At 43.6% G+C, this 71747-nt stretch overlaps 2 protein-coding genes across 7 annotated transcripts; one reads left to right on the top strand and one right to left on the bottom strand.

Moving 5' to 3' along the window:
* Nucleotides 1-33624: 33624 nt before the first annotated feature.
* Nucleotides 33625-49045, bottom strand: EAF2 (ELL associated factor 2). The gene is made up of 6 exons (XM_084643813.1): nt 48844-49045; nt 44325-44419; nt 43452-43588; nt 41882-42027; nt 39904-40170; nt 33625-34480 (listed from the first exon to the last, which is right to left on the bottom strand). The coding sequence occupies exons 1-6, from the start codon at nt 48944-48946 to the stop codon at nt 34434-34436; spliced, it is 795 nt and encodes a 264-aa protein (XP_084499939.1). The 5' UTR covers nt 48947-49045; the 3' UTR covers nt 33625-34433.
* A 142-nt stretch (nt 49046-49187) lies between these two features.
* Nucleotides 49188-71460, top strand: IQCB1 (IQ motif containing B1). Of its 6 annotated transcripts, none has more exons than XM_084642893.1 (14): nt 49188-49246; nt 51509-51622; nt 52525-52687; nt 54286-54415; nt 56552-56645; nt 58187-58286; nt 59605-59777; nt 60298-60407; nt 61664-61773; nt 66207-66349; nt 66862-67010; nt 67487-67618; nt 68009-68165; nt 70937-71460. In XM_084642893.1, exons 2-14 carry the CDS (start codon nt 51523-51525, stop codon nt 71164-71166), a joined length of 1791 nt encoding a protein of 596 aa, XP_084499019.1. In that variant the 5' UTR covers nt 49188-49246; nt 51509-51522; the 3' UTR covers nt 71167-71460. The 6 variants fall into 6 exon arrangements, with proteins under 6 accessions (XP_084499019.1, XP_084499018.1, XP_084499017.1 ...); XM_084642892.1 differs by having other exon boundaries at nt 49203-49352; nt 70937-71459; XM_084642891.1 differs by having other exon boundaries at nt 49234-49270.
* Nucleotides 71461-71747: the final 287 nt, after the last annotated feature.

The following is a 71747-nucleotide window of genomic DNA, read 5'->3' as shown; positions in this document are numbered from 1 at the left end:
CAACAGTATTTTCCCACCTACACTTAGGAAAGTGACTGACACTATTACTGTCAAATCCAGCCTGCACTACGATGATCCACAGAGTGGGTTGCAGTAATGCACTCTGCATCAGACTACTCTTGAAGGTCACTTCAAAGTTGGTGCAGAATGGGATTACCCACTTGTCAGGCAGTGCTAGCCTCAAGGTCATGTTACACCACTTTCCAGCAACTGCAGTGTTTCCTATTTGCTTTAAGCTATGGAACTGGATCTGGTAAGCCTTATATGGTCTAGTTCCTCTTTCCTTAGATGCTTGAGATCAGCTGTGGTACTAGAGCTAGACCGGTCCCTTGTTTTGAAAGCCCGGGTGCTACAGGGAGAACGTTGTCATTAGAGAGATCTACAGTTTTCTCCCTCTGACAATTCAGAGCCAGAGCTCACAAACTCTGGACAGACCATCTCTTTGCTCGGGCATTAGCCTGGAGGGCTGGGAAATAGGGGAGCGGGCTGATTTGCAAGTTTCAGAAAATTTATTTTGAGCGTATTTTTTTAAAGACACATTAAAGAAAGAAGAGTGTGTTCAGGGGCAGTCAAGGGACACAAGGGGCCCCACTTGTGCTACATGAAGAGACTGTTACATCTGATTAATATTAAACAGACTCAATACAGTAAAATGGAGCAAAATTGGACCGCTCTGCATTGCCGAACAAGATGCTCTTGGTAAGCCACTGCTGTTAAGGCATGTTATCAGATAATGAACATTGCAGCATCACACAGACTGGGGCTCTGCTGTGCTAAGCACGATTTAAACTCTCAGTCCCATACAGCTTGCAGTCTGAGTGTTATTGGACCAGTTGGCTGTAGGACTCAACTATGCAGCCAAGCTTTTAAAAAGAGCAATCATAGTTTTCTTTGGACACAATTCCATTTGATTTTCTAGCCTCCTTCTGCCCCATCCAACTTGAACAAGCCACTTGGCATCTTTCTTTGAAGAATTCAAGGACACTTTAAAGGGTCCACTACTCACCAGTAGGGCACCTCCTCCCAGCTGCTCAGTGGATTAGAGCCATCCAGGTCCAACACCCCTTTCCATCATTTTTTCTCACCATGCCCCCCCCCCCTTGCTCTCTGTGTGCTCCATCTTCATGACTTGGTTGATCCCAAGTCACAAGAGTCCTCCCTTCTAGAGTACTATCACAGTCTTCCACACCACCCCAGGCAGTCCTTAAATCCACTAGCCTGGCTGATTCACTCCCTCAGTGGTTCACTGCCCAGATTGTGCCACTCATTCAGTGGCTGGTAAGGGAACCCTGGCCCTCCATCTCCTCTGGGTTCCAGTCCAGGGCCTTATCTCCTACAGCCAAGGTCTGTGGTACAGCAAACCTTCGCACCACTCCCCTGAAGTACATCCTTCCTACCCCAGGCTTGCCTTCTCCACCCTTCAAGTTAAACCCTTGTCTTCTGGGTGCGCTAGATAAACCCTTCCTCTGGCATCCAAATCCCTTTCTCACCCTTGACCCAGGGAGAGTGACCACAACCCTCTTCCCTGCAGCTATCTTCCTGCTAGCAGCTCCCTGGTTTTGTAGAAGCCCCACCTGTTCCTGCACAGGTGAGCTTCCATTAATTAAGGATCTCCTCTCAGCCTCAATATCCCCCACCTTGCAGCCTAATAGGTTTAATTGGCTCCTTTGGCCTACATTAACCCTTTCAGGGTGAGCGTGGGGCACACACCACATCACAGAAACCAAGGCAGGAGATATCTAGAAAGAGTCAGTTTGGAAGACTGGTTTCAGAGTAACAGCCGTGTTAGTCTGTATTTGCAAAAAGAAAAGGAGTACTTGTGGCACCTTAGAGACTAACCAATTTATTTGAGCATGAGCTTTCGTGAGCTACAGCTCACTTCAGGATGAAGTGAGCTGTAGCTCACGAAAGCTCATGCTCAAATAAATTGGTTAGTCTCTAAGGTGCCACAAGTACTCCTTTTCAGTTTGGAAGACTGTTCATCTTCATGGTGTTTAACCTGCAAAGCCAAAAGCAGAGTGGAATTCTTCCAGTCTGCAAGGGGGATTTTAATGTGATTTCCCGGGACAGAATAGTTGAATTTGAATAGGTCAGAGGTTTGGCTCATTCCTTGCACTGCTCACTATTTAACAGATGCCAATCACAACTTGAAAGGAAATGTACTCTTAAGTTTGTTCAGCGATTCTTTGAGCGAGTTCTATGGGCAATACACGTTTTAATAAAATTTATTTGGAAACTAGGAATCTTTGGTATTTAATCACCATGTTAGGTTAGATATTGCTCGGTTAACACACAGTACAGTGGGCATCCCATTTCCTTCTAGTGGCTGGTCTACTACAACAACGCAAGCTCCCTTAGCTCATGGTAGAAGCCCGTGCGGGAAATTGACGTACAATCTTGAGTGATAATCTGGGTGAATTTTGCAGGTTACAAGATCAGCAAGTCAATCTCTGTCCACCGACAGCCATTTTTACGCCCTCTGTTCCATGTATGCCCCATACTCACTTTCTCTCTCACTCCACTTCCACAAGCCTTCTTCCACACTAACCCTTATACCAGCCGTACTCAAACTTTTGTACTGGTGACCCCTTTCACATAGCAAGCCTCTGAGTGCGACCCCCCCCCCCTATAAATTAAAAACACTTTTTTTATATTTAAGACTATCATAAATGCTGGAGGTAAAGCGGGGCTTGGGGTGGAGGCTGACAGCTCGCGACCCCCCAGGTAATAACCTCACAACCCCCTGAGGGGTCCTGACCCCCAGTTTGAGAACCCCTGCCTTATGCCTTGACCCGCCTCCCTGTTAACATGCTCTAAAATCCCCTCAGGCTCTCCTTCGAACTCCCATCTCTCCCTGCACATTGCCAACATCTAGGCCACGGATGCCTCTGGAACAGTAGTTTGGAATCTAAATGTCTCCACGACAACCATAGGCTGTCCTAAAGTGCTTTCCGTGGTGAGTGTCGTCTCGATCAGATTTTTAGGAGGGGGGGCGGGTGACGAAAGGTGTTGAAAATGCACCACTGTTATGGAGGATACCGTACCATTAGCAGAAGTTTCATTCCAAGGTAAGGCGAGCCACCTCGGTGACACAATGCAGTGGCTGAGGCAAAAAAAAATACCTCTTGACATGATGGTGGTAGCAAAGAGCATCTCTGAAATAAGACGAGCCTCATGGAGCCCAGACATCAGCCTCTTTTCAGTTCTGAAGATCTCTTCCAATTTCCTGTTCGATATGGTAAGTGATAAAATGAGAATGAAATGTCTTGTTTCTCCAGCCTTTTCCATTTGATGATCTCCAGCCACTTAACAAATATGACTGACTGGATTTAACCCCAGAACATCCCTGGGATGTGGGTAAGCACTACTCCATTTGTGATAGCCATACTACGGTTTCCCCAGAGAGGGGAAGTGACTCGCATATATATGGAAGCTGAGGCAGGGCCAGGAATAAAGCCCAGATCTCCCAAGTCCAGGCCCACTGTTTTAGTCACAAGTTTTCCATGAGAGGAAGCAATTTATTTTTACAATATCGTGACTGGGAACAGAAGTGGCTACAGTGGTTAGCCAGCTGGAATAATCACTATTAGTTGTATTAGAGAAGAATCTTGAGGCCCCATGGTGTTAGGTGCTGTACATACACACAGTGAGCGATAGTCCCCCCACCAAAGGACTTGCAATCTAAATAGACAAGACAGACAAAGGGTGAGGCAGGAAGTATTATCCCCATTTTACAGATAGGAATTAAGGCAGAGAGAGCTGAAAAGACTTGACCAAGGTCACAGAGGGGGTGTGTGGCAGAGCCAGGAACAGGTCTCTGGATTCCTCAGTCCAAGTCCAATACCTTAACTATGAGACCATCCTTCCTTTCCTGCATGCCCAAAAATGGCATTAGCGGGAAAACCTCAATTCATTTGTGTAGCCCCCTGCTCTCTAGGACTTGCTGCTGGGACTTTGTTATTTGTAATGTTTAGTACACTAACAGATTAATCAACTTAACTGAGAGACATGCTTTTGTTTTCAAATGGACCGTGGACAGCAACAGAAAGTTGTAGGGGATGCTCCTGCATGGACAGGGGAGTAGATGACCTAATATATCATTTCCATCTTCTGCAAGTCTGTGATTGCTCTGATTGTGAAATCCCCTTCACAGCAATCTAGGAGAGGGCCTCCAATTCACCTTTTGCACTGAATTCAGTTTTACATCTTCCCCTTCTGGGGCCAGCCCTTCGTCACACAAGTAGCCCCACTAGTCCACAGGATATTGCGTATGACTAAGATGAGCTGAGTTCTCTATTTCTACCTTGAATCATGGAGTCTAAATTGGTGTTTTGCCACTATATGCTGTACATTTCAGCTAGGTAAAGCCTGGGAGTACTGGGCCCAGCTCCTACTAGAGACCCTGACTGGGAAGAGGGTTGGGGGCCCTGGAAGCCAAAGGGCTGAAGAAAACTGAGCTCCAGCTAGGTAAAGCCTGAGAGACTTTGCACCGAGACCTAACTCTGGGAAGAAAGGCTGGAGACTCCCTATGTAAAGAGAGGGAGTTACTGAATGGGGATTGTGGCCTGGAGGGCTGGTATGTAGGGACCCCACGAAGGGAATGTTTTAATTACTTGTGGTCTGTGAGTTATTAAAGGGCCCTGAAGAGGGGAGAAATTGGTGGTAGGGCACTGCAGAGTGACCTCTTCCTATGAGGGGGTGCTCAAGAGGCAGATGGATGGATGGCTTTGGCACAGCCTGATTAAAACAGAGAAATTCACAAACCATTCAGTGCTTTTTTTCTTTTTCTCTCCTGACACTTTGCCAACTGGATTCACCCAGCCATCGCTATGTCTTTGTCCGTCTCTCTAGGTGAGAAACACAAATGGGATATGCAGCCCTCTTTGTACTTAGCGTTTTGCTGGACCAATTTTTATAAAATGGAAGGAATCAAAGCAGGAGGTGTTCCAAGGACAAGCTGACCATGTTTCTCTGCAGCTGTGTAATGTTTGTGAAATAGTGTCACAAACTATTGTGTAATCAATTCACAACACATTTTTCAATATCATACTATTATAATATATCACATCAGCACCTTTGACCCTGAACTGAGATGTATGAAGACAAAAATCTATCAAGAATAAAAGGCCAGATTATGGAAAAAAAACACTGAGTGCTTTTTTGGCCATCAGCCACTCTTTGGCTGGTTATTAAAGTTGATGACATTTCAGGGGAGACAGGAAGAGGCACCAGGATACGATGACTATGGGCACATCCGGTGGCCAGGTTGACATATAGACACAGATTTTAAGTGAGGCACTTGTTTTGCATATTCAATCAGTTGCAGGTGCAACCCGTTGCAGTTAGAGTTTAACGCCCAGTCTGGGGGTGCAGTCAGGTCTCTAGACACTGTCGTTTATGCCTGCAATTGATTGGTGACACAGAACTGCAGGTACAAAAGGAACAGTGACTTTTAGCTATCTGGCCACAGATTGGAGATTAGTTACTGTACGTATGCTTCTTGTGCCCCATGGAAGCAGGAGTAGGGGCAGGGTCCTTCATGCGCCAAGATCCCCAGAATGTGGAGCCTCGTGAGGCCTGGAGAAGGGCAAACTTAGCACCTGTCTTTAAAAATGGGAACAGAGAGGACCTGGGGCACTACAAACTAGTCAGCCTAGCTTGCATACCTGGATAGATAGAGGAACAAATTATTAAACAATGTGTAAGCACCTAGAGTTAATAGAGTGATAAGTGATAGCCAACATGGATTTGCCAGGAACAAATCATGTCAAACCAACCTAATGTCCTTCTGTTACAGGTGAATGGCCTAATGGATAGAGAGGGAAGCAGCTGATGTGTTATGTCTTGATTTTAGTAAGGCTATTGACACAATCATATGTAACATTCTCATAAACAAATCAGGGAAATGTGGTCTAGATGAAATTACTGTAAGGTGGGTGTACAACTGGTTGAAAAGCATTACTCAAAGAGTACTTTTTAATGGTTCACTGTCAAACTGGCAAGATATATCTAGTGGGGGCCTGCAGGGGTCTGACCTGGGTCTAATACTATTCTGACCTGGGTTCGGTACTCTTCAACATGTGCATTAGTAACTTGGATAATGGAGTGGAGAGCATGCTTATAAAATTTGTGGGTAACACCAAGCTGGGAAGGGTTGCAAGCACTTTGAAGGACAGGATTAGAATTCAAAACAAGCTTGACGAATTGGACTGAAATCAACAAGAAGAAAGTCAACAGAGACAAGTGCAAAGTACTACACTTATGAAGTCAAAATGAAATGCACAGCTATAAATTAGGGAATAACTACCTAAGCAGTAGTACTCTTACTTCTTTTGTATGGCTTAAAAACAGCAATGTTGGATGTCCAAGTCTAGGTTGGTGATCCAACTGATTGCTTCATGTGAAGCAGAGTGGATGGCAGAGGTACCACCAGGATATTATTTAGAATATTGATGGACACAGCACTCCATAGTCTGAAATCTGTTTCCGTCATCACAAATAGGGTTGTCTCCCGGTCCCCATTTATAGAGGAGGTAGGTTCATCTGCACGTCACATGGCAGATGTGGTTCAAAATAGACCACATTTTCCATGGAAGTGAAAAGTCACTGGGTTCTGTGGTAGAGTGCTTGATTAGGTGTTTGCTCAGCCAACAATGAGATCCATTTTCAAAAAAGGCTAATAACATTCTGGAGTGTATTAACATGAGTGTCATATGAAAGCCTTGGGGCTAATTGCCCTGCTCTACTCAGCACTGGTGAGTCCTCAGCTGGAGTACTATGTCCAAGTCTGTGTGCCACACTTTATGAAAGATACGGACAAATTGGCGAAAGTCCAGCGGAGAGCAACAAAAATGGTAAAAGGTTTAGGAATCCTGACCTGTGGAAAGGTTGGAAGAACGAGGCATGTTTAGTCTTCAGAAAAGAAGACTGAGGGGGACCTGATAATAGCCTCCACATACATTTAGGACTGCTGTAAAGAGGACGGAGATCATTTGTTCTTCATTTCCACTGAAGGTAGGACAAGAATAGGCTTAATCTGCAGCAACAGAGATTGAGGTGAGATATTAGGAAAAACTTTCCAGCTCTAAGGACAGTGAAGCACTGGAATAGGCCTCTAAGGGAGGTTGTGTAATCCCCGTCATTGGACGATTTAAGAACAGGTTGGACAAAACCCCTGCCAGAGATGGTCTAGGTTTACTTGGTCCTGCCTTAGCACAGAGGGCTGGACTTGATGACTTCTTAAGGTCCCTTCCAGTCCTACATTTCTATGATGCAGCTGGGAGTGTGGGGGAGGGATGGAAGGGAAACACTTCTTTACTTCCTCCCCCGCCCACCATTCCCTAGCCTGAGCCACTATACAGCCACCCAACAAGTGAAATTAAGCTCATCCAGCCCAACAGGCCTGTGCTGCCCTCTCTATTCTCGGACCTCTCCCCCACACCAAGGTCCTCTCTTCACTCATCTTTCTCCCCCTCCTCGACTCTACCCCCACCACCACCTACACACATTCTTTCCTCTGGTCCTCACCTTTTCTTCCCCCACCCCAGGTTACACTCTCCAATTCCCAACTCTTCCTCCCTTGCCCTCTCCACTCCCCACAAATTCCTGCTTCCCTCCAGTCTTTATCTTTCCCCTCCTTGCCCAGTGTCCCCTGTCCATGCATTCAGCTATGGCAGTCATTTCTCCTTGGGCTGCAGTGATTTTGCCTTTGTTCTCTGTTACATTTCACCCACTCCACTTTGCTCCATACTCTATTACTGCAACGGGTGCTTCCTGCCCAGTGCAGTTGGACTCTGAACACATTGTGCCAAAAATCAATCAAAAGGCCATGCAAATCTACAGGAAATTTTCCGGTTCCGTCAAATGCGTATTCTGCACCAGCTTAGACTCAGGGCCTCTTACCACCAGATAACTCACATTCCCCTAGCAGTTCTGAATCTGGCCCACTGAGCATAAGGGGATCTAAGCTGGTCTGACCTACCCCAGTTCCCCAGTGTATAGGTTATACCAACTAATACTCAGTAAAATAGGTGTAAATGAGTTTATGGAGGCCATGTTAGTGTAAGGAGTTCTCACTTCCAGTTTACACATAGCTCGGTAAAAGTGTTCAGAGTAACTGGTTTTCACCAAAGAATGCAGTTTCAGGTCATCCAAAACGATTTGCAAATTCTTAGTCTCAGAGGGGCAAATAGAGCAAAAGTCAAAATGTTTCAACATTTTCAAACTGAAATGTTTTAATGTTTCATTTGAAAACAGCGTTTCATTTTGGAAGTCGGCTAGATTTATTTTAAAACCAAACAGCGGTAAACACACACAAACAGAACAAATGGAAAACAAATTGTTTCAGAACAAAAGCTTTGGCTAGAACCTGAAATGAAATGTTTTCAGTTTTTCATTTTCACAAGAAAACCAATCAAATTTTGGGCTGACAGAACAATTTGGTTTTTGATTTTTGGCTCAGTCACTGAACCAAAAATAAGAAAAAAAAATCAATTATTTGCTCAGCTCTATTTGCACAGCACCACCTGGGGATTTGGCCCTGTGACTAAGAAAGCGTAAAGAGCACAAAGTTCTGTGCACAGGAGTCCAGCAGATGGAGCTGTTTTCTTATCAGTCAACAATTTCTAGAAGCAAATACACTCAGGGTTATGGAGCACGTGGAAAGGATTTTGTTTAGCTTTTCAGCAGAGTTCCAATCCAAGAGGAAACACTGTATGTGTCCTAATGGAGAGGCTCAGAGAAAAGTCTCCAACAAACCAGCTGGAAAGGAAACTATTGATGTGTCCAGAGCAAATATGCTGGAGAGAGATTTCCCCTTCGACTGATTCTCTGAGGTCATTTATTCATGCTACTGTGTATGATTTAGTCTTAGATAAAGGACTAATAAGCCGTTATTACACAGTGGTTTTCATAGTTTTATTTCCTGTATATACAAGATGTTTCCTCCTTTAGGAAGTACACATAGGATCCTCCAGCCCTACCATCTGAAAATTACAGGCTGAGAAAACAATAGATTTATAGTGTTAAAAATCAGCCTCTTTATTATTACTATTTACGTATATTAAACAGTCCCGAAAGGCCCTTGTTGAGGCAGGGGTGGGCCCCCCCTGTGCTGGGGCAGTACATACATATTTTGTGAGACAGTCCATGCCGCAAAGAACTTGGAATCTAAATTGACACGACAAAGGAAGTTGTATCCATATTTAGGCAGGGAACTGAAGCGGACCTGGGGTTTAAGTAGTTTGTCTAAGGTCATCCAGAAGGTTTATGGCAAACCTGAGAATTTAAACCAGCTCTCCTATATTCCAGTACAGTGCCTTAACCTCATGACCATCCTTGTCTATTCCCACCTTCGAGGGATTGATTGTTCACAGAATGTCTATACTAAGGCAGTTTTACTGCACTTCCCTCTGTTCTAACTATGCTCAGATCAGGTCAGACCACTAGATAATCACTTCTGACCTTAAAGTCTATGAGGTCTCCACAAGATGGTGCTTAAAATATTGGCAGCTAGCAGCACGCTGTCTACAGGAGTTTTTGCGTCAAGGGATCTGAACAAGTGGTGTGAAAACAGCAGAAATATGCCATGTAGACAAGGCCTTTCATATAAGGGATTAGATCCAAGAGGGTGCAATCTCTCCCCAAGAAAACTGCTCTTATAATTCTAATATAGAGGTATCAGGCAGACAAACCTTTGCTCTGAGGTAAATAAGATATTGGTAGAAGTGTAAATATATGTAAGTTAACTTCTAGAGAAAATGCCAATTGTTTGTAATGACTGGCTTCATGGGGTTTATGGCACTTAGAGAACAAGGTTTCTGTTAGCCAGAGAACAGTATGGAGAACCAGAAAGTGAAATGGATTATTAACGTACAGGCCTGATCCAAACCCACTGAAATCCTTCCCTTGACTTTGGATCAGGTCTTTGGAAGTTTAAAATTGCCTCAATTTTAATATTCTCAGCAGTCACTAGCAACAGCTGACGGACCACTCTTCAAAATATTATTTTAGCCTGAATGACCTTTTAACAGCAAGAATGCAGATTTGGTTATTGATTACCTAAAAACAGGAAGGCGTGTTCTGCCCCAACAGGAGCTCTGTCAAGGAAAGATTGAGGTGACAGTTTGATTAGATATTTGCAACCGACATCAGGAAACAGAGGGAGAAAGTAGTCAATTACAAACAACAACTATGCAGCATAAAGGTTTTTTCCACATGACTGACTCTTTGGAAATTTTGTTCTGCTTATCTTTAACAGCTGCTCTTGGTGTAGTGGGGGAGGCAGCCACAAGCACCTCTGGGCCTGGCAACGGGAGCAAGGCTTCAGCAAGAGTTCTGATCCCCTCTGGGTCTTTTTAAAAAAACTTAGCGTGGAGCAATTTTTAGGGGGGGGTGGGGAGGAAAGGCAAATACAACATGAGACAAATTAAAATACTATGAAAGATCACACCATGCTAGACATAAGAATACCGAGTTCCCACTGAAGTCAATGGGAGTTTTGCAATTGATGTCAGTGGGCCCAGGATTTTAGTGATCTAAGGCCTGGTCTATAGTACGCGATTATGTTGAATTTAGCCGCGTTAGGTCGAATTAAAACTAAATCCGTCCACACAACCAACCCGGTTTTGTCAACTTAAAGGGCTCTTAAAACAGGTTTCTGTACTCCACCTCAGCAAGGGGAGTAATCTGGTGTTCCAGCCGCCGGCCCTGCTCAGCCCGCTGCCAGCCTGGGTGAATGGAACAAAAATCGGCACATGTGCCACAGGTTGCTGACCCCTGTGTTAAATAAGCGTGATGAGAGGAGGCAGGATGCAATGCTGAGGCTAATGGGGGAACAAACTGACATGCTCAGGCGTCTGGTGGAGCTGCAGGAAAGGCAGCAGGAGCACAGACCGCAGCTGCAGCCCCTGTGTAACCGCCTGCCCACCTCCCCAAGTTCCATAGCCCCCACACCCAGATGCCCAAGAAAGCGGGGGGCGGGGAGGCTCCAGGCACCCAACCACTCCACCCCAGAGGATTGCCCAAGCAACAGAAGGCGGGCATTCAATAAGTTTTGAACTGTACTGTGGCCTTGTCCTTCCCTCCTCCACCACCCGTCCTGGGCTACCTTGTGAGTTTTCCCCCTATTTGTGTGATGAATTAATAAAGAATGCATGATTTTGAAACAATAATGACTTTATTGCCTCTGAAAGCAGTGATCGAAGTGGGGAGGGTGGTTGGCTTGCAGGGAAGTAGAGTCAACCAAGGGGGCGGGTTTTTGTCAAGGAGAGACAAACAGAACTGTCACACCGTAGCCTGGCCAGTCATGAAACTGGTTTTCAAAGCTTCTCTGATGCGCACCGCGCCCAAGCTGTGCTCTTCTAATCGCCCTGGTGTCTGGCTGTGCGTAACGGGCCCCCAGGCAATTTGCCTCAACCTCCCACCCCGCCTTAAACGTCTCCCCCTGACTCTCACAGAGATTGCGGAGCACACAGCAAGCAGCAATAACAATGGGAATATTGGTTTCACTGACTTTTCCTTTCACTTTTTAACCATGGTCCTTGTTTGGTTCTTACAGAGAGTAAGAGATGGGGAGAAGGGAGGTAAAGAAAGTGGGGGAAGGGGACAGAGGGGAAAAAGGAGTGGGAAAATACCTGCAGCTTCTTGTATAGCACTAGGGGCTCAGAGTGAAACTTCCCCAGGAGTGGAGAGCTCTCACCCTGCCCCTGCTGAATCCTTGGTCTAGGACTTGCTAGAACAATGTCCAGCTCTTTGAGATCTAGTCAGGAGAGACGATTCTTTCTGCAGCCCCTGAGATTGGGATTCCTGCCCCCCTACTGCAGGCTTTGGCTCCTGCTCTGCTTTCCTCTCATCACTGCTACACCATCCCCAGCGGCTTCTCGCATTGAACAGCTGGTGGGTCCGTGATTTGAAAGAAGTCTGTGTGCATGTCCTCATCACTATCGTGAGCGCGCCATCGTCGCCTCCTCGCCTGCTTTTGCAGGTTCTGCACATACTGCAGGATAATGTGCAAGGTGTTTACAATGCTCACAACTGCAGAGGTGATCTGAGCAGGCTCCATGCTTGCCGTGCTACGGCATCTGCGCAGGCAATCCAGGAAAAAGGGCACTAAATGATTGTCTACCGTTGCTTTCACGGGGGGGACTGACAACATGTACCCAGAACCACCCACGACAATGTGTTTGCCCCATCAGGCATTGGGAGCTCAACCCAGAATTCCAATGGGCAGCGGAGACTGCGGGAACTGTGGGATAGCTACCCACAGTGCACTGCTCCGAAAGTCGACGCTAGTCACGGTACTGTTGACGCACTCAGCCAACTTAATGCACTTAGTGGGGACACACAATCGACTGTAAAAAATCGCTTCCTAAAAATTGACTTCTATAAAATCGACCTAATTTCGTGCTGTAGACACATTGAAAACAACTAAGTTGATGTGGTTTTAAATAAATTTATTAGCCCAGGCCCCTTTAATTAAAAAAAATAAGAAAAAAGGAGGAGTGCTTTCAGTGGGTTATGTTGCTGTGTGACCGTGCCCATCCTTGCAGAAGTTCAAAACAAAATCAGCTGTGCTGAAAGCTGTTTCTTTCTACCTACCTACATTTCAAAACACACACACAGAAGAGTTAACAGAAGGTCTTGTTGACACATGCTTTTATCTTGACATAGCTAATATTTTGCCAGCTAATTCTTGGAAATTCAGAGCAGCCAGGTCACAGAACACTTGCAAATACTGTTTGCGGTAATGGGCCAAGCTACTTTTTTGTATTGATGTCTCTAGTTTTCAGCATAACTAAAGAGGTTGTAAGTTCCTCTAGTGATAATTACATGCTGACACCCCTAAATGCCTCTTGATGTCTCAACTAGATATAGTGTTAACTTTTTGCTCTAAACCATTGTTTAGGGCTTGTCTCACTAAAAATTATACAGGAGCCCGGCTGCACCACTGTAGGGCTTCAGTGTAGGCACTGCCTACACCAGAGGGAGGGATTCTCTCATCCACTTCCCCGAGATGCAGAAGTGAGGTCAACAGAAGAATTCTTCCGTTGATCAAGCGCAGTCTGCCCAGGGACTTAGGCAGCTTTACTACGCCACTCAGGAGGGTGGATTTTTCACATCCTCTGATTGATGTAGTTAAACTGACCTAGTTTTCTAGTGTAAACCAGGCCTTAACATAGGTGCTAACTCTGGGTGCTCCGGGGCTGGAACACCCACAGGAAAAAAATAGCACCCACCCGCCACAGCTGATCAGCAGCGCTACCAATCGTCTAATCGGTAGCTGGGGGAAGATAAATAATACATGCCTTACAACAATCTGTTACTATATCTAGTCAGTTGATGTATATCGGACCTAGAAATGTCTGCAGATTCATAGATTCCAAGGCCAGAAGGAACAACGATAATCATCTCTTCAGCTCTCCTATAATAGAACACAGGCCAAAGAACTTCCCCAAACTAATTTCTAGAATAGATCTTTTTTTAAAAAAATCCAATCTTGATTTAAAAACTGTCAGCCCTGAAGATTCCACCACATCCCTTTGTAAATTGTCCCAATGATTAGTTACCTTCACTGTCAAAAAATTTACACCTTATGTCCCAAGTCTGCAATTCACTGCACATGGACAAGCTGTCTTGAGGCTTGGCAGAGGTACAAGAAAACGCAGGATCAGGCCCTTATTTAGCCTGAGAGGCAGCATGGTCTAGTGGATTATGCATAGGACCAGAAGCCAGCAACTCCCACAATGTCTTGCAGCATGACCTTGGTGAAGTCACTTCACCTCTGTCTCTTAGTTTCACCATCTGTAAAATGGGGATAATATGTGCCTAGCTCTCAGGTGCATTGGGGAGGTTAGTCAACAAAGCCTTGCACAATTCTGCTCACCAGGGGAGAGTCGGTTTTGGTGACTAAGGCATCATTAGATTGTTTTACAAACGGGTAGTGACAAAAGTCTGGGCAGCCTGTGCCCTAGGCGTGTTATGTCCTGACATGATTCCCAGGTTGTGTCAGTGCCTAAAAGCAGTTTGAAAATGGAAAAGGCTGCATAAGGGTTCCCCTCTGAATACAAATTTCTGCTCCGTCATGGGAGGTGCAATTTCTTCTTCAGTCTTTTACAGGGCTTCTGTGTGGCACCTTTAAATATGCTGGGCCTGAATCCTCATTGCCACGCACCATGCCCAGTCCTGTACACCCGGGAAGCGTGAACACAACATTGGTGTAAAATGCTGCCACTCCCATTTGCGCTGGTGTGACAGCAAATGGGGAGGGGCAAAGGCGCTTGGGCAGAACTTTCCACAGAAGATGTGAGTGATACCCAGGCTGGGACCCAAAAGGTGGTAGGGGATGGTGGCTCCGTCATCCCTTCATTCCCCTCACCCACATACACTCCATTACCAGCCTCCTCAAATAGTCCCTTTGGATGACAAGGAGGAAAGCAAGGAACAGAACACTGACACGCTCATGGCCATTCCCTCCTGAGTCCTTCCACACCCCCAGCTCCTGTGCACTCCCTCCAGCATCAGGCTGAGTGGGGGGGCCTGGCAGGGGTGTTTGTCAGGGAGGCAGAGGAGGGGAACAGAATTTCATGCCCTTCCCCATGAGGTCAAGTGGGGCAGGCCCCAGTGAAGCCAAGAAGCTGTGGGCAGCAGGAGACAGCTGACCATTCTTCCCTGAAGGCAGCTAGCCAAGAGTGTGTGAGCCCTTTGTTATCCTCTCCCATGAGGAAGGGGGACGGAAGCTGCTAGGCTCCTGCTCTGCACAGCGAGGAGCATCTTGGTGTTGTTCGCTCAGTGCTCCTCTTATATCTGCCTGAAGGAGCCCTGAGCAGGTGCTTAGCTCCTGCCAGCAAAGGCCGAGTCTACCCTGACACTCAGGACTTCCCAGCCATGGGCCAAGGAAAGGAGCCTTGAAGTGGAATGTGCATGGACAACCCATGCAGGATTGCCCGGGAGTCTCCAGGAAATAAGGATTAATCTTTAATTGAAGATTAGATCACATGATGACACTTCCAGGAATACATCCAACCAAAATTGGCAACCCTCGTGGAGAAGCCCAGCTGCACTCCAAACCCGTCAGTGGGTGGTGGGGCTAGGCTTACAGGTGCTGAAAGGAGAGCTGGGGGGATGTGCCCGTGTCACCCAGAGCACCACTCTCACCTGCAGAATGGGGGCGGCCTGGCAGCCATGGGGCAAGGGTGGAAGATGGACCAGCAGGAGGCCACATGGCTGTGCTTTGCAGTGGAACTTTGTTCCACAGGTACCTGCAAGGATGGTGCCCGCACAGCGAGGAGATTAAACAGGCTGTGCACCATGCAGCGTCACCATCTACAGCAGAAATGTGACGAGGGGTGGGTTCCGGCTGTACCACTGCTGAATTTTGGATTATTTTATGAAATTATATGACAGGTTTCAGAATAGCAGCCGTGTTAGTCTGTATTCACAAAAAGAAAAGGAGTACTTATCATAGAATATCAGGGTTGGAAGGGACCTCAGGAGGTCATCTAGTCCAACCCCCTGCTCAAAGCAGAACCAATCCCCAACTAAAACATCCCAGCCAGAGCTGTCAAGCGTGACCTTAAAAACCTCTAAGGAAGGAGATTCCACCACCTCCCTAGGTAACGCATTCCAGTGTTTCACCACCCTCCTAATGAAAAAGTTTTTCCTAATATTCAACCTAAACATCCCCCACTGCAACTTGAGACCATTACTCCTTGTTCTGTCATCTGCTACCACTGAGAACAGCCTAGATCCATCCTCTTTGGAACCCCCTTTCAGGTAGTTGAAAGCAGCTATCAAATCCCCCCTTATTCTTCTTTTCCGCAGACTAAACAATCCCAGTTCCCTCAGCCTCTCCTCATAAGTCATGTGTTCCAGTCCCCTAATCATTTTTGTTGCCCTCCCCTGGATGCTTTCCAATTTTTCCACAATCTTCTTTTAGTGTGGGGCCCAAAACTGGACACAGTACTCCAGATGAGGCAGCACCAATGTTGAATAGAGGGGAACGATCACGTCCCTCGATCTGCTGGCAATGCCCCTACTTATACAGCCCAAAATGCCATTGACCTTCTTGGCAACAAGAGCACACTGCTGACTCATATCCAGCTTCTCGTCCACTGTAACCCCTAGGTCCTTTTCTGCAGAACTGCTGCCTAGCCATTCGGTCCCTAGTCTGTAGCAGTACCTGGGATTCTTCCGTCCTAAGTGCAGGACTCTGCATTTGTCCTTGTTGAACCTCATCAGATTTCTTTTGGCCCAATTCTCTAATTTGTCTAGGGCCCTCTGTATCCTATCCCTACCCTCCAGCGTATCTACCTCTCCTCCCAGTTTACTGTCATCTGCAAACTTGCTGAGGGTGCAATCCACACCATCCTCCAGATCATTAATGAAGATATTGAACAAAACCGGCCCGAGGAGCGACCCTTAGGGCACTCTACTTGATACCAGCTGCCGACTAGACATGGAGCCATTGATCACTACCCTTGGCCTGACAATCTAGCCAACTTTCTATCCACCTTATAGTCCATTCATCCAGCCCATACTTGTTTAACTTGCTAGCAAGAATACTGTGGGAGACCATGTCAAAAGCTTTGCTAAAGTCAAGGAACAACACGTCCACTGCTTTCCCCTCATCCACAGAGCCAGTTATCTTGTCATAGAAGGCAATTAGTTCAATCAGGCATGACTTGCCCTTGGTGAATCCATGCTGACTGTTCCTGATCACTTTCCTCGCCTCTAAGTGCTTCAGAATTGATTCCTTGAGGAACTGCTCCATGATTTTTCCAGGGCCTAAGGTGAGGCTGACTGGCCTATAGTTCCCAGGATCCTCCTCCTTCCCTTTTTTAAAGATGGGCACTACATTAGCCTTTTCCCAGTCATCTGGGACCTCCCCCGATCGCCATAAGTTTTCAGAGATAATGGCCTTCCTGCAATCACATCTGCCAACTCCTTTAGCACTCTCGGATGCAGTGCATCCGGCCCCATGGACTTGTGCTCGTCCAGCTTTTCTAAATAGTCCCAAACCACTTCTTTCTCCACAGAGGGCTGGTCACCTCCTCCCCATGCTGTGCTGCCCAGTGCAGCAGTCTGGGAGCTAACCTTGTTCATGAAGACAGAGGCAAAAAAAGCACTCAGTACATTAGCTTTTTCCACATCCTCTGTCACTACGTTGCCTCCCTCATTCAGTAAGGGGCCCACACTTTCTTTGACTTTCTTCTTGTTGCTAACATATCTGAAGAAACCCTTCTTGTTACTCTTAACATCTCTTGCTAGCTGCAACTCCAGGTGTGATTTGGCCTTCCTGATTTCACTCCTACATCCCTGAGCAATATTTTTATACTCTTCCCTGGTCATCTATCCAATCTTCCACTTCTTGTAAGCTTCTTTTTTGTGTTTAAGATCAGCAAGGATTTCACTGTTAAGCCAAGCTGGTCGCCTGCCATATTTACTATTCTTTCTACACATCGGGATGGTTTGTCCCTGTCATAAATATAAAGGGAAGGGTAAACACCTTTAAAATCTCTCCTGGCCAGAGAAAAAATCCTTTCACCTGTAAAGGGTTAAGAAGCTAGGATAACCTCGCTGGCACCTGACCAAAATGACCAATGAGGAGACAAGATACTTTCAAAAGCTGGGAGGAGGGAGAAAAACAAAGGGTCTGTGTCTGTCTGTGTGATGCTTTTGCCGGGGACAGAACAGGAATGGAGTCTTAGAATTTAGTGAGTAATCTAGCTAAATATGCGTTAGATTATGATTTCTTTAAATGGCTGAGAAATTAAGTTGTGCTGAATAGAATGAATATTCCTGTCTGTGTGTCTTTTTGTAACTTAAGGTTTTGCCTAGAGGGATTCTCTATGTTTTGAATCTAATTACCCTGTAAGGTATTTACCATCCTGATTTTACAGGGGTGATACTTTTTACTGTTTCTTCTATTAAAATGTTTCTTTTCAAGAACTGAATGCTTTTTTCATTGTTCTAAGATCCAAGGGTTTGGGTCTGTGGTCATCTATGCAAATTGGTGACGATTTTTACCAAACCTTCCCCAGGAAGTGGGGTGCAAGGGTTGGAAGGATTTTGGGGGGAAAGACGTTTCCAAACAACGTTTTCCCAATAAACCCAGATAAACGTTTGGTGGTGGCAGTGGAAGTCCAAGGGCAAAGGGTAAAATAGTTTGTACTTTGGGGAAGTTTTAACCTAAGCTGGTAAAAGTAAGCTTAGGAGGTTTTCATGCAGGTCCCCACATCTGTACGCTAGAGTTCAGAGTGGAGAAGGAACCTTGACAGTCCCTGTAACCTCAATAAGGATTCTTTAAAATACAGCCAGCTCTCCTGGACCCCTTTCCCCCTCATGTTATCCTCCCAGGCAATCCTGCCCATCAGTTCCCTGAGGGGGTCAAAGTCTGCTTTTCCGAAGTCTAGGGTCTGTATTCTGCTGCTCTCCTTTCTTCCCTGTGTCAGGATCCTGAACTCGACCATCTCCTGGTCACTGCCTGTGGCACCTTAGAGACTAACAAATGTATTTGAGCATAAGCTTTCGTGAGCTAAAGCTCACTTCATCGGATGCATTCAGTGGAAAATACAGTAGGGAGATTTATATACATCGAGAACATGAAACAATGGGTGTTACCATACACACTGTAACTAGAGTGATCACTTAAGGTGAGCTATTACCAGCAGGAGAGCGGGGGGCGGGTGGGGAGACCTTTTGTAGTGATAATCAAGGTGGGCCATTTCCAGCAGTTGACAAGAACGTCTGAGGAACAGTAGGGGGGTGGGGGAATAAACATGGAGAAATAGTTTTACTTTGTGTAATGACCCATCCACTCCCAGTCTCTATTCAAGCCTAAGTTAATTGTCTCCAGTTTGCAAATTAATTCCAATTCAGCAGTCTCTCGTTGGAGTCTGTTTTTGAAGTTTTTTTGTTGAAGAATTGCAACTTTTAGGTCTCAGAGTAACAGCCATGTTAGTCTGTATTCGCAAAAAGAAAAGGAGTACTTGTGGCACCTTAGAGACTAACCAATTTATTTGAGCATAAGCTTTCATGAGCTACAGCTCACTTCATCCAATGAAGTGAGCTGTAGCTCACGAAAGCTTATGCTCAAATAAATTGGTTAGTCTCTGAGGTGCCACAAGTACTCCTTAACTTTTAGGTCTGTAATCGAGTGAGCAAAGAGATTGAAGTGTTCTCCAACTGGTTTTTTAATGTTATAATTCTTGACGTCTGATTTGTGTCCATTTATTCTTTTACGTAGAGACTGTCCAATTTGACCAATGTACACGGCAGAGGGGCATTGCTGGCACATGATGGCATATATCACATTGGTAGATGTGCAGGTGAACGAGCCTCTGTAAGTGTGGCTGATGTGATTAGGCCCTATGATGGTGTCTGCTGAATAGATATGTGGACACAGTTGGCAACGGGCTTTGTTGCGAGGATAGGTTCCTGGGTTAGTGGTTCTGTTGTGTGGTTGCTGGTGAGTATTTGCTTCAGGTTGGGAGGCTGTCTGTAAGCAAGGACTGGCCTGTCTCCCAAGATCTGGAAGAGTGATGGGTCGTCCTTCAGGATAGGTTGTAGATCCTTGATGCGTTGGAGAGGTTTTAGTTGGGGGCTGAAGGTGATGGCTGGTGGCGTTCTGTTATTTTCTTTGTTGGGCCTGTCCTGTAGTAGGTGACTTCTGGGTACTCTTCTGGCTCTGTCAATCTGTTTCTCCACTTCAGCAGGTGGGTATTGTAGTTGTAAGAATGCTTGATAGAGATCTTGTAGGTGTTTGTCTCTGTCTGAAGGGTTGGAGCAAATGCGGTTGTATTGCAGAACTTGGCTGTAGGCAATTGATCATGTGGTGTGGTCTGGATGAAAGCTGGAGGCATGTAGGTAGGAATAGCGGTCAGTAGGTTTCCGGTATAGGGTGGTGTTTATGTGACCATCGCTTATTAGCACCGTAGTGTCCAGGAAGTGGATCTCTTGTGTGGACTGGTCCAGGCTGAGGTTGTCGGTGGGATGGAAATTGTTGAAATCATGGTGGAATTCCTCAAGGGCTTCTTTTCCATGGATCCAGATGATGAAGATGTCATCCATGTAGCGCAAGTAGAGTAGGGGCTTTAGGGGACGAGAGCTGAGGAAGCGTTGTTCTAAATCAGCCATAAAAATGTTGGCATACTGTGGGGCCATATGGGTACCCATAGCAGTACCGCTGATTTGAAGGTATACATTGTCCCCAAATGTGAAATAGTTATGGGTGAGGACAAAGTCACAAAGTTCAGCCACCAGGTTAGCCGTGACATTATCAGGGATACTGTTCCTGATGGCTTGTAGTCCAAATTATATGATTACTATTTACTGTGTCCTGGAAAGCTTCTAGTAATGTGGATCCCACAGGAGTCAGCAGGGTTGCATCATATCTCCGCCAGGCCAGAAACAATGGGGAGTGATCAGCACTCAACCACCGCCTATTCAGAGTGAAACCCCTGAGAGCAGACACTTCAGCCTCTTGTCTGAAGGGGGTTAGGGGGCAAGAGTAATTACCGAATGGTAGAACAAAAGCAGCAGATGACCTCAGAAAGAGTCTATAAAGGGACTCAGAGAGGGGAGGCTAGGGGGAGGGGAGGGAGAGTCATCTTGCATCAGATTAAAATGAGGGAGGCTGCTGCAGGGGCAGGGTTGGCAAGGCAGTGGAGGACCCTGCCTGTCTGCCTGCCTGACAGAACACAAGGACTCCTAACGGAGTTGAGCTCGTAAGGAACATGACAGGGTCTTTTGTGTGATCTGTCCTCGCCAGTGCTTTATTGGCTAAGTAAAAGAGCATAAAGTTGGGAGAGGCTGAATAAGAGAGAGAGAGAGAAAGTCAGACAGACAACTGCTTCACAACTACTGCATGCCCCTGCAGGAGTTAAACTATAAACCAGAAGCTTCATACTTTTTGGGGTGGAGTTCTGGGATTGGAGTGTGTATCAGGGAGCCTGAAGAGTCAGTTCTGTGCTCAGAGGGGCTAGGCAGCTGGACCGCAGGTTCCAACAGTCAGAAAGCGGTGCCAAATAGAAAGCCTGTGCCTTGAGACCCCAAGATTAGGGCAGTGGCTGGACTCTGTTCAGACTCCAGGAATGTAGAAAACCCCAGGAATCCAGAGCACAGAGCCTTGGATTCCCTTCACAGCAATGCTTGCAAGTGGCCAGGAAGGTCTGAGAGTCAGGAGACCCGGCTTCTATTCCTTTATCTGCCACTGATTCACTGTGTGACCTTGGACAAGTCACTTCATCCCCCTGTGCCTCACTTTCCCCATCTGTCAGGCAGTGATAATATTTCTATTTCCCTGCGTCTCCTGGAAGCTAGAGACAGATGATGGGGAAGGTAATATCTTTTATTAGACCAACTTCTGTTCGTAAAAGATGAGCTCCACAGACCTCTTTTTCAGGTCTGCAAGTTGCAAGACTCAATCCACTAGTGCTAACAAAGAGCTTTAGGATCCTTCAATGACAGCTACTAAGGAAGTGCCAAGAATTGTACAAGAGTGTTAACTTGTGTTACACTTAAAAAAACAGCTCTCATGGCAGTCCAAAATAATCACCAAGCCTATGTCCCCACCTCTTTGTATCAAAAGAAGGATGAAGGTGGGGAATCATGATTGCCAGGTGGCTTTTTGCAGCTGACCATCCATGCCTGCAGGAGGGCCCAGTGTTGTGGGAGTTGATGATGAAATGTGAGTAGTACACAAGTTACACTTGCACTGAGCAGCCATCTTCACTGCCTTCTTCTCCCACTGTCAACGTGCCTGACTTTAACAGAAGCTGCCCTGTGTTGGAAGCCACAAAGGAAAGTAAATTTAATCCCTCAGCCATACCACAGCCCATCAAAGGAGCTAGAATTGCCCCTTCCCCCTCCAGCTATCCCCCCGAACCACCTGCTTTGATGAACATGCCCCATGCCCAAATCAGTAATCAACTGATGGAAGGAATCTCCTACCAAGAGCAAGGCTCCAATCCTGCAAGCTAATCTTCATGGACAGACCCCACTGAGTTCAGGGGGGTTCTGCATGGATGTTGGGTCCCAACCACACAAACCAGCTTGCTGGCTTGGGAATTTGCTTTATCAATTTGCCCCACAGAGCAGACAGGGGCTAATAGAAGCTGCAGCCTCTCAGATAGTCACTGCCCGACTGACTTGCACACCTGATGTTTTGTTAGATTTAGAGAGACGTAAGCAGGTGAGAGCTTTCAGAAGCAAGATCACTAAAATTAAAGGCTCTGAGATAGCACAGCAATTGCTTTGGCTTACTCAGCTCAGAGACTTTCCAAGTTATTATAAATATACTCAGGGCCTTATTAAAACGTTAACAAGTTTCTCTCTGAGGGAGCTCAGTGACTCACCTGTGAGTAGCTGGTGTTTCATCATCAGTCGAGATTTAAACAAAGTCAGCACAAAGGGAGAGATGAGCACAACGCTTTGTTTTACAAATTAATTGGGGGTGGGGGAATCCCCAGTGTGTTCAGCGCTCTCCTTCCAGATGGTACTTTCTAATCTAAACTCATTGCGGGAAGAATCTTTTTAGATAATCTGATCTCCAGGGCTGAATGAATCCACCTGCCCTTCTCATCTGTAGTATTGCCAGAAACCATGCTCTTCCAATGAATGCTAGGTGAAATCCTGGCCCCATTAAGGTCAATGGCAAAGCTCCCATTGATTGCACTGAGGTCAGGATTTCGCCTAATATTTTGTTAGATTGAGAGGGGAAAAGCAGTCAAAGTAAGAGACCAAAAGGAACCCAGCGACCAATTTTAATGGAGTTGTGCTCACTTATGTTAAGGCTACATTTGGCCCAGCATTTCTTTTAACCAGATTTATTATTGGTTTCTGCTGGACCATTATAATACTCTGCACTGGCTGTTGCCTTGTGCGCCCTCTGTTTGCTGTTTCCAGCTATTGCTTCTCATCTTATGCTTTGACTATTTATAAACTCTTTGGGGTAGACAGTCTTTTCATTATGTACATACAGAACTTAGCAAAATGGGATCCCAGTTCCCATTTTGGCTTCTAGGCACTACAGCAAAACAGCTAAATAACTGCCCCTTCACATGCTCTGTTTTCGCCTATGCTGTAGATTGCCAGATTCCAGCCATCCTGATACTTAAAGGAAGCTGCTTAATCTAGCCACTTGTCTCTACTCCTACTTTATTCCTATGGGGAGATGAAGCAGACACAGAAACTGTTTACATTTGAACAGGAGTTCTTAATTAGCTGGAATTTGGTCTTCAGAATAGTTCTAAGAATGTGCAGGTCCACCAGGGATCTAAATATGGCGATTTCCTGACATTAGTGTAAATGGCTTTATCAAATTCAGGGGAAAGTCCAAGTTCTTTCATAAACTGACCTCTGTCCACATGCAATTAACAGAGCTCCAAAAGCAAGTTGGCAAAGAGCTCACTTTTATCTTTCTACATCTTCAGATCTTGGGTCAGCAGAAGCACTGTTTAAGTGGAAGGCCAATAATGTAACTCTAAGAGGCTTTTAGAAGATGCCATAACAACGGGGGGATTTCAACTACCCTTGTATTGACTGGGATATATCCCCTCAGTAAGGAATGGAGAGATAAAATGTTTTGACACCATTAATGACTGCTTCTTGGAGCAGCTAGTCCCGGAACCTACAAGAGGAGATTTCTTGATTTAGTCCTAAGTAGAGCACAGAATCTGGTCCAAGAGATAATAGCAACCATAATGTAATTAAATGTAATATCCTTGTAGAAGGGAAAATGCCAAAACCACCTACCACAGTAGCATTTAACTTCAAAAGGGGAACTACACAAAACTGAGGAAGCTAGTTAAATGGATATTAAAACAAACAGTCACAAGGGTGAAATGCCTGCAAACTGCATTGAGACTAATTAAAAATACCATACTAGAGGCTCAAACTAAATGTATACCCACAAATTAAAAAAAAACAAAACCAAAAACAAAACCAAAAAAATGCCACCATGGCTAAACAGCAGAGTAAAAGAGTAGGTTAAAGGCAAAAAGGCATTCTTTAGAAATTGGAAGTCAAATCTTAGTGAGGAAAATAGGAAAGGAGCATAAACACTGGCAAGTCAAGTGAAAAAGTATAATAAGGCAAGCCAAGAAAGACTTTGAAGAGCAGCTAACAAAAGATAAAAAGAGCAAAAAAACATGTAAGTACATCAGAAGCAGGAAGCCTGCCAAAAAGTCAGTGGGGCCACTGGATGATCAAAGTGCTAAAGGAGCACCCAAGGGAAATAAGGCTGTTGCAGAGAAGCTACATGAATTCTTTGTATTCGTCTTAATTATAGATGTGGGGGAGATCCCCACACCCAACCCATTCTTCTGAGGAACTGTCCCAGAATGAGGTGTCAACAGAGGTGGTTTTGGAAAAAGTTGATAAATTAATCAGTATTAAGTCACCAGGACCAGATGGTATTCTCCCAAGAGTTCTGAAGGAACTAAAATATGAAACTGCAGAACTGTGGTAGGTAATCTATCGCTTAAATCAGCCTCTGTACCAGATGACCGGAGAATAGCCAATATAATGCCAATTTAAAAAAAAAAAAAAAGGCTCCAGAGGTGATCCTGGCAATTACAGGCTAATAAACCTCACTTCAATAGAAGGCAAATTGCTTGAAACTATAGTAACAGAATTATCAGACACAAATAAACATGATATGTTGGGAATTAGTCGATATGGCACGTGTAAAGGGAATTCATGCCTCAATCTATTAGAATTATTTGAGGGTGTCAACAAGCGTGTGGACAAGGGTGATCCAGTGGATATAGTGTACGTGGACTTACAGAAAGCCTCTGGCAAGATCCCTCACCAAAGGCTCTTAAGCAAAATAAGTAGTCCTGGGATAAGAAGGAAGGTCCTCATATGGATCAGTAATTACTTACAAGATACAAAACAGGGCAGGAATAAATGGTCAGTTTTCAGAATGGAGAGAGGTAAACAGTGGGATCCCCCAAGGATCTGTACTGGGACTTGTGCTGTTCAACATATTCATAAGTGATCTGGAAAGTGGAGTGAACAGTGAGGTGGGAAAATCCGCTGACAAAGCAAAAGTACTCAAATACTTAAGTCGAAAGCTGAGTGCAAAGAGTTACAAAGGGATCTCACAAAACTGAGACTAATAACCTTTAATGACTGGGAGACAAAATGGCAGATGAAATTCAATGTTGATAAATGCAAAGTAATGCACATTGGAAAACATAACCCCAACTATACATACAAAATGATGGGGTCTAAATTTAGCTGTTACCACTCAAGAAAGATCTTGGAGTCATTGTGGATAGTTCTCTGAAAACATCTGCTTAGTGTGCAGCGGCAGTCGAAAAGCTAACAGGATGTTAGGAACCTTTAGGAAAGGGATAACTAATAAAATAGAAAATAGAATAATGCCACAATGTAAATGGATGATATACCCACACCATAAATGCTGAGTGCAGTTCTGGTCACCCCTTCTAAATATTATACATATATATATAAATTGGAAATGGTGCAGAGAAGGGCAACACAAATGATGAGTGGTATGGAACAGCTTCCATCTGAGGAGAGATTAAAAAGACTGACTGTTCAATTTAGAAAAAAAGAGACAGCTAACAGGGTATAGAATAGAGGTCTATAAAACCATGAATGGTGTGGAGAAAGTAAGTGAATAAGGAATAACATATGAAATTAATAGGCAACAGGTTTAAAGGAACATAAACGTAGTCAACTTGTGGAACTGTGTGCCATGGAAAGTTGTGAAGGCCAAAAGTATAACTGAGTTCAAAAAAGATTTAGAAAAGTTCACGGAAGATAGGTCCATCAAGACTATTAGCCAAGATGGTCAGGGATAAAACCCCATGCTCTGGGAGTGCCTAAACCTCAAACTGCCAGAAGCTGGGATTGGACGACAGTAGGGTGACCAGATATCCCGATTTTATACAGACAGTCCCGATTTTAGGAGCTTTTTCTTATATAGGCACCTATACCCCCCACCCCCGTCCCAATTTTTTACACTTGCTATCTGGTCACCCTAAACGACAGGGGATGGATCACTCAATAGTTGTCCTGTTCTGTTCATTCCCACTGAAGCATCTGGCACTGGCCACTGTCAGAAGACAAGATACTGGCTAAATGGACCATTGGTCTGACCCAGTATGGCTGTTCTTATGCAGGCAAAACATGAAGGATTTTTTGCAGAGTTTACTGGAAATTCAGTATGCCTAGGATCTTAGGCAAGGTATATCCAATTATCTGATCTCACATTTAACTATGCTGACTGCTAAGAGGAAACAATTGTGCAACTATTTTGCAAGACTTTTGAAACTGGTAGAACAAGACATGCAGCATGGGGAAGTGAAACTAGAGATTAGAGATAAGTAACAGTCAGCATGGATTTGTCAAGAACAAGCAGTGTCAATCCAACCTAATAGCTTTCTTTGACAGGGTAACACGCCTTCTGGATGGGGGGGAAGCGGTAGATATGGTATATCTTGATTTTAGTAACGCTTTTGATACGGTCTCGCATGACCTCTCAAAAACAAACTAGGAAAATACACCCTAGGTGGAGCTACTATAAAGTGGGTGCACAACTGGCTGGAAAACCATTCCCAGAGAGTAGTTATCAGTGGTTCACAATCAAGCTGGAAGGGCATATTGAGTGGGGTCCTGCAAAGATCGGTCCTGGTTCTGTTCAATAGTTTCATAAATGATTTGGATAATGGCATAGAGAGTACACTTATAAAGCTGGGAGGGGCTGCAAGTGCTTTGGAAGATGAGATTAAAATTCAAAATGTCCTGGACAAACTGGAGAATTGGTTTGAAGTAAATAGGATGAAATTCAATAAGGACAAATGCAAAGTACTCCACTTAGGAAGGAACAATTAATTGCACACATACAAAATGGGAAATGACTGCTTGGGAAGGAGTAGTGGAGAAAGGGATCTGGGGGTCATAGTGGATCATAAACTAAATATGAGTCAACACGATAACACCATTGCAAAATAACAAACATCAAGTGTTGTAAGCAAGACACAAGAAGTAATTTTTCCACTCTACTCTGCACTGATAAGGCCTCAACTGGAGTATTGCGTCCAGTTCTGGGCACCACATTTCAGGAAAGATGTGGACAAACTGGAGACAGTTCAAAGGAGAGCAACAAAAATGATTAAAGGTCTAGAAAACATGACCTATGAGGAAAGATTGAAAAAAATGGGGTTTTTTGGTCTGGAGAAGAGAAGACTGAGAGGGGACATGATAGCAGTTTTCAAATATATAAAAGGCTGTTACAAGGAGGAGGATAAAAATTGTTCTCATTTACCTCTGAGGATAGGACAAGAAGCAATGTGCTTAAATTTCAGCAAAAGAGGCTTAGGTTGGACATTAGGAAAAACTTCCTGACAGGGTAGTTAAGCACTGGAACACATTGCCATGGGAGGTTGTGGAATCTCTGTCACTGGAGGCTTTTAAGAACAGGTTAGACAAACATCTGTCAGGGATGGTCAAGTTATTACGTAGTCCTGCCTTGAGTGCAGGAAACTGGACTAGATGACCTCTCGAGTTCCCTTCCAGTCCTACACTTCTATGATTCTATGATTAAAGAATAAGGGTGATTTTTTTTTTAAATTAGACTTCTAAGACACTCTGCTTCTCTTTAAATAACAGCATGGAGAAGACCTCATTTCCTGAAGTGAACAAATAATTCTCTAGCATGAGTGAGCACACTAGCAAAAACAAACCAGGTACAAATTTCCACGAAACGAAGCCAACTGCATAGAAAAGACAACAGAGGAAATGGTGAATGGAGAACAGGTACAGTAATGAAGGCCCCTACCTAAAACAAGTCAACAGAGGCCTCAGCTATTAACTCACAAAGCTTCCTCTGTTGAATGAAAGCCTCTGTCATCTCTGCCACTGATCTCCATTCCTTTCACACCACAGTGCAGGGGGTTTTTTTTCAGCAAAGGAAATGTGAGGAACACATTTATTTTCTGGATTTCAGAGAGCAACAGAAAGAACTAAGTGCCGGCCCCAGCCAATCCCAAGAGGCTGCATCCTGTTTCCACTGACTTCTGCAGGAGCAGATGCAATGTATTTTTGTGAGAAGCCCAAGTCAGTTTGGCATCCCTTCATCATTTAGAATCCTAATATTTCTATCTATACACATTTCTACAGTAGCTGCCACCAGGAAATCTAGGTGCTATTCCAGTGTCCATACTATACAAGCCCCCTCCAGCCACAATGGAGCTTGTAAGCCATGAAAGAAAGGCAACAGTTACTGAAGATTCTTTTAGAGCTTTTCCTGTAACTCATCATTGGTGTGCTATGCACTGATTTGATAACTCACAGCAGCTCCAAGTAGGTCATGGAGGTGCCACGTATACATAGCAATTCACACAGGTACCGACTTTCCAAAGTGCCAGTGGGTGCTTGACCTCTGGCACTGCCCCAGGCCCTGCCCCAACTCCACCCCTTCCTGCAAGGCCTCACCCTGCCCCGCCTCTTCCCACCCCTGCTCCACCCCCAAGCACGCCATGTCCTTGCTCCTTCCCCCGAGACTCCTAAACATGTGAAACAGCTGATTACGGTGGGCGGGAGGTACTGGGAGAGAGAGGCGCTGAACCATGGGGCCTGCCAGTGGGCACTCAGCACCCACCATTTTTTCCCTGTGGGTGCTCCAGCCCTGGAGCACCCACGGCAGTTCCAATACGAAATATTTGAAAGACACCAAGTTCCCAAAGTTATTTAATTCCCTCTTAATGTGGAGTTGTAAGTAAGAATAGCAATTAGTCCACAATACATCATCAGTGGTCACTGAAGTTTCACTTAAACTAGTTTACATTATAAAGTAATATCAGAAATCCATACTTCTATTAGTTCTCAACATATAGAACTCAGCTTGTACATGGATGTTTTTCTCAGATTTTAGTCCAGGGGTGGGGATGGGCTGGGCAGAGGGAAAGAGAGAGATTAAAAATATGCTAAGTATGTTTTAATGTAGGTCACACCCCAAGCCGGGAGAAGAGTCTTTCCTTCTCAGGGCCTCTTCCTACATGCTCAGCCTAGACTTCCTCACAAGCCCTTTCCTGACTGTTCTGCCACTCATTCTCTCCCAGGAGGCTTTCCCCAAGTTGCCCTTATCTCCTAAGCAGGCCTGGTTCTGATTCTCTCACCCTCGGGAGGTGAGCTAACCTTGGCACAGGTGAGGCTGAGTCCTCAGCCTCCTCCACATGCTTAAAGGGCCCGGCCAGCTCACTCTGTGACACCAATTAAGCTACCAACCTTGTGGATTATGGGCTTGATTTTTCAGAGGTGCTGAGCACATGTTGCTTCCATTGACTCCAACTGGATTAATGAGTGCTCAGCACCTCAGAGGTGCTGATAAAAAAATCCTTAGGAAAAAAATACCCTCTTGGAAAAAGTGTTCAGACAGAAGCCAGATGTATAGACATTAAATCTAAGCTTTCTCCTTTTCCTGAAAACCAATAGATCTAATCAGGCTCTATGGTTTAATTGCTTAACTATGTTCACAACACTTGTATCTTCTCTGTCACTCAAACCTGTAAACTGGGAGTCATCTCTAACTCCTCTCTCCCTCTCCCCCTACACAACACATCCAGGCTGGGCCTAGCTCTTGCCACTTTTCCCTCCCTAGTGTTTCTAAGGTTTGGCTTTTCTTCACCCACGCAGCTAAAACTTTTGTCCAGGCCTTCATCATCTCCCACCTTGAATTTTAAAGAGAAGAACAGGTTAACATAATGATCTGAAAGTTCAATTAAGGTATAGATCAACACCATTAGTCTTCAATGCTATAGGTATCTAACTCACACACTTATTTGTATTGGGGTCATGCCCTCAGAGCCCCATATCACATTGTGCTAGTTACTGAACAAAAACATAACCAAGACAGTCTCTGTCCCCAAAGACCTTACATTTTCAAGCACAGATCCTACAAACACTAACGCGTGTTTAACTTTACTACCATGAACCATGTCAAGAATCAAGAACTTTGAAATTAATGGGATTACTAAAATGGTAAAGTTAAGCATGTGCATAAGCATTTGCAGGATCAAGGGCTAGGGTATAACATGTAGTTACAACAGACATGGAGAGCATAAGTAACAATGAGATATTATAAGCCAATATCTCTATATACACAATTTATATCAGAGCAATGTGCCTTTAAAAGTAACTCCTCCCACTCTTTATATTTGCTGTGAATGCTAGAAATACCAGCTGTAACAGCTGAACCAGACAATCTACTCCTAGCTGGGCAATTACCCTGGGCACACCTAGGGAGGGAGCAATTACATGACAGAACACATGCACAGAGTGAAGACTAGTATTTGCTGTAGTGTGGCCAGACAAGTTTTAGTCTGATACCTTTCAGTAATTGGATAGTAGCTCCTAAGTCAGGGCCAGCCACACAAACAACATTCACCTACAAAAAGCACAACTTTCATACAGCCCGACAGAGCGTAGTCCACTTCAGCTTGAAGGTAGCAGTGCAAAAAAACATTGGAGGGGGTACGAGAATGAGCCTTCATTTCTGTGTCTGCAGCTTGGGCTTATCATTCGCCTCCTTTTCATTCTCCCTTTCTGGTTGAGGCTGGCACAGAGCCATGCCAGCCCTGCTGGTCGTCTACCCTTAAGTATTTTACCTGTAGCATCTCACATCAGTTGATCTGAGCTAACAGCTTTCATTCACAGCAGTTGCCAGAGAGAGCACACTTCTCTCGCAACATTGCCAATATTGCAAAATACAATTTTTGCAAAGGACAATATTGCAAAGGACAATTTTTGAAGCAAGTAGGGTTTAGAGTTGCTGGAGACCCACCTACAACTGGGCAAAGTAGAAATGTGCAAATATTCTGGTTCATTTTAGGTTGTTCACTCACCATCTGAAGATAAAGAACTAGAAAGCTGCACATGATCTATGGCAACTGAAAGGAAGCATCCCCCCACCTTTTATGAATACATTCCCCTTGACTGTCTTGCCCCTTCTCATCACATTCCTAGTGAGCATTTACACTCTTCTCCCCACACATTCATTTGCCACTTTTTTGGTCCAAGGACATTCTAGGATTGAGGGAAACACAAGATGGCCATAACACTGCTATACTCTGAAGACAGCTTCACTTCTGGCTGCTTAGCAGCTCTTTCAGGACCTACCAGGACCGGATGGTATTCACCCAAGAGTTATGAAGGAACTCAAATGTGAAATTGCAAGACTACTAACTGTAGTCTATAACGTATCATTTAAATCAGCTTCTGTACCAAATGACTGGAGGATACCTAATGTGATGCCAATTTTTGAAAAAGGGCTCCAGAGGTGACCCCAGCAATTATAGACCGGTAAGTCTGACTTCAGTACCAGGTAAACTGTTTCCAATTATAGTAAAGAACAAAATTGTCAGACACACAGATTAAACATAATTTGTTGGGGAAGAGTCAACATGGTTTTTGTAAAGGGAAATCATGCCTCACCAATCTACTAGAATTCTTTGAGGGGGTCAACAAGCATGTGGACAAAGGGGATCCACTGGCTATAAAGTACTTAGATTTTCAGAAAGCCTTTGACAAGGTCCCTCACCAAAGGCTCTTAAGCAAAGTAAGCAGTCATGGATAAGAGGGAAGGTCCTCTCATGGATTGGTAACTGGTTAAAAGATAGGAAACAAAGGGTAGAAATAAATAGTCAGTTTTCAGAATGGAGAGAGGTAAATTGTGGTTCTCAGTGGTCTGTACTGGGACCAGTCCTATTCAACATATTCATAAAAGATCTGGAAAAAGGGGTAAACAGTGAGGTGGCAAACTTTGCTGATGATACAAAACTACACAAGATAGTTAAGTCCCAAGCAGACTGCAAAGAGCTAGAAAAGGATCTCTCAAAACTGGATGTCTGGGCAACAAAATGGCAGATGAAATTCAGTGCTGATAAATGTAAAGTAATGCACATTAGAAAACATAATCCCAAGTATACATATACAATGATTGGGTCTAAATTAGCTGTTACCACTCAAGAAAGAGATCTTGGAGTCCTTATGCATAGATCTCTGAAAACATCCATCAATGCGCAGTGGCAGTGAAAAAAGCAAACAGAACGTTGGGAATCATTAAGAAAGGGATAGAGAATAACACAGAAAATGTAGTGTCTATATAAATCCATGGTACACCCACATCTTGAATACTGTGTGCAATGTGGTCGCCACATCTCAAAAAAGATATATTGGACTTGGAAAAGGTTCAGAAAAGGGCAAAAAAAATGATTAGGGGTATGGAACGGCTGCCATATGACGAGAGATTAATAAGACTGGGACTTTTCAGCTTGGAAAAAGAGATGACTAAAGGGGGATATGATAGAGGTCTACAAAATCATGACTGGTGTGGAGAAAGTAAATAAGAAAGTGTTATTTACTCCTTCTCATAACAGAAGAACTAGGGGTCACCAAATGAAATTAAGAGGCAGCAGCTTTAAAACAAACAAAAGGAAGTATTTCTTCTCACAACACCCAGCCAATCTGTGGAACTCCTTGCCAGAGGATGTTGTGAAGGCCAAGACTATATATAACAGGGTTCAAAAAAAGAACTAGATAAATTCATGGAGGATAGGTTCATCAATGGCTATTAGCCAGGATGGGCAGGGATGGTATCGCTAGCCTCTGTTTGCCAGAAGCTGGGAATGGGTGACAAAGAATGGATCACTTGATGAATAGCTGTTCTGTTCATTCCCTCTGGGACACCTGGCATTGGCCACTGTCAGAAGACAGGATACGGGGCTAGATGGACCTTTCGTCTGACCCAGTATGGCCATTCTTATGTTCTTTCTCTCTCAAGTGAATCCAGTAACTCTCTGGAGTTCCCCCATGATTTGCTATCACTCAGGATGATATGTCTACACTACATCTGGGAACAAGCCTCCCAGCCTAGGTCCATGACTTGTGTTAGTGGGGCTCATGCTAGCACACTAAAAATAGCTGTGTAGACATTGCAGCTTGCGCCGGAGCTTAGCTGTGAAGGCCCACCAATCCAAACTCCAGCCTGAGAAACATTTACACAGGTAGTTTTAGCGCATTCGTGCAAGCCCCACCAATACAAGTCTGTGGCCTTGTGCTGGGAGACACTCCCAGATGCAGTGTAGACATACCCTACTACAGATTTTTCAGGGCTTTTAAAGAAGTTATTCAACAAGCATGAACACATTCAGCTATAACACTGGACATGCAGATTCTTTCCTCCCTCCTTCATATAAGATACAATAGCATTCAGTGATCACACTCATGGTATACGCTATGAGAAATGATCACACCGTATCAATATTGTAATCACTGAGTCAGTTGTTTATAGTATTTCTCTGCCTGATGTTTCTTGTGGCTATCTCCTACATCTATACATTTTGCAACTCAGATAAACTGCGCATATCATCTGCCATTCTAAAATGTGTGGTTCTTTCTGGCCTTATAATATACAAATGTGCAGGATGCCAATGTGGAGATTCTTTCTTTATGTTATTTTCTAGACATTTTAGACTTCATACTCACTTGTATCACCTCTCTCTAATTTAATTGTTAGCTCACTGGCAAGGCTACGCCAAAGAAAATTCAGTCCATGTTACCTCTTGTTAAGAATTCTCATAATCATACCAATGAGTCCCATTAAAATTATAAATAATATTGCTTTATTAAATTAATTGTATTAAACTCCTAGAAAGGAATTATATGATTTCAGTTACAGAATTAAATGAAGGAAAGCCATTGCTGTCTTTGTAGTTATCTAAATACAGATAGGAAGAGGCTGTAAGGATTCCAGCTGGTCCAAGTAAAGGCAGGGAAAAGGAAAAGTTCCCTTAAGAGACATAAGGCTCAGAAATATAAAAAGTCCTATAATACAATTAAACTAAAAATTCAGTGATGTGTTGTAAACTGTAACTGCAAGAGTGGACCATATTATTCACCAGTTTCCTTAAAGTTATGAACTGTGAACAGAACAACAATGTAGTTAACACGACAGATCTCAGCTGTTTTTCCTTCCATCCCCTCCCTCTCAAAAAAAAAAAAAAAATAAAGTTATGAAATCAGCATTATCTGTAAGGACAGGAGGGAAACTTGCCTCCATAAATACTAGAAATTCCCCCATTCCCATATCTATTATATAAAGTAACTAGCTGTTATAAGTCAGTTTCAAGTACAACAGGTGGTTGAGGCAAAAATCAGAATCCGTTCATAAGAACCGATACTGTAATACAGTAATTTGGAAGAGACAAACAAGTACCCAGAGCAGCGATTAGACATCAGGGCTGCTGTACCATAGATCTGATGTGCCAGTAGAAAATTAAGATGTCTCTATTTCCAAAAATTGAGGACATTCATTTCAATCTTGGGTAATCTAATCTTAGTGCAAAACAGATGCTATGACAGCTTTAGCAAAGAGAGGTGATGCATCTTTATGAAGGCCAAAATCTTGTTCAGTCATCACTGTCACTTCCAGATTCACTCAGCAGCAAGTCATTTCCTAAAATAGAAGATAAAGTCATTGTATTAGTTCCATTAAACTAAGACTATTTTTCCACCAAGAAGTTCTTTCTTCCCCCATCCAGTATCTTCTATTAGGAATTTAACACCAAAACATTGTATAGATTTAAAAACTCATCTGTTGTCTTAACTACTGGAGTGAGAGTCTTAGGGCTACATCACTTATGTGACCTTTGAAAGCCCCACATTACTCACACTTAACCCACCAGATTGAATGAGTTTGTGTACGGGAATTAGTGCAAGCAGGCCACAGTGGACTAGCTAGCTTCCCATCCACCTTCTGATACTTGATCAGCAAGGAAGCTGCTGGGGAATGCAGTTTCATTAAAAAAATAAAACAATAGGATAGGAGTTATTGCTGTCTGCATGTATCTAAATGCATCTTGGATCTGTTTGAGAGCAAAGTAGTATCCAAATCAAGGTGAGAACAAGCAGTTTGACACACCTTTTCAAAAAAATAATCAGGCTGTGGAGCAAGACAGCAAACAAAAGATCAAAGGAAATATTTATGTATGCTGTCACCAAAAAATTAATCGGGAGTTATTTTAAAATGGGACACAAGAAAAGCGACTATCCAGTGCTTGCAACAGCTGTCTATATAACTAACAGAAAATAAGTTCTCCCTGCTATTTCTTTTTTCAACTTGACAAGCAGTTTTTCTCCCACTCCACCATCTCCCACATACAGGATGAAATTAAAGGGATACTGTCAACAGCAAATCTATATTTTTTTAAAATGAGTTAGATGCAATTTCAGATACTGCATCAGCCCTTCTATTCCCCTGCCAGCTTGGTAGTTATGCAACTGCATTTTCCTTTATTTAAAAAAAAAAAGGAAACAAGAAAAGAATTTCCCTCCCCTTGTTGTTGGGTGAAATGCCTAAACAAATAGGAAAGTGACTGAGGGGGGAGGGATAGCTCAGTGGTTTGAGCACTGGCCTGCTAAACCCAGGGTTGTGAGTTCAATCCTTGAGAGGGCCATTTAGGGATCTGAGGCAAAGATTAGGGATTGGTCCTGCTTTGAGCAGGGGGTTGGACTAGATGACCTCCTGTGGTCTCTTCCAACCCTGATATTCTATGATTTAATGAAAGCAACTATACACCAAGTACTGTCAAATGCTCCTAACTTTGTCAGTTACGGCAATCTTTAGTATTACTTATGAGGTCATTATAGGGAGATGAGAACAAGGGGTTAGTATAAAGGGGGAGAGGACACGCCTGGATGGGTACCTCCCGATTGGTAGGTCAGAGCTTTTCAGATAAGAGTGACTGAAGTTGATGGGAGTCCCCTTAACAAAGCTTTGTGTTTACACTTCCTTTGTTTTGCACCATGTCCTCGGCAACTTTTATCTCTGGGAATGGTTCAGTGGCCCTTTGCAGCAGAGCACAGAACACTCTACCTGCCTCTGACACGAACAGTGAAAAGCAATTGCTTGTAGTGCAGGAGGAGGATTAAAAGCACAGATGGGATTGGAAGAGTATAAGTACTAGACACAGAATGTACGCCTAACCACTTGGTTATATCATTTGAAATCCTCTGTATTTTATTTTTACATTAAAAAGCAGAGATGGCTAAGAGTCTACTCAAATAGAAGTATTATTTCAAAATAAGTATCATTAGGATGGCTACAGTTGTACTTCAAATCACATAGTTCTCCAAAATATTCTCCTTTACCCCTCTACCACTTTAGTTCCCCAATTGCTGTTCTTGCCTCTTCCCCACAGTCCACTCCAAAAATAGGTCATAGCCATCCACATGGTCACAGCCTTCAAAAGCAGTTATTCCTCAAATAAGCCATCTAATGCTCGCCAAAGACAACAGTCTCATGAAATCCAAGAGGTTGGAACAAATCTGGAGTTTCCTGCCAAGGTGTCCGCAATAAGACAAACTCCCCTCTCCCTCACCCCACCCCCCAAAAAAAAGTGTTTGGAAAAATAACCCTGAAATGAAATCCACCTCCATTTTGTACCCATGCCTCGCAAAGGCCTTCTCATAGTTGCCTCAAACTTTCCAGAAAGATTCTAGCCTGCACGATCCCAGCATAAGAAGTTTCTGGTGCACATGTCAAAAACATGGAGAGCTAACTTCACCCAGGACTCTAAAAAAACACCTACATTACTTAGGCTCAACTGATTTAACAAATAGCAGAAGTAAAGTAGGGAAATAATTTCAGGGAAACAGTCCATTTTCACAGTGCTGATGAGCTGGTTGACACTATCAAAATATTAAGTAGGTTTCATTACAGAGTGTGCCATGTACTGGGATATTAATCAGTGGTCCCATACAGTATTTAGCTTTTTTTAAATAAGTTCTTGGAGAAGTGTTAGATTGTCAGCTTTCTGGAGAAATGGCCATCTTTTTGTTCGGTGTTTGTATAGCGCCTAGCACAGTGGGGCTGGTCCATGACTGGGGCTCCTAAGTGCTTCTGCAACTGGAATAAAAAATATCTGGATGAAAACTGCACTATAGGAGTGAGCAAACAAGAGATCTCAGAGATAGCAAGTCATTGGGCATCTTCCTTCACGGAATTTTTAATTTGTTCTCAGTTAGTAATTTCTGTTTAAAAGGAAATTAAACAGAGCAGCTTTTCACTATTTTTAAATGCAATATTCTCTTGCAGATACCTTAGACCACCCATGTTGTGTCACAAGTTATGGGCCTATATAATCAATTTCAAAAGTAGATGAGGAATTATTTTGGGGACAAGGCTCATAGCAAGGAAAGGGCAAAGCCTTTGAGGCCAGGCTACCTAAAAAGGTAGGTTCTATACACAGGGCAATAATAAGAGGTAACTATGCTCCAGACATAGACCAGTGCATTTTCAGCATTCTGCAAAGCTTCAGCTGTATGACTTAATGAGAGTGATTTGACTAACCCCCTATGCCCCACCAAATTCTAATTGCCACTACATTTAAGGTAACATTAGGACTGCACATAGTAAAATACCCAACTAACCCTCAAGGGCCCCAATTCTGCGGACATGCTCATGCTTAAATATATGCATTTGAATAGCCCCATTGAAGTCACACCTTAAATGTGGCACAACCACTAAACATTTTGATCTTAAGATTTGCTGTTTTAAACATTTGTTTATGTAAGATACTGTTTCAGATGGAAGAAATTTCTATGCTGGACCCCTGACTCTGAATTCCAACACCCAGCAGATCTCCCAAGACTCAGAGGCCACAGGCTCCCTGTCTTGCTTCTCTAGCTTTCACTGCTACTTCTCCTCTCCTGCTGTGCTCCTAAACTGCACAGGTGATGCCTCAGGAGCTCAGCAGGAGAGTAGCTGGAGAGCCATGCTCCCCACAGCAGCCAGTGTGCAGTGCCTTTTCATCTCAGCTCACCACCCTATTATGGTGCAGTTCACATTTTAAAGGCATTTGTGGAGAACTGGAGATGGCACAGATCTACAGAGCTGCTTAAAATGTTAAAGTAACAGAGGTAAACTGGATAAGAGCTCAATTTTAAGCAGGTTTATAGCTAAACCAGCATGAAGTTTTAGACAGCTCACAAGGGTCAGAGGATCCACCTCCCTCCCTGCAGAGTTCTTAAGTCCCACAGGGTTCCTGGGCTCCTTGCTGTGGTTTTGGTATTTCTGCAAGTTTAAGACATCAGGGTGTTTCACTATGACAGTTTTAACTGGTGGCAGCAGCCACCTGTACTTGGGCATAAATCTTTCAACGGGAGCTTTGTAGCTGTGAACTAGCCATTAATCACTTAAGATGGTTCATTTTATTCTCAAAAGTGTTTTTTTTCCCTAAATGTGTGTAAAATGGCAAGTTTGGAAGTATTTTCATGTCTGGAGTGAAGGGACTGATGTATACAGAACTTTCTAAAGATACACTGATTGTAATATGAAGCCTATTTGCTTTAGGCCATGGAAGTTAACGCAAAAAATTTAGTCCTCTTGCACAATAATCAGATGTTTTCAGTCTAATCTTATTCCTGTGAAGGAAGTGGTATATGAAAATAAGGCTTATAACAGAAACCTGATTGTAAGCTTAGCTACGTCATCACAATATACAACTAGCTTGTTACCAATTTTAATTCCTTATAATAGTGAAACACAAGAGGACATATAGATTATGTAGGAGATATTTTCACTATAACCAGTGTAAACTGTCAAAAAACTTCAGTATATAGCATCACTATGTAAATTAGGGCCTATGACCAAGTTTTTCCAAACTTGTGAGCCTGAAGTTAGGCACTTAATTAAAAGTGTGGCTTTGTTTTCAAACAGCAGCGGTGGGTGCTCATCAATTCTGAAAAATCAGGCCTGGTTTATTTTGGTGCTAAGCTTGAAGACCTTTACCTACGTGGTTGCTTGTTGCTGTTCAAACCAGTGATACTCTTCTTTCTGGACAACAATATGTATTAAAAAATCCCAGTTGTACTTTAAATATCTTAAGTTTGTCATAATTTTCTTCAAGCAGAACACTGTGAATCAGTTTTGGTTGTTGGTATTCTCCCATCCCTTCAACATGGAAACGGTATGAAACATCCTCCATTCCCTACATACATAGGAGGGGACTGGCACCTTGTAGATTAGAAAGGCCTCCATGAATCACAAGACTTCTGCGTGGATTAGGACAGTGGCTCTCAACCTTTCTAGAGTACTGTACCCCTTTCAGGAGTCTGATTTGTCTTACGTACCCCCAAGTTTCACCTCACTTAAACTACTTGCTTACAAAATCAGACACAAAAATACAAAAGTATCACAGCACACTATTACTGAAAAATTGCTTACTTTCTCATTTTACCATATAATTTTAAAATAAATCAATCTGAATATAAATATTGTACTTATATTTCAGTGTATAGCATACAGAGTAGTATAAACAGGTCATTGTTTGCATGACATTTTAGTTTGTACTGACTTCGCTAGTGCTTTTTATGTAGCCTGTTGTAAAACTAGACAAATATCTAGATGAGTTGATGTACCTTCTGGAAGACCTCTGCGTATCCCCAGAGGTACATGTATCCCTGGTTGAAAACCACTGGATTAGGATAACCTTCTTTTGTAACTGATTAGTACCAGGACAATATTATTCCAGTATCATCTACTCAGGAAATCATACACATATGTTTTGGGAGTGCCTAAGCAGTTCAAGCATTTTCAACATAAATTACTGTCCTATAGTCCCAATGTATGCAATTGTGAGGAAGCCAGTACGGCCTATGACCTACTTTAAACTGCATCAGCTTTAATTTAATATCTCTGATGGTCAAGTAACTTTTAGCCCAACTTCTAATTCAGAACTCAACTGAACAATCAAACCCCAGCATCTCTTCCCACAATTTTAATTACAAGAGAGACATAGTTACAGAGTCTCTGGTTTCCTTTTAGATTCCTAAAGCATGAGATTGTTCTTTTCATAGAGCACTGTCTTCTGTACTTACTTAGTGTATTCATCATATGGCCACCACTCTCTTGAGATTTGTTATGACTGGCATCCATGTCACGGATGGCCTGTTGTGGTATGGCAGACATAGCAGGCTGTGGCTGCAAGTATGGCATTGACATAGGCAGAGAAGGCTTAGCCCCCTCATCTTCTGAATCACTAGAACTATTTTCACTGCTGGATGAGGAGGAGGATGAACTTCTTGATTCGGACGAACTATCAGAGCTACTCATCTGGTCCATGACGCTAGCCTCGGCCTTTAGCTCTGAAAATAAGATGTAGATTAATTAAGAAACAAAGCAAGAGGAGTCTCAGAGTTTAAAGGAAATGGCAACAAGGGAAGTGCTGCACAAGCAAGTGACTGTAGTGAATGTCACAACATTATTACAAGTCGTAAGTGACTAAACTGAAAGACATAAGATCCAGGAGTGAAGTGTCTGTCTTACTTTTAAGCCACATGCTTTTCAGAGCAGAGATGAATTAGGGTTCAGATAAGGCTGCTGGCCAAGGTGCTGCCCCCTACACTTCAGTGGGCAGCATGACCTAACTCGCCCTTAATATCTGCCTCTGATTAGAAAGCCTTATTTTTCAGGCTTTGTTTAACACCTCTACAGATGTCTGACAGGAGTCAATAACTCAATTTAGACTCAAGGGACAGATAGTGAAAAAAGGAATCGGTCAGTGGAACATCTGAAGGTGCAGCAGCAATGGCTGGCAGCAATTTTGGTATTATAAACAACATGTACATGTTTGTCTAGACATTCATTGTTCTCAATCACAAATTAAGCATTGTGGGATACCTGCAGCAATTACCCATATTTTTAAATTATGGAACAGTTTCATTAAATCCTTATTGATTCTTTTTTTATAGGTCTGGGAAAAATTTAGAATAGCTAGCAGGAAACCATCCAGACCCCAGCACACAATTTACTGTGGCTAAACAAATAAATCTGATTGGCAGCACAAAGGGACAGGGCTTTGGGATATGTTAGTCTTGGTGACGCACTCAGAACAGGTTCTAAACAAAACAAACAGACCACGGAGAAAAATTCTCAGGTTTCTCATGCACTTGAGCACCACTTTGTTTCTTTTGCAGCCTTAGGTACTTTTAATTGCCTTTCTGTGGAGTAAGACACTCTGGTCAAAGTTTGTCTTAATCACAAAGAAAAGACATCTGCATAACGATAAATCTGGGGGAAAAAACTGTTTAAAAGAATCCAGAACATCCTTGAGAGCCAATATCAATTCAGATCAATAAAGCTACCACCTGTTAGTGTTCATATAGCAAGTGATTAACACCTGCTTTTCTCTCCCCATCCACTAAAAGGAAAAAGTGTGTCTCCTACTGAATTAAATACAAAGGTTCCTACTGAAACAAAGTCTCCCAAGAACATAGCATATGGCATGGTTCTCAAGGATGGGATTTATGTAAGTGTTCAGTTGTCTCTTACCATTTAGGGAACCACTTCTGCAGGTCTGGTCTGATTTAGAAGGCAGGGTGCTATTTGAGTCTCTGTGACTAGGTTTACATGATAATGAACTTACACAAATTTAGAGTTTTATTAAAAACTAAAAGGGTTGTAAAGCATTTTAACCAAAGATTTGCTGTATGCAAAGGACAAAGAACGAGGAGGGACAGGTGGAGTGAGGAAGAAGTGGAGGACTGGCTGATTTGGCTTCAGTGCCACAATCCTACAATTGAATAGCTTAAGACAGCAGCAGTGGGAGGACTCAGTGAGAACTAAAGCAATGCTAATCATGACCTTCATAAGACTAAGGATTGATTTGATTCTCAATCCTATGTGGTTTCAAATACTGTTGGATTACTACTCTTGTCAAGACAGCCATTAAACTTTAGAGAACATTGCCTATGTAACAGCTTCTAGTGCGCACCTCATTCAAAAAAACCCTTGGTTCTATTTATAATGTAAGTCTGCAAAATTTCTGAAATACTAAGTGACATAGTTGCAGTTTACCTCTCTCAATGTCGTCCATAGGAGAAGACGGAGACATCTTTTCTTTTGGTGGAGAATTTTTAACATTGTTTGGAGTCTTACTGGCATTTCGCATTTGCTGCTGTTGCTGCTCAATACGAGATTGAACCTTACTGCTTCCTTCAGCTCTGTATGACAGGGTGAAACATTTTAATTGATTCCGAAGAACAATATTTAAACAAAATAAAAACACACAGTAGTCTAAGCTGTGTGTGAAGCTATTCATTATGTTTTTCTTAACTGTATCACTACAGTTTTAAGTTTCAAAGTACACTATAACAGTGGTTCTCAAACTTTTTAACAAGGTATCCACCAACTGCATTTTGTCTTTTTTTGTGACCCACTATTACATATATGCACCCTCCATCCCAGCACACGACAACCATACCTCTGATTTAGTGCAGCCCAGTACAGAGGGAAGGCCTTGGGAGACGGGAGACTGGAGAGCGAGCCCACCCCACACTCACCCTGCAGTGGTGGCTCCTGTCCTGTGGGACCAGAACCAGCTGCCTACTCCTGGCGTTGTGACCTGGCACATGGGATCACAGCGCTGTTCAAGTTTGGCCCGATGGCCCTTCCCATACCACCAGGCTTCCCCTCCACACCAATCTGGGAGAAGTGTATATCTGCCTAGGCCAGGGCCCAGTGATCGGTTAATCCAGCCCCTGGATATGGCAACCTACCTAGAACCTTCTTGGGACCCACCATTTGGGAAACACTGCACTACTACACTGGCATATAACAAGATATAGGTGCAGTGAGTACTGTGCATCAAAAGAATAATGTCCATTGATGCCATTCATATTGGCCCTTTGACCCGATCCTCTACCATGCTGTTTCACATTTTCTTCAGTTATGCACTAACACTTCATTAGAATTCTAGTGGAAGTGAGTTATATGTAGACATAGCATCAGAATGTGTGTTAATGGGAATTACATACTCAGTAAGAGGAGAACGCGTCCTCAGCATTTTGCTAAACCCTTTCACAAGAATTTATGCTATTTTAATTTACACAGTTCAAAGTCAGAAAACAGCAGCAAAACAATTTCATTTGTGTAGCAAAAAGCTATTTTCCAAACTTATTATGAGAAAACAGTTATTGTCTCTTGCAGGGATATGCAATGTTTCTGTTCAAAACCTACCCTACTAGCCTAGACTTGAAAGCTATAAAGTCGTCATTTTTTGAGAAAAATAATGACATGCTTTTTCATTCCATCGAACAAGGGTAGGTTTTTGTAAGGACCATGTTGGAAAAAGTGAAATTTTGCTAAAAGCTAAGAATAGTTGGTATGTATTACAATTTACACTAGCTATTTCTAAGGGCTTGTCTACGTGGTATGTTGGTGCACACCAGCTAGGGTGTAAACTCTAGTGCACACCTGTGCACTAACTGGCCACATTGTCCCTGCGGGTGTACACTAAAAGTTCTCTACTGTGGGTTGACATAGTCCTGTTTCAAACCCTACTAACTGCATGTGCACTCAGGTACCAGCCCTAAACCATTTTCATAATGAGTTAGGGACATAGCAGTTTCTTTTGTAAACCACCTACCTGGTTTTCTTCACAGTGATGTTACTGCTAAGTTTCTCTAGTCGACATTCTCCAGTGTCATGATTGATAATTAAGATACATTCCTTTAGATAAGGCTTCTTGGAGCCCTTGAAAACTGTTACTGGTGGAGTTGAACCCTATTTAAAAATTGAAAAAATATCTAATTAGCATTATTTCAATAGACTTATTTGTATAAATACAGAATGAGCCTTTACAGTAATGAAAAGTACACTGTAATTGATCATTTCTAGCCTTTTAAAATCTGTTACCAAATAATTCAAGAGAAACTCAGATTAGTAGTAACTAAGTGTGAAATCCTGGCTCTACTGAAGACACTGGCAGTTTTGCCATTGACTTCAGTGTGGCCTTGATTTCACCCAACCAGTTTGAAATAAACCAGTAATCACAATCCAGTTTCTAACAGACAGGCACATGCATCACAAAAATACCACCAAAACTGGAATGCTTGTTGGCAATATTAGAAGAGTAATCCGGGATTACAGGAGATTGAATTCTCCACCCCAGTGGTGGTGCATACACCCCCACCCCTTTGGGATTGTGCCATAACGTCAAGGCAGTGTCAGTGCTGTACTTGTTTTATAGACAGAGAATTTTAGGGTTGTCAATTACAGCATATTTCCAGCACAGTGAATTCACTTAATGTTACAGCATAATTACCTGACCTTTGTAATTCTGCATTTTCTGGTGTGATTATTTCTTTCCCAATGCTTTAAAAGCTACATGCATACAATCTTGAAACAACAGCAAACTGAAAATGCTGAAATGTGAAACGCTTCTATATTCAACATATATGGTGATTCAGTGAGAGAAGCCTCTCCTTTTCCCCATCCCCTAATGATATTCAGCCCTCACCTCAATGTTTGGCAGCGTTATTGTCACCTGTTCACCTTTGCCAACTTCAAGGTCTCCTTCAGAGGATGTATCAATAGATGCAGGCTTGAAGTCATCTACGATTTAAAAAACACCCTGATTTTCATGAGTCCCTTAAATATTGACACACATTTCATAAAAGCTAAAGGTGGTGAGTTTGGGAGGCACTTAAAATCAATGACTTAGTATCTTTGCTAGTGCAGCATCCACCACTCCTTAGCAGATTTTTCCACAAGCCATAGAGCTCACAGTCAAGGTGGTTTGCCTGATATTCAACCTAAATTTCATCAAGTTTTGGTGTTGGAGCTCTTCAAAAAAAAGTTGAAAGATTTTTATTTTGATTAATAAGGAAAGTTTCTCCTGTTCACCTCACATTCAAAATAAATGGTCAAACTAGTTTGCTGATACTTAAAGAAAAACCCTCCAAAAAAGCCACAGAATTACTTTTGGGTTGAGACCAACCCTGGAAAATTTCAGCCAAAAAAATGGAAGTTGCAGACAGCTGTGACTAAAAACAGGAAAGTAGACTGGAAACACATATGCAGCCCTAACTATAGCATGCTCTTACTGTATTAAGAGCATCAAAGGCAAAACCATATGCACTAGCAAGGTTGTGGTTGTTGTTTTTATTTTTAAGTACATATATTTCTCTCTAAAATGGAATTGTTAAAAGCCACCTTCATATACTTATTTTAATCTCCTTTATCATCAGTCATTCTTAGAAACCTAACAATGTCTCTGTGTGGGTATGGATTTCCCCTCTTTGCATGTTTCAAAGAGCTGGAAAATTAGAGATGAACATTACTTTGTTTCATCAGAGTTGTCAGCCCTCCCAACAAGATCTGCTAATGATTGTTACTCAGCTAGCATAATTTATTTGCAAGGTCCTAAACAAGCTCCAACGGTCTCAAGCTCCTGCTAGCAGCACCTTACAGAGCTGAGCACCACAGTTCTGGTCCTTCTTGTGGTAAGAATGAGACTATGCCAGTCTTCAGTGGATGCTGCTGGGTAATCAGCATTTTGGCCAATCTTTTCAGAAATGGCTGACTAAATAAATGTCCAGTTTACCTACTCGTACGAAGTATAAAAGATAAGATTACAATAACAAAGGCTAGAGGAAAAATATGGCTTTTCTGTTTATCTTGTGCATTTGACAGCACTGTCAGGTTTGCCGATTTCCTTGCATCTTTCTTCGCAGAGTGACAGGGAAGAGAAACATTTTGAAACAGAAAAAAGGGCTTGTAAAACCACAAAAGTCAACAGGAAAACTTAAGGGCAGGTGTAGTACTAGAGCCTATTTTTACTTATTTTTTAAAAATACTGAACACATTGCAAGTTACAGCACCTCTTTAAATCCACTCACAGCTTTTAGGTTCCTCTCACACCCTCTTCCCCAAAGATGTGGTCAATTCTATTAAATAGGATTCTATTTGCTCACAGAATATACATTATCCATCTCATCTCACTGTATGAGAGAATACAGGATAATCTCCAGAGAACATGTGAGACACCAAACCTTGGGGATCATTCTATAAATAAATGAGACAGCAGAACAAAAACTGCAGCCCTAAATTATCAGAACCATAATCCTAACAGCATTTGTTTCCTAGATACCTTCAGAACCTGTGAGAACACACCTCCCAGGATAGTAGTTATTATGTACTCAGGAAGGGCACACTAGCTTTGAGAGCAATACTGCCTTTAATCTTTGATTGTTGAGAGCCCTGCCATGGCCAGGGGCAGAGCTTCACCCAAAACTCAGATTTTTGTAGTATTGTGCCAAGACACTATTGTTTCCCAAAATATACCATAATGTATGGTACATGAATTTAGTACACATAAAAGGAAGAACTAGATGAAGAACGCAGGCACTGTGTGAACTTCACCCCAAACTTTACTAGCAACACACCTGTTCATTAGTCTTGGTCGGAGTCTCTCATGAGCAATAACTGCAACCTGCTGTGAACTGTATGGTTTTATATTCAAGACATTAGATTAGGATTTAAGAGACCTAGGTTCAATTCCCAGCTCTGCCACAGACTCCCTGTATAACCTCACAAATGTCGCTTCATCTTTCTGTGCCTCAGTTCTACATCTTATGGTTCTATGTTCAATCCCTTTCTCTGATTCTTTCTGTTCTCATTTGGACTGTCAGTTCTACAGGGTAGGAACGGTTCCTTACCAAATGTACCTTTCTGCACAGCATCTACCTCAGTGGGGCCCTGATGTTAGTCAGAGGCTCTAGGTGTTACCATAATACAAACAAAGAATGCAGTAGCTTTGCCACATTTGATTCCTATCCAAAGCCCTCCCCCTGTGCCCTCCGCGCTCTCCATGCTGCATCATGCCAACATTTTCAAAAGCAAGTTCAAAAAGATCCAACATGCTCTCCTTCTGCCCCATCACCATCTTCTCTTTCTCCCAGTCACCAACAGCAGCCTGCTCCCCTACTCTCACCCCACCAGAAGCCCCAATGACTTCATCTCCTCAACTCCTGATCTACCCTATCTTCACTCTCAACCTCTCACTCTTCACAGGCTCATCCTCACAACAGCAAAATGCCAGGGTAAGGGAGATAAAAAAAACCCCAAGCCGCCACCCTCTGCGTCTGCCTCTCCATTTACTGCCCCATCTCTCAACCCAAAGATGAAGTCATCTGCAATCACTATCTCAAATTCATCTCCTTCAACTCCATCTGCCAGCAGAGAGAGTACTTGTACAACATAGATAGACAAGTGTAGAGACTACATAGATGTCAGGAGGGGTGCTGATTTCCTCTAAGGTATGATCAGCCAGGCAATGCCATATCTGCAGTGGTGGGGAGTTATAAGGGTGCCAAGGGGGGATGCTGATTTTTCCTGGAGTATGGCCAGCTAGCCAGCACCATACCCATGGGAGATGAGGATAGGGAATCACAGGGGTGTCGTGCCCCGCCGGGGGGGGGGGGGGGGGAGCTGCCGTGCCCCGGCCAGGTGCCCCGCCGGGGGGTTGTCACAGGGGTGCCGGGGGGGTACGCCCGGCCAGGCGGCGCCGTGCCCCGCCGGGGGGTTGTCACAGGGGTGCCGGGGGGGTACGCCCGGCCAGGCGGCGCCGTGCCCCGCCGGGGGGTTGTCACAGGGGTGCCGGGGGGGTACGCCCGGCCAGGCGGCGCCGTGCCCCGCCGGGGGGTTGTCACAGGGGTGCCGGGGGGGTACGCCCGGCCAGGCGGCGCCGTGCCCCGCCGGGGGGTTGTCACAGGGGTGCCGGGGGGGTACGCCCGGCCAGGCGGCGCCGTGCCCCGCCGGGGGGTTGTCACAGGGGTGCCGGGGGGGTACGCCCGGCCAGGCGGCGCCGTGCCCCGCCGGGGGGTTGTCACAGGGGTGCCGGGGGGGTACGCCCGGCCAGGCGGCGCCGTGCCCCGCCGGGGGGTTGTCACAGGGGTGCCGGGGGGGTACGCCCGGCCAGGCGGCGCCGTGCCCCGCCGGGGGGTTGTCACAGGGGTGCCGGGGGGGTACGCCCGGCCAGGCGGCGCCGTGCCCCGCCGGGGGGTTGTCACAGGGGTGCCGGGGGGGTACGCCCGGCCAGGCGGCGCCGTGCCCCGCCGGGGGGTTGTCACAGGGGTGCCGGGGGGGTACGCCCGGCCAGGCGGCGCCGTGCCCCGCCGGGGGGTTGTCACAGGGGTGCCGGGGGGGTACGCCCGGCCAGGCGGCGCCGTGCCCCGCCGGGGGGTTGTCACAGGGGTGCCGGGGGGGTACGCCCGGCCAGGCGGCGCCGTGCCCCGCCGGGGGGTTGTCACAGGGGTGCCGGGGGGGGTACGCCCGGCCAGGCGGCGCCGTGCCCCGCCGGGGGGTTGTCACAGGGGTGCCGGGGGGGTACGCCCGGCCAGGCGGCGCCGTGCCCCGCCGGGGGGTTGTCACAGGGGTGCCGGGGGGGTACGCCCGGCCAGGCGGCGCCGTGCCCCGCCGGGGGGTTGTCACAGGGGTGCCGGGGGGGTACGCCCGGCCAGGCGGCGCCGTGCCCCGCCGGGGGGTTGTCACAGGGGTGCCGGGGGGGTACGCCCGGCCAGGCGGCGCCGTGCCCCGCCGGGGGGTTGTCACAGGGGTGCCGGGGGGGTACGCCCGGCCAGGCGGCGCCGTGCCCCGGGGGGGGTTGTCACAGGGGTGCCGGGGGGGTACGCCCGGCCAGGCGGCGCCGTGCCCCGCCGGGGGGGGTCACAGGGGTGCCGGGAGGACTCTGAGCTCCCCGGGTGTGACCAGCCAGGCGGTGTCAGGCCCCGGGGGGGTTGCAGGGGGGGGGTGCTGATCTCCCCGTGGTACGACCAGTCAGGCCAGGAGAGGGTCGGGTGGGGGAGGGGGGGATGCTGAGCTCCCCTGGGAATGACCAGCCAGGCCCACGGGCGCGGGGGGAGCTGATTCACTCCGCGAGGGTCAAGCACCCAGCGCCCACACCCGCTGCCCCCCGACCAGCGCGGCGGGAGACCCCGTCACGGGGCAGCGCCGGCCGCTACCCGGCCCCCACTCACAGCGGACGGTGTGGAAGGCGCAGCGCGGCTGCTTCTCGAAGCTCTCGCCCAACTTCAGCACACGCTCCTTGGGGTCAAAGAGCTGAGGGGCCGCCCCGTTCATACCGGCTTCCCGCGCCGCCTCACACCATCGGGACGCCGCGCAGCCCCCGCCGCCGCGCAACGTCCCCTCACCGCCGGGGGCGGGGCACAGCCTCGCAGCGGCCACGCCCACCCAGCGCCCTTACTGGAGACTGCTTTTCCTGGCCCCGCCCCCTCCGAGGAGCGGGATCGCGTCTGAAACAGGTAACGCCCACCGAGTCCCCCTACTGGCTGCTGCTTCTTAGCTCCGCCCTTCCCACGCCTTCGTCACTCGCGGGACAGAAGCTAGTGCGGCACAGTCGTGACCTGGCGCGAGGCATCTGTATGCAGCTTTCACACAGGGACGGTTAGGGTGGGAGTAGGTCTGGCGGCTCCCTTCTCCGCGCGCTTGGGCTTTGGACGCGGATATGCAAATTAGCGTCGCAGGGGTACGCTGCAGTTGGCTAAAGACCTCTGTGACCTCATAGCTGGGGGGGAGGGGCGGCTCGCGACCGGTCGTTACCACCCTCTGGGCTCGGTTTTGGCAGAGTGGGGTGGGGGAGGCAGCGCGCCCAGGTAGGTGCGCGGGACGCGCCGCCTCGGGGGCGTAGGTTCGAATCCCGGAGGCGGGGCGAAGCCCCTGGAGGGTAGGGGCTAGAACCGCGCGACGGAGGGCCTGTCTAATCCTGCTGCTCGGGAGGGGGGGGAAACGGGTTTGGATCCTCAGGTGCCTCCCTCTTTGGGCTCAGGGTCTTCAGGGCCAGGCTGTGTCTGATCCCAGGATGGGGGTTGGTGGTGATTTCACCTCTCGCCCCTCCATTGGGAGCCTGGCCCCAGGAGTTGTGAGAGCCAAGCCATCCATTGGAGTTGCCCTTGCCTAAGGCAGCTGACGCACACCACCGGTTGTCTGTTGAAAGGTGAAGGTGGAAATTTGCTGCCTACATAGAAGAGTTTCTAAAGACTTAGGGCCAGATCCTTAAAGGTAGTTAGGAGCCTAACTTTGAGGAACTGAGCCTTGGGCACCTAAATACTTTTGAGGATCTCAGCCTTAGATGCGTTCCTGACTTGGCACATTACCTTATTTTTAGTTTTCCCCAAAATAAACCTGCAATGCCAAAGGTTTCTTTTTTAAATTTTATTTCTGTAGAATCATTGCTTTGCCAAGTACAGCTTTTTTTAAATGTAATGAGTTGGCTCAGTGTGTATGTGTCACCACTGTTCTCTATGGAATAGAGCCAAAATTGCCCAAATGTGTGTCCTAGACACCTCCCCCAGCTGCTGGCAGTAAGGCAGATTCTCCTGATTCATGCTTTTGGAGAAGGATGATCTGAGTTCTATTCCCACAGTTGTCAGGAACTTTTTTTTTTTAAACAGACATGATAAAGAAGGGTGGATTTTATTTGTTTTTTCCCTCAGGGAGAGACGTTTGTGTGGAGCAAGGTGATGAAAGGCGAAAGAAGCCATTTTGCTTGGCTTTTTAAGATATGTTCCTACCCCTAATGCATTTAAAAAGCCAGTTTTTCATGGAAGTAAGCCATACCTCTCAATGACCGCAGTCTCAAAACAAGAGGACATTTATTAAAAAAAAGTGCAAGCGGCTTAACCTAACATTACTCTAATCCACATTTTCCTCGCATCAGAACAGTCTTTACTTCTAGTACAGCAGTGCTTCAATGCCCCACACATCTCCAGGCCCCAAATGTACTAGACACTGTACAAACACATATTAAGAGACAGTCCATGCACCAAAGAGCTTGCAGCCTAAGCTAATCCAGTCCTGCAAAGAGAACTGCGGTCTAAATAAATAAAACAGATAAAGGATGAGAGAAAGGAAGTATTAATCATGTTTTATAGCTGGGAATGGAGACACAGAGAGATTAAATTATTTGCTGAAAGTTGCACAGGACCTCTTTCCCAGAGTTAGGAATTCTCAGATCTCCTGAGTCCCCATTCAGTTCTTTAGCCATAAGATTTTCCTACCTCACTTGATTTTTGTTATGGACAAATGCCGGTATTCATCCATTTTAAGAGAACAAATTCTTAAGTAGCATCTGGCCCCATTTGTGCCACTCAGTCTCTATGATGAAGGAAGGGCAAGCTGAGCTGAAAGTTACTGTGAACCTAACCCTATCTAAACAGTTTTAACGTTCTCATTTTATTGCATTTTCTTGGGAGTCCGTTGTGTTCATAACATAACTGCTATCCATAATGATGAACTATGCATGTGTAGACACAGCCTGTTAGAAGCTCAAAGTACATTTGCTTCTCCAAGTGATTTTTGTCCTCTCTTGAATATGTCAAAGTTTGTTTAGCAGAACAGTCTTAGGAGGATGAGATAAAAGCTCAATCTTGTCTCTTCGTTGGTTCTGTTCACCACCATTCCCCTGGCCAAAAATCCTATAAGAACCCTGTGAATCAAATGTGCCCCGTGTGCATACATAACAAATGCAGATTTACTAGTGCCTCTTCTGTGCACAGTGTCATTACTGATCCTCCCTTTGTTAAACAACTCTAGGTATGATATATATTAGCAACAAAGCACTGCATGTTAAAAAGTTTTGAGCTTAGCTGCTTTTGTTTACTGACTCCTTTTATTAAAATATAGCTGACACATACAAAATGAAGCCAGCAGCTGTGGATTCCAGAATTTTGGCACTGGCCGCTCAGGTCACTGAAAGCTCTGATCAGGATGTTCCTGTGTTGCTGTTGAAGTTAAAAGGTAAATAAAGATTCTTAACGTATAAGTAGGGAATGCAGAAGTGTGGACAGTCATTTTCATAACCTATATAACTGAGTCAAATTGTTCCCTCCTTTGAGTATATTCACCAGGGCCTCCATAAGGTCAGTAACATAGAACTGCCGGTAAATCTTCCTAAAGTGACAATTGACTTGGGAACCACAGATGAGGCTGGGGTCTGAATGGAAGGGAACCCTCAGTCCAGTAGAGGATTAGCCCCTATGGACTTTTTCTCTGCCTATCCCCCGCTGCCAGTACAGTTCCTGTAAAAGCCACGCTACTGTGGGCAGGGACACTGTACCTGGTTAAAATCCCTTCTGTGAGGGGTTGTGGGCAGAGTTAGTGGGGTTGAGAATGATTGCCTGGAAGTGACATAAAAAAAGCCGAAAATTCATTCATTCATTTATTCGCTCTCTTACGCAACCCGACCAGTGCCTCCAGCAAGATTTACCCTGGCAGTGTTCCTTCGGCACATGGTCGGTGGCTAGGGTGTGCAAGCTAGGGCCAGCTCTGAAATTTGACTATTATTAGAATCAAGTTAATAAGGGTTTTCATAATGGATTTTCATCTTGGTTTTATATGGACTAGCAAATTCATACATATGGGCTACCTGCCAGATCGTATGTATGCTCTTGCTGCACTCTTCTAAATCTGTAACTAGCAAGCAGGAATATGATCTTTAATTCGATACAGTATCTGTAACCATACAAGTTAACAAATTATAGTCATTTAAAGTATGTTTTACATTATTGTTACGGGGCTTTTTTTTAACACTGATCTCAGATATTTATACTCGGCCTTTTATGTTTTGAAAAATAACTTTTTTAGTTGCTTTCTTATGGATCAGAAACATATGCACAATTTTTTCTCTTTCTCCCCCCCAGAAATTTTAAATAGTACATCTTTGGGAAGTAAAGAATCACAGAAAATTAAACAGGACCTCTACTATTATAATCTTGTTCAATACTGTATGTTGGTCCTTAAACAAGATTACTCTCGACTGCCTGGGGGCTGGGCTACTGCTGCTCAGCTATCAGAGATACTAAGGTAAAATGAAAAGCAGCTGTAATGTTTTATTCTTGTTCTCCTTCACATCTTTCCTCTCACTTTTTTCTTTTCAAGCTGTTCTACACTGACTCACATCCAAAACAAGGCTTGTTGCGCAGAAAATGTCAGGGTGAGAGTGCAGCGAGTAGTGTCAAGGGTAGAGAGGTCGGGCAAAGCCTAACTGATTTGCATTGTGTTTCAACATGCTGGGCGGATTATTCGGTGGGGATAAATAATATGTCGGATTTACCCTTGTTTGTTTGTAAATTGTCCTCAAGTAGATCATGATTTTTACCAATGTACTGCTTATTCAGAATTGTTCACATGCTTCTTGCAAACAAACTTCAGTCTCTTGGTCATTGACAAATTGTTTTTTGTTTCTTTTAGATGTGTTGAAATGCTTTAAAAAAAGTGGACATTATCCATACGCTCTAGGTACCCTGGCCATCATGTAAAAATATACCACAAATGATATCTAAATGCAATATTCTACCTGGTATGAAATCACCACCATTGAGCCAGGCAACTTAAAACTCAAATCACCTTCAAACAATCTCTACCCTCCTCACCCCCAAACTTTTAAATTCTGGGTCAAATGATAAGCTTTGCACATTACCCTAAAGTTTTGGACTAAGTAGGGAGCAAATTCCTAAGCAGTGGGGTCCTTAGAGCACCTTTGTCTCTCTAATACCATCTCTTAGGTGTGAGTTTTTGATATTAGAAATTTGCTAGGCTTCAGGATCAGGCACCAAAGTTACATGATAATGTTTCTGTTTCCGATTGAGTGACCCAAGCTTTATAAACTGATTCTGCTTCCAGACAAAATAAATTAATTTTGTAACAAAACAAGTCTTCTTGTAACTAAATGAATCTCAGTGGTTCACCTGGCATTGACTTTCTGTGCACTGTTCAGATTAACTACATTCATTCGTACAAATATTCATGGAAAGCTAACAAAATGGGTTGCACACAAGAAGGTGGAGGTGCATTTCAAAGCAAAATTCACAAAATAGTCATGAATTTTCTTCTGTTTGCCCAGCTCTAGTGCAGAAAAATTGCCCACTTGTGTGACTATATGACAGTAATTATTTCTAAAAAGATTCCTCCAAAAATGCCCAAGACAGTAATACTGAGGGTTAAAGTGTAGTCCTGTAGTACTGATTTCCTAGCTCACCCACACTGTTAAAAAAAGAGGAAGGTTGCAGAAAGTATCCCCCCAGTTATTTGTGAATTTGTGTTTTTATCTGCATGGTATTTTTTGGTTTACAAAACCTTCCTCCAGTTCCAGATTGATTTTAATCTGTGTGTCTGTCCTGGTTTTCTAATGGTATCATAGTATCTTAGCATTGCATTGATGGTATGTAGAACAGATCAGAACAGGTCCCAGAAAGCTAATGGGTAATGTGACCTAGATATGGTTTTGGCCAAGACAAACAAATTCTCTCTCTCCAACAGACTAATGATTCTTTTCCTTTGAGGTAGATGTCTTGGAGCTAGTTGCAACAGTTATCTGTCGTTCAGTCTCTGCTGGCATTTATTCACTTGCTTTTGTCCAACAGACCCTGCAAGGTTCAGATCTGTGTGCTCTTTCTTTTCAGTCAGTGTTGTGTGGGACTGGAGGTGAAAGAAGATCCTGAAGAATTTTACAATAAATTACTTCCTTCAGCTGTTGATAACCTCCTGTTTTTGGGAAGACATCTGCAAGCACGGTTTATCCGAGCAATCAAGGTATTTGAATTGCTTGGTTAAGTGAGCCCCAGGAACATTTTGTAACTGATTGACAGTGTTTCCAAGCTCGTCTACTGAATTAGAAGGGTTCTGCTACAGATACACCATAATATAAAAGGATGTTTTTCAGAACTGACTTTTTTCTCATGGTTGTTAGTAACTGACTTTTGGAGTTTTGAAACTGGAATAACTTTCCTCACAGAATATTTCTTCCATCCTATGTGTGCATGGACTAATTTGTTACTGCAGGGTTGCTGTGAAGAGCTTGACTACTGATAGTGGGTTTTCCTGAGAAAAAAGCAATAATAAATTAGAAGCAAAAACAGCTCAACAAAACTGGGCAATCAAATTTGGGGTCTACCAATCATGAGTTTACCTTTTAGCTTCAGAAATGACGAAGTCTGACTTGGCAACTACTCTGTTCATAGTGCTGTATTCAGATTTTCAGAAGAGGAAATTACTATTTGGAAAGATGGTCTGGAGCCTCTTCTGCCGTGTACTTTCTAAATGAACCTGGCCAAAATGTCCAAAAGTGCCCCCTGATACTGACATGGCACCCAAAATTGAGAAACTCCAAACCAGTGAGTAGTTTCGAAAGTGTTGCTTCGTCCCCATTTTAGAGGGTAACCACTATTTAGCGACTTCAAAAGGGTATTTCATGGCGAAATTCCCTAGTGTTTTAGAAGCACTCTGAGACCCTAGGATCCATACAAATAGTAGAAGTTGAGTAACCAACCACATGGATGCTGATGGGTTCCCTGAATAGAACTTTCCCCCTAGATATTACACTTCTTTTTGTCTGACTTGCTCCTTGCACTTAGTCAAAGTTTTCATACACTGTACAGTATTATGTTGGAAACTACATGCTTCCTGAGTAATAATTATATATCAGCAGTATGACATATTCTGTCTGCTCAGTTCTTTTAAGTGAATTTAGAGCATGTGAAAGCTTCCCGATTGACATCCCTGGAGTCTTCTGTCTACCCACAGTGTGTAATTTTGCCCACACTTTCTTATTATATGTCTCAACCCACATGCTACTGAATCACCCACTTCTGTGCAGGATTTATCCTTGAGTGCAAGCACAAGCTATATCAGAGGTCAGTACTTTAACTTCCAATCATGTTGTCCAGAGGTAACTGAGCATCCAGCCTTGACCACACACTCTGAGAGGGTTTAGCAAGCCCCACTCCACCAAGCATAGACAACTTATGACTAAGTGACCCTTCCAGTCCCTCTCATAGACCTAAGACCCTCATTGCTTGCATGTTCCTTACAGTCATTATCAGTGGTTCTCAAACTTTTGTACTGGTGACCCCTTTCACACAGCAAGCCTCTGAGTGCGACCCCCTTATAAATTAAAAACACTTTTAAATATATTTAACACCATTATAAATGCTGGAGGCAAAGCGGGGTTTGCGGTGGTGGCTGACAGCTCGCAACCCTCCATGTAATAACCTCACAATGCCCCGAGGGTCCTGACCCCCAGTTTGAGAACCCCTGCATTAGATTGAATGGCAGGGTCTATTATGAATTCTTGCAGCATCTGGTGTCAGGGGGATGGAGGAGGAAGCCAGGAGTTGATGTGGACCCTCTGAGGAGGGGTATGGACGTGGGGATCCAGCATTTTACTTCACTTGGGACCTGGCCGATAAGCATCCAGCATCCTTTGCCACAATGCTTATTATGAGTTATTTTGTCTTGAATGAGACTGACAGTCTACTGAGAACTCAAACAGTTTCTACTGTTTATGTACCAGTCCCTCATTGCAAAGATCAAGGTCGAGGCTCTTAAAGATATTCAGATACTTAATATTGTGTAAATTGTACATGCCGTACACGGTCTGATTCTGAGTTTACACCACTGTAAATGAGATCAGAATCAGGCTCACTCTCTCTAGAAGCCTCATTAAAGTGAATGAATTGCTGAAATATCCAGCATTCACAAATCAACGTATTAGCTAATAACATTATGGATTAGCTTGTTAGTATAACTTGCATCTCTCATGGTCAGTAAGGATCATATACAGTGCAATGTCCTGATTGACAGTTGTGGATATAGCACAAAATACAGGCCTGAAATTGGGATTATATCTGATCACTTCTATAATTTATTTATTTATTTTATTTTGTTCAGGATGAAGAAAAAAGTGAATTCTTACGGTGTTTCCGGACAGTAACTGATGCCATCTGCTGGCTGTTCGGTGGGCATATTCAGCTAACAGAGTGTGGTAAGAGAAAGGGTTGGAAATTCGTTGCAACATCAAATAACTAAAAAAATTTTGAATTTTAATATAACTACAATGACTAGTGAAGGGTTCAGGAGTGATTCCAAAACCAGTCTGTGTCCTGTTTTTATCCGGTTATCACGTACTTTTAAATGAGCTCTTGAAATAATCCATTATACCAGTGGTTCTCAACCATGTGTCCAAGGCCTCGGTTTCCGGGGGTCTGCCAAAATATACCAGAGAGCAGGGCCAGCATTAGAGTCGCTGGGGTCCAGCAAAGAACGTTGAAGGCCGAGCCCTGCAGGTCTGAAGCTAAAGCCCAAACCCTGCCTCACAGGGTTGAAGACAAAGTCCGAGCAACGTAGCTTCTCATGGCCCCATGTGGCATCAGGCCCTGGGCAATTGCCCTTCTTGCTACCCCCAGATGCTGGCCCTGGCTTTTAATCTACTGGATATGCAGAAAAGCAGTCGTTGTGGCACAGGCAGGCCATGGAGTTTTTATAGCATGTTGCAGGGGGCTCAGAAAAAAAAAAGGTTGACAACCTCTGCATTATACAATAGAAGCATCAGCAAATGAAACAGGCAATCTAGACCTTTAGAAAAGCAAAAATAAAAGGAAGAGGCCACATTCCATTTTTAGGTTGTTGATTTGGACAGACAGTTTTTTCCCTGCAGCCTCCATTTTTAATGATAGATCTTAACAACAATCAGAGCTTTTCCTAATATAAATGCATAGTTGAAACTTTCACACCTCTGTCCTAAAATGAGCTGTATATGGGCTCAAGAGATTGCCTAGACAGAGCTCGCTGCAGGGTCAGGTTCACAAAACATAAACAAAAAGCTTTACAGTGTATTATTTAATTTTACTGCAGTGCTGGCAAATCTACAAACATCTGACAAATTGACCTATACTCAGTCAAAAATGAGTTCTCGATTATACCTGTATAAATTCCATTGACTTCAGAATGTAACAGAGAGAAGAATTTTGCCCAGTATTTGACATTAAAAAATATTTTAAAAATTTCAGCACATGGGTTTAAACAATACAAATGACTGGATAATTATTAAATAAAAAGAGTGGGTCTGAATCTCCAGTCTGTTGCATCTATTTAACTCCATTGTAACTTAATTGAAGTCAGTGAAGTTATCCTGACGTAAAACTGGTATAAGAGAGTGAAGGTTCAGGAGTCCTCTACACTGGAAACTTTTGCGCCATGCCTCTGCCCCACTGTAAAAAGACTTGTGCCTGTGTGGCTTACCCGCCTTTGAAACTTTTTACACCACCTCAGCCCTAGTACATAGGAGGTTTCCACCCGTGCAGAAAAACCCCAGTATAGACAAGTCCTTAGGCTCGTTTCCTTCTCCCATTCTGTCTCACTGTAAAAGTTAGAAAGGCAAAGAATATTTACTAAAAAAACAGTGACCCTCCCTTCACTTGCTAGGAAATGTGTTTTATAGGTCTGTTTGGTAAACTACAAATGAACTGGCATTAAATCTCTGGCTTTGATTATTTCTTGATTTTGTTTCCTTTTCCTTTGTTGCAGTGCTGCAGAGCAAACATTTCCTGCAGTTGCTAATCACAGACGATGTAGAAACTGAAACTGCAATGATGTCTGTGTTACAGAATATTTTGAGGGTTGACAGGTTAGCTGCTTTTAAAGATTTCTGTTGATTTTCCTTTATTTAATTTATTTATTTATTTTCGATTTAAAGATCAGTTTGGTACTGGGTTTGTAAAAGGAAAGTTTCTGCATGCTTAAGATATTTTATACCAGGCTCTGCTGGGGAAGTCTTAAAATGGGCAGTTTTCTCTATCCTTAAATTGCTTTGTTTATTGTGAATATCACTTTTTTTTGTTTTAGTTCCTGGAACTGCACTAGAGTCCAATGGCCTGGAATATCTCCCAAATTGTAGTACTGGCTCTGCCACTGAGGCAGTAAAATACCCATGACAGGCCTGGGTCTGCTCCCTTAGGCTTGTGGGGCTATAAAATTGCAGTGTAGATGTTTGGGCCTGGGCTGGTGTCCAGGCTCTGCGACCTTTCCCCCTCACTGGGCCTTAGAGCCCAGGCTCCAGCTCAGTCCCAGTCAACCCTGCAATTTTATAGCCCCCCAGCTTGAGCCCTGCAAGCCTGGCCAGCCGCAGGTGTTTTATTGCAGTGTAGACATGCCCTGAATTACTTAGGATCTTGGAAAAAGAAAAGGAGGACTTGTGGCACCTTAGAGACTAACCAATTTATTTGAGCATGAGCTTTCGTGAGCTACAGCTCACTTCATAGTAACGTCTGCTTCACAGTTTACCCTTCTGTAAAAGGCTGATAATACTTAAACCTACTGTGGAGGGGTATTGTGAGGATTAGCTAAATTTGCAGAGTTTCAAACATGTAAACTGCTATATAAGTGCACATATCTGCCCTCAGACATGTTAATACAGTTTCCATTGACAATAGGAGTGGGAGCAGTTTAGTTGAGGATAGAATTGTCCCTAAGGGCTCAATCCTGCGAGGTCCTAAGCACTCTGGTCCCACTGTAGTAAAACGGTTTAGTGTATGTGTAATCCCATTCAAGTCAATGAGAATAGTTACATGCTTATAGTAGTGAATGGCGTGTGAATAAGTGCAGTGCTGGATGGGACCTAGAATGCCCAACACCTTATAGGATCAAGCCCTAGGAATTGTTTTAGTCTTAAATACAAAAATGTCTGTTTCATTCTAGGATCAAAGCCATAATTAAAGGAGAGTTAAACCTTACCTGATCTAGAGTTACATTTTAATGTAAACACAAAGCTGGAAAAGGCCCAGTAGGTCATCCATTCCCTCCCGCTCCCATACTGGGTTGGACCACTGATCTAGCGAATCATGTATCCTGCATTGCCTTGTGCCCAGTGCTTCAGAAGAAGAAAGCCATTGTTGAAATATGCATCCTCAGTAACATTCCTGCTTGCTTTTGTCTCTTTTTGTTAGTTCTGTGTTACTCCATGTGGATGAAAAGATCCTTCACTCTGTTTTAGATGAACTTGTTTATAAGCTTTCATCTACCACCAATCCTGTCACAGGAAATGCTGCTACAAAATCGTTGCTGTCAGTGGCAGAATCTCACCCCCAACTTGTGGAGTTACTCAGTACCCGCTACAAAGGTTTGTCTCTGTACTCCTTGTCTCAGGGAAGAAAAATTCCAGAATAATATGAGTGGTTAGTGACAGGTCCTGAAAGAGCAAGTTTCACTGTGGTGAACATGAAAGCACTTGTAATAAAACCTAACATTTATGTAGTGCTTTAGATCTTCAAACTACTTTACATAAATTAGCTGATCAGACACAAAAAACTTAATTTATCTGCCTGTCACATAGATGTGACTGTAGTTAGTCAATGACTTGTACCTACAAAGCTATAACTATTGTATAACATTTTGCAATGATGTTTATACCATCAGCTCTTCATCAAAAACATTTTACATTGAAACTCAAAAGTAACTGCCTGTCCTCATATTTAGCTCTGATTTAATGTCCCTTTCCAAAGCCCATCACACGTACAATCAGATTTGATTGTCTGATGTTCAGCTTTATGTTTGCTAGTTTGAAATCTGTTTGGTAAGCAAGCGAATGAAAAATTAGCTCGAACAATGTAACTTGCTTATTTTTTTCCTCTCTCACCTAGGTCTGAGAACTCTGCTAAGTAAGCAATGGTCTGGCAAAGGATTTGACAGGAATCTCAATCAACTTTTGGACCTTCTTTACTCAGAATTCTGCAGGAAAGGAGAAATGCAGGTGCAGAATATTTAATGAGACTTCTCTCTTTAGTGGGTTTATATTTGCTTATATTGGGTTTACTCTTGTCCCACCTTTCAAAGGCCCCAAACAGTATCTGCTCATACATGTGTCTTTTTTTTTTAAATTACCCCCCTTTTTATTTTCTACTCAACCACTTCCAACAATGAGGACATATGCCCATCAAGAAATAAAGAAAGAATGATCTTATGGTTAAGGTCTGGACTGGGACTCAGGAGATCTGGGTTCATTTAGCAACTGCTACAGACTTCCTGGGTGACCTTGAGAAAGTCACTTAATTCAGTTCAGCCCTCTCTAAACTAGGGAAAATAATACTTCCCTACCTCACAGAGATGTGTAAGGTTAGATCTGTATACACTTGCATACTTCAGAGATGGGGGGCCATGTAAGTGCTTAGGGAAAAGAAGTGACCAGTAAGAGATACACTCGGCTCGACTAAAGAGCAAGTACATGTTTTATCCACCTGGACAACAAGAGTCACACATTCAGATCTCTCAGAGGTGTTATTCCAAGAGCTAGAACTGTACAGGGATTGTTTTAATTGTAAAGCACAGTTCTAGTCTGAAAAGTAACTGAGTAAAAATATAATTGAAGAAGAAGGTGATAAATTGTTCTACTTAACCACTGAGGACAGGACAAAAAGCAATGCACTTAAATTGCAGCAAGGGAGATTTAGGTTAGACTTTAGGAAAAACTTCCTAATTCTAAGGGTAATTAAGCACTGGAACAAATTACCTACGGAGGTTGTAGAATCTCCGTCATTGGAGGTTAAGAACAGGTTAGACAACACCTGTCATGTATGGTGTAGAATTTAGATAATAGTTAGTCCCACCTCATTTCAAGGGACTGGACTAGATGACTTTTCAAGGTCCTATCCAGTCCTATGAGTCTATGATTCAAACATTAGCTGGATTATTTTTCTGAGCTGCCCTCCACTTAAAAAAAAAGACTTTTAGCTGATGGATTTTCTCTGTGAAGTCCTTTATGTACTACATATAGAAAATTGAACCAGATGAACAAAGCAGCTGCCCTGGTAACAAATATAGGGTTCATGCTAGTAATTTATTTATGGGAGTGTAAATCTACCCAAGTATTTGGAAACAGTGAACTACGGAGCATGTGAAAACTGAAATCAGTTTTGACCAAACACTGAGTTTATTCCAAATGAGCAAGTAGCAATAAAACGTTTTATATATGCTGAGAATGTATTCTGTCAACTGGTTTGTTAATTTCAGAGACTGCATCAAGCAGCTTGTTTAATCCAGGCTGTGTGGAGGGGATTTCAGACCAGGAAAAGATTAAAGACGCTTCCTAAAGCAGTGACTGCCTTACAAAGAAGTTTCAGGTAAAAAAAAACATCCCTTTTTAAGCAGGATTCAGGAAAACAGGGTTTCTACTCTCAGAAACTGCTTTGCTGGACACTATATATGAACAAAAAGAATATATTTTTCTACATAACAAAATTGCACACAATATTGTTCTTAACTGTATTTAAATATGTATAAATCAGTTATGAATTATAACAGAAACTGCAACACATAGTAGCAACATATGGAATGTCCACAATGTCAGAGTTTTCTCAGTCTTTTTGAGCACTAGATTACCGCATTGGGTTGGATTATTTAGTCTTCACCAGCTACTTCTAGTTGCGGTAAGTATATCTCCTTGGGCTTCATGAACATCCAGATATTTTTAAAAAAACACAAAGCACTGTAAGTTCCTATACACATTCTGTATAATATACCTGACATTTTCTCAGATGGAAAAAAGAAACAATAATGGTAACAAACTGACTTGCTAAGGGCTGTATCTCAGGTCCCTCCAGCAAACCATGGAATGAGATCTAGGACACTTGTTTCTGCTCACAAAGAATGAAACTCAAATCAATGTCATATTCTTATCCGGCTAGATCGGGATTTAAGGTGTGATGTTTGCTCATGGTAAGTAATACATTCTTACTGACACATCTGAAAAGTCTAGTGTAGACAAGGCTGCATCCACTTTAACATGCTAAAGTGATTGAATTAAAACTGAGGTTCCCCACTAGGCTTTAATTCAACCAGTTTAGCATGTTTTAAAGTCTATGCTAGACTTTTGAAATATGTTAATTACCATGTTCTAACAACACTCCTTAAATCCTAGACAAGGTGTGAAACCAGGTTTGCCATTTCATCTGAGCTGGGAGGTATTTACCTCTGCCCTCAACTGTGTGGCTGTCTCAAGGTTAGTGGGGAAATAACACAAGAACTAGGGGTCACCAAATGAAATTAATATGCAGCAGGTTTAAAACAAACAAAAGGAAGTATTTCTTCCCACAACGCACAGTCAACCTATGGAACTCTTTGCCAGAGGATGTTGTGAAGGCCAAGATTATAACAGGGTTCAAAAAAGAACTAGACAAATTCATGGATGATAGGTCCATCAATGGCTATTAGCCAGGATGGGCAGGGATGGTGTCCCTAACCTTTGTTTGCCAGAAGCTGGGAATGAGTCTTGATGATTACCTGTTCTGTTCATTCCCTCTGGGGCACCTGGCATTGGCTACTGTGGGAAGACAGGATACGGGGCTAGATGGACCTTTGGTCTGACCCCGTATGGCCATGCTTATGAAATCACAGATAACAAGGCATCTGTGGAGGGCCACCCACTTTACACTGCTTCTCAGTGACACCCTCCCTCCCCCACATCCTGCCTGTGAGCACAGCTCCCTCACACTATTGCTTCCTCCACACCTGAGCCAAAACCACCTTTTGAGGGAGGAGAGGAACCCACAAGAGTTTATGCTGATGGAGGCTACATAAATTCTCATGGGTATTTGCCTGTGGATTAGTTGAGGGATTATGCCAGAGAGAGCTGCTCTTCGTTAGTTCTGCTCCTGCCCAGCCAGACCTCCAAACTCCATGGAACCCCAATCTTCAGGTGGAGGGGCCTCTACGGCCTCGTTGGGGATGGCTTCTGGTTTTGTCGGCTCCCTCACTGACTCCCACCAAGTACTTACTGACCACTTTGGGCCAGTATTCCTGAACAAATCAGGCACCCAACCCCCAGAAGCTCACAGTCAGAGTTTAGCAATAACTTGAAGGGAGGCCAAGGGGAACGATGAGATCTCTGGCTGCTGACACTTGTTGTGCAAACATTTTAGTAGTTGCAAATATTAATGTAGGTCATTTGTTGAAGCAGTTTCTAAGTTTTGTGTATGTTAGTTTCAGATCAGAAGGGATAGTAATTATTTCTATTCTGGTAGTGCACAGAGGCCCTGATCAGGGACCAAGTGTGCTAGGCACAATATAATAAAAATACAATCCTGCCACAAAGTGTTTACAGTCTAATTCAAAACGATAGCTAGAGTGGTATGCCGAAGAGTAAGAATACTGCTTAGAATCCTGTAAGCATTGCTGGTTGAAAGCATCCTAGAATGTCAATATAGCATACTTGAGGTGCTTCAGCAGTCAGCAGCTGTGGCTGTGAATTCAGGGCGTAACTATATTTATGGAGTTTTGTGAAAGCTATGATCTCAGTAAATATGGTTAAATTTAGTTGGGGCTGAAACTCATAGCTTGTGTGTGGCTCACACGCAGTAGCAGTTGGGTATCTTAAAATCTGCCAGCTGTATGCTTCTGAAAACAATATGGTTTCAGAAATATTTCTCAGTTTTAACGTATCTTTAAAAAAATGCTAATCTGCCCTAAAAGTTGGTTAGGCTGTCACGTAACCAACTAATCTTACATTTGTTACAACGAAGCAATCTGTGTTAATCAGGCATACATCAATATCTATCGATACTTTTATTATTGATCAGAAGTGGGTTCTTTTCAATCATGCCCAGTAAAAAGAAGATAGGTCTCAGTCTGTGGGTGTATTTTCCTGTAAGAGGTGCTCTTGTGTAACCTAGATGTGGGTTTTCATTCTATATCCCTCTGAATGATGAAGAGCCAGCATTCTGCAAAACACATAGTCAGTATAATAGAAACCTATTAAATGCATAACATCCAACAGTGACAGTGTAATAGGCATACACTGGAGGAATCCATCAGAGGGCAGACTCTACACTCACGTGGCTTCCCAACTAGTGGAAGTGATAAGGATTTCTAGAAAAATAGCATGAATAAGATTGTCAGGGGAAGGTCATGAGTCCCTTTTTATCCTGAGATTTCACAGTGTAAAATATATAAAATATGTGCTTTCCTGGATCAGAAACACAAAGAGACAGTTTAAAGCAGAGATACATGGGACTGGAAACCTCTGTGGACAATCTGATTGCAGCCTTTCTTGAAACCATTCTGCTACATACAGTAAAGTTACAAATATCATATAGAATGTAATTAGGAGTATAATAGCAATGTGGCCCTTTAACTCATAATGGGGAAAGGAGGCAGCCTTGAGCAATTACCGTTAGGGTTCTGAGCTTTAAATCTAGGGCCTAGTTCTCTTTGAGAATGCCCTCCTCTCCACAGGACTGTGCTGGAGGGGAAAATGATGATTGCTAGTCCCTACGGTTTCAGAGTAGCAGCCGTGTTAGTCTGTATTCGCAAAAAGAAAAGGAGTATTTGTGGCACCTTAGAGACTAACAAATGTATTTGAGCATAAGCTTTCGTGAGCTACAGCTCATTTCATCGGATGTGTACAGTGGAAAATACAGTGGGGAGATTTATATACATAGAGAACATGAAACAATGGGTGTTACCATACACACTGTAACCAGAATGATCACTTAAGGTGAGCTATTACCAGCAGGAGGGGGGGTTGGGGGAGAGGAGGAAAGAACACCTTTTGTAGTGATAATCAAGGTGGGCCATTTCCAGCAGTTGACAAGAACATCTGAGGAACAGTGGGGGGGGGGGGGAATAAACATGGGGAAATAGTTTTACTTTGTGTAATGACCCATCCACTCCCAGTCTCTATTCAAGCCTAAGTTAATTGTATCCAATTTGCAAATTAATTCCAATTCAGCCGTCTCTTGTTGGTGTCTGTTTTTGAAGTTTTTTTGTTGAAGAATTGCAACTTTAAACTCCTAGGGTCTCATTAGTTAGCTGTCAGTGCAGTGTCCTCATCTGTGGTGTTCCTTACAACTTGTGATCAAGAAGAATCAGAGCCTTGCTGCTCTTAAGGGACAATGTAAGACGCCTCTATGTCCTAGGCTTCCATCAGTAATGTTGATGCAGAAGAACGACCTGTCAGCATTTCTCCTGGAAGTCAATCACCAAAAGTTATTCAATTTAAGAAAATCAGCCTTAAAGAGAAGAGGGGGAGGGGAAGGGGAGAATTCTTTTGCAGACAGTAAAGGCACTATTCTTGTTTTGTACCGTGTATGGCACCTGCTAGATGGTGATGGGCAACTTTGAAATGCATCGCTAGTTTTATAGGTGACCAAAGTCACTGAACCAGGTCCTCAGATGTAAACTAGGAGCTACTCCAGGTTATGTCAGCTGAGAAGCTGGCTTACAATGAGCAGCAGTGCCCTTGATAGAAACTTATCCCAAGCCATATTATATCCTCTGGTTTGACACCAAACTGCATAGATGGCTTAGATCTTCTGTATACCAAGGGACTTGGCGATTAGACTGTCAGCCATTTTCTGATCTTAACTTGGTCAGCATGGACCCTACAGAAGCTTTACAAATCAGTTCCAAGGGATCAGATGGCAGTTCATTCTAAGGATTTGCTGCCTCACCCCTGGATCATTCAGCCTAGTGACGAATACAGATTGGAGGTTAGTTCCAAATGTGCATTTGAGAATTGAAAGCTTAGGCCAATTCTTAATATGTGTGTCTATTGCAGAGCTAAACGAGAACAGGAATTGCAACATTTAAAGAGGCTGAAAGAAGACGAGACCCTCAGACAACAATTGCAGCTTCAGAGACAAAGGGCCATGAGGCTCTTTCATGAACGGCAACTGACTTTACTGGAAATAGTCCAGCCTGGTATGATTTATATTGAACTGTATCAAAAGTATTAAGGGCTCAGGTTTCCATAAAACCATCTTTCGTACAAACAAAAGTATTTCCCAATCTCGCATGTCCATCTGCAATCTGTGCCCTGACTATCCCTTTTTATGATGGAAGTGTCTGGTGGAGAACAGCCTAAACTCTTAAAATTCTCAGTAATCAAAAGACGTGGTGGCTTGAAATCTCTTCTCTTTGCAGAGATGTGATGTAAAAGGGAGATCCTATCCCTTTGGGTTCATTTAAGAACCCACAGCAGTGGTATGTCTATGCGGAGAACTGTACCTCCAGTAACCCAGTGGCTGTGATTAGTGTGCTGAGGTTTTGGCTCAGGGGAAAGAGGGCCATCTACTGTTCCACCAATGCCACTCGCTGCATTGCCTGACTTTTCAGTGGTGGTTTTTCTTCCAAGGACTGAGACGCCAAACCTTGTTGTGCTTGTGAGATTACCCCCACAGTTGTGTAACTATGAATTTCTGTCATCTCCTTAGGTCAGGTAGATAGGCACATTCAGGAAATGGAGGGGAAGGCAGCGTTAACTATCCAGAGACACTGGAGGGGATATAGGGCAAGGAGAAAAGTTCATCAACAAAGACAGTCTCTTAAGCAGTATAAGGCAGCTGTCATCATTCAGAGAGCAGTAAGTATATAAACTCTGTACTGGTGTTAGACAAGAGTGACTGGATTATTGCAATTCCTTTTGAGGCTCATCTTGTTTACTTCTAGAAATGACAACTTTGCCAGAATTTAGCAACCAAATATTAAAATAGTCAAAAACTGCTCAGGCAAATCAAACCAGAGCCCCAAACTTCATCAGCTGTTAAGAACCCTGTGTAAACTACAAAATACAGTGCAGTTCATATGAAAATGTGGTAAGAGCTGTTACTTTGGAACGAGGGCTGGATTCTCTCTGCAGTTTGTCTAAGCAGTAACACTGACAATAAATTATTGGCTTATATCAGATCATACCCACTCATGCCCTCTGCACTGTGAAATCGAAAGCGGCACCTTTCTGGCTGCAGTGCTGGGAAATTTTTCTTTTGAGTTTTTTAAAAGATGCACGAAAACAAGCCCCTAACCTGTAAATGGCATACTCTGATACCGTCTTTCATGCAGGCTCATAAATTCCTGGGAAAGTGTCAAAGGAAACGGAAGGCTCTCTCTCCCTGGAAAGAACCCACGGAACTCACCAGTGCACAGAAACTAGCATTACAGCAAAAGGTGGATGACTACATCAGACTGCACCCGGTGTGTCTCTTTTGTAGCTCTGCATTCCCCACCCACCGTAGTGCATTAGAGGGATAAAATATATGCAGTAATATAAACTTCAGTGCTCAAGATAACCCATGCATATTAATATAGTAGCATATTAATCCTGCTTACTTGTCTTTGAGAGGAATAATCTAGGATCATTTTTTTACCTTTAATATAATAAAACAGGTTAAGTAAAGCCTAATTGGAAAACTGTATCTGCTTGATGATGGATCACTTTGCAGAGAAAACTTAGGAGGAAGCAGAATTATTAAATTTACAAATAGACAAGGAATGCAAATGTTGTTCTGTAGACATTAATCTGCCCACAAAGGATTTAAAATTATAACCATTCCTTTGACAGTGACAGATGTTGTTTTCCTCCAGGCTTCCCAAATGTCAGAAGAAATGAGTAAGGAGCTACATCGGCAGGCCCAGGAAAAGCTGGCACAGTACCTGCTCAGGAGCAGCCTGGATCGCAGAGCAGAACAGCGCAGAGAGGCGTTACTAGCTCAGCTCAGCACGGACATGGAGCTGTTGATGAGTATGTGCCTGTCTCTAGGTTCATTCCTTTGGTCACTACATGGGTTAAACTTGCCAAGCTGTCCTGCTGTGGCTCAAGAGCGTGGGTACCAACCTAAGGGCAGACTGTTAGGAAATAAGGCACAATTCCCAAATTGATTGTGAGTTCTGGGATTTCATGTAGATTTCACCAACCAATTATCAATGTAAACTCCTCACGTACTCCAACAGCCTTTATCATGGAGTCACAGACAGTCCCCTTGAGTACTCCAATCTATCTTGCCGCCCAGGTAAGCTTATCTTTGTGATAGATGGTCCCTTATACACAAGGCCACAGCTATATTCAGGTTACTCCCAGCCCCAAAGGGCCAGTCAGTCACTTACCCCAGGTCAATTGCACCTTAGATCTCACACCAAGGACAATGCTTGTAGCCAATCCTATAATAAACTAGCTAAAGATTTATTATATAGGAAAAGGAAACAAGAGTTATTTACAAGATTAAAGCAGGTAAACACACACACATATAATGTGTGTTTACCTGTTTTAATCTTGTAAATAACTCGTTTCCTTTTCCTATATAATAAATCTTTAGATATTATATTACAGATATATACACACACACACACACAAATGAGTTCCAATCTTAAGTTTCAAAAAGTAAGGCTGTGTCTACACTGCCACTTTCAGCGAAACACTTTTGTCGTTCAGGGGTGTGAAAAAACACACCTCTGAGTGACAAAAGTTTTAGCGCTGAAAAGCGCCCATATAGACAGCAGTTTATCGCTGGGAGCCGCACTCCCGGCAATAAAGCTACCACTGCTCGTTCGGGGTGGGTTTTTTTTAATCGCCTGGAGAGCTCTCTCTACACTACCCACGTCACAGTGCTGCCACACCTGCGCTGTAATGTGAGTAGTATAGACATACCCTTATCAAAGCTTGTATAATAAGCAAGCTCTGTATGTCCCTTAGGGCTAACCCAGGCTAGCAGCTGGGGATTCTTTGCTTAAGCCTAGAAATCTTGTACTTAGGAGTCCAAGGAGAATAGAGATACAGTTCCTCCTTGTTGGGGGGTTTTATGCCTTCCCCGCTGCTTCATCGAGTAGCAAACTCCGCTGATTGGAGGAATTCACTTGTGCATATTTTCTTCATGCAGCAGTGGGGAGAGCAGTCAAATTCCTTTGTCCTCTGATGTTCCACTATATAGTGTATCTGGTATTGATGGGCCTTCTTTGTTAGGCAGGACCTAACACCTTTTGTTGGAGACTAGTAGTGAATGTGTCTCTCCTGTCTGGTGATTTACACAATTACAGAAGCTTACAATGCAAATGCTAAGATATTACCTTATGATACGGGATACAGAAGTTATGAGTGAGGTTAATGCAGGGGTAGTCAATTATTTTTTGTCAAGGTCCAAATTTCTTGGTCAAGGTTTATATTTTCACACCTCAATAACTATAATAATAAAGGTTTCAGAGTAGCAGCTGTGTTAGTCTGTATTCGTAAAAAGAAAAGGAGTACTTGTGGCACCTTAGAGACTAACCAATTTATTTGAGCATGAGCTTTCGTGATGCATCCGATGAAGTGAGCTGTTACTCACGAAAGCTTATGTTCAAATAAATTGGTTAGTCTCTAAGGTGCCACAAGTACTCCTTTTCTTTTTATAATAAAAAAGATTTCACGGTCCATTCAAAAGCATCTGGCAGTCCAGATTTAGCCCATCGTCTGCCTATTGATTACGCCTGGATTAATGCATGCAGCATTTTACAAGCATTCAAAAAGTCTAAACATGAAGTACATTCTTATAATTGTAATACCTGTTTTAACAATACTAACGCACAGGTGAACCAGACTGATCCCAGCTATGTGTTTGTCAGTATTCAAGTGAGGCCTTGGCCTAAGCTGGCACCTGGTTTGCCAGCCTCACAAAACTAATTTAGAGAAAATTAGGATTATACCATGAATAATGGTAAAAACACATTTCAAAACTGAAATCTCTTTTATATACAAGTAGTAGATGCTACTATATTTTTAGATGTCCCTAGAGGTTAAGTACATTGACATGCGTTACTAGACGTATGTTGACATGCCCTATCCTTCTGTTCATAATGCTGATGTCTAACAGATTTGTAATGAGGCTCTATTTTGTTATTTTATGACAGCCCTTTCACAGAGCCATCTCTGTTGCTTTTAAGTCACCAAGGATGAGGATCTTTGCACATCATCTTCCCTACAGAATTGGGGATGACTGTTTTTCCTCATTCTGTTTGTCAAAAATGGACTGATGGTGGAAGCATCCCCATCCCTACTGGTGAGAAGCTTTAGAGACTGAAAACTTTGAGCTAAGGCCATTCTGGGATGGGAGAGTGTCATGCGTTGGGCAAGGAGGGTAGGCTCACCTGAATGAGAACAAGTAGGATTTTTCTTCTGTCCTGGTGGGACCCAGGAAGACAATCTGGGATGAAAGGGTTAGAATAGCACAATCCAGACACCACTTAGCACCCAGGCAGAGCAAAATTTAATAAGTTATTGAACAATATTGCTAGATCTGCTACCCACTGTGTAACTATAGAATAGTACTACACAAGCAAGGAAACCGGCAACTATTGGATGCACAGAGATTTAGTTTGTGGTGGGACCAATAGGAAGAGAGGATGCAGGTACTGGGGTGCACTGAAAGCACTGCAGTAGAGATCACCCTGTGCACCAAGAAGCATAGATCCAAGAATAATGACCTATGCTAGCCTTTTCCTTTCCACAGAGAGAATTACAACTAGTTTTCCTCTTTGTTACAGGTGCTCCAAGTCTCATGGAGGCCACAGAAAAAGATCTTGATGTCTTTATGAGTCGGTCAGTCCCTGTGGCATGCAAAGCCAGACAATCCCATAATACCATGCTGAAATGTACTCGCTGGCCATGGTGGAAGAAGCTTGGAGATGAATTCATGGATGATGATATGATTCCTGATGATGTTCTCAATACTGAATTTGGAACTCTCTTTATTGGTGGAAGTAAATCCTCTTAGTTAGCAGACGGAAGAAATTGTAATTCAGAGACCCAGAGTCATATGCCATACTATGCAGTCATGTTGAGTATGTACTATATGGAAAGAAAACATTCCAGTCCTGTGTTAAAACAATGCATTAAGTGGGATCAAAAGGCATTTTAATTTTAGTGGGTTCATTGTTCTTAATAAAAAAAACTGTATACGAATCTCCTTTTGCAGAAGAACCTGATATCTATGCTGTGTTCAAGGTAAAATTACATCCAGTTTGATGCTAGAATCAGGATTCAAGTACAGTAATTGTAAATATGTATTTGTGCCTGATTTATTTTTAAAAAGTAAAATACATGTATGAACTGTGGCTTTTCAGTGATTATTCACTAAGGTATGAAAAATCACATCACTGCAAAACTCTGGGCTTTAGAATCTCAACTTTTCATTAAGCGAATGAAAGTATTTGGAAGTCAAGAGTGGGTTCACAGAACAAATGCTTGGGGGAACTTCTGTTTATTTTTCAATTGCAGGAGTGCCCAAAATGAGCTAAGTGCTTTCCAAAGACAGCCTCTGTCCCCACAGCACGTAGTTTAAAATGACAAAGACAG

The sequence above is a fragment of the Lepidochelys olivacea genome (assembly GCF_965140295.1).
Source record: "Lepidochelys olivacea isolate rLepOli2 genome assembly, chromosome: 11".
Taxonomy (NCBI): Eukaryota; Metazoa; Chordata; order Testudines; family Cheloniidae; genus Lepidochelys; species Lepidochelys olivacea.
Note: the sequence above shows the minus strand (reverse complement) of the source record. Positions and strands in the feature narration are given on the sequence as shown.

Coding starts and splice junctions, on each gene's coding strand:
- EAF2 (XM_084643813.1), bottom strand. CDS start 48,946: ATGAACGGGGCGGCCCCTCAGCTCTTTGACCCCAAGGAGCGTGTGCTG. Junction 44,420..48,843: donor CGCCTTCCACACCGTCCGCT/GTGAGTGGGGGC, acceptor TTTAAATCGTAG/ATGACTTCAAGCCTGCATCT. Junction 42,028..43,451: donor ATCACTGTGAAGAAAACCAG/GTAGGTGGTTTA, acceptor CCTGTCATACAG/AGCTGAAGGAAGCAGTAAGG.
- IQCB1 (XM_084642891.1), top strand. CDS start 49,249: ATGCAGCTTTCACACAGGGACG. Junction 56,646..58,186: donor TATTCAGCTAACAGAGTGTG/GTAAGAGAAAGG, acceptor CCTTTGTTGCAG/TGCTGCAGAGCAAACATTTC. Junction 60,408..61,663: donor GCAGGAAAGGAGAAATGCAG/GTGCAGAATATT, acceptor TGTTAATTTCAG/AGACTGCATCAAGCAGCTTG.